This window comes from Hibiscus syriacus, unplaced genomic scaffold (assembly GCF_006381635.1).
Source record: "Hibiscus syriacus cultivar Baekdansim isolate YM2019G1 unplaced genomic scaffold, ASM638163v2 tig00112249_pilon, whole genome shotgun sequence".
Classification (NCBI taxonomy): Eukaryota; Viridiplantae; Streptophyta; class Magnoliopsida; order Malvales; family Malvaceae; genus Hibiscus; species Hibiscus syriacus.
The window spans coordinates 2788373-2852500 of NW_024063281.1; the positions used below are offsets into that span (position 1 = coordinate 2788373).

The 64128-nt window shown below is 36.0% G+C and overlaps 4 protein-coding genes and 3 pseudogenes across 4 annotated transcripts; 3 read left to right on the forward strand and 4 right to left on the reverse strand.

The window, feature by feature from the left end:
* Positions 1-21406: 21406 nt before the first annotated feature.
* On the reverse strand, positions 21407-24474 carry LOC120176426 (ribosome biogenesis protein NOP53-like). Its single transcript, XM_039182856.1, has 11 exons — positions 24258-24474; positions 24006-24178; positions 23879-23927; positions 23678-23787; positions 23474-23584; positions 23254-23324; positions 22740-22859; positions 22533-22655; positions 22189-22255; positions 22011-22090; positions 21407-21683 (listed from the first exon to the last, which is right to left on the reverse strand). Exons 1-11 carry the CDS (start codon positions 24424-24426, stop codon positions 21677-21679), a joined length of 1080 nt encoding a protein of 359 aa, XP_039038787.1. The 5' UTR covers positions 24427-24474; the 3' UTR covers positions 21407-21676.
* An 8309-nt stretch (positions 24475-32783) lies between these two features.
* On the reverse strand, positions 32784-34022 carry LOC120176488 (G-type lectin S-receptor-like serine/threonine-protein kinase At5g24080). The gene has a single exon (XM_039182920.1). It carries the CDS (start codon positions 34014-34016, stop codon positions 32862-32864), a length of 1155 nt encoding a protein of 384 aa, XP_039038851.1. The 5' UTR covers positions 34017-34022; the 3' UTR covers positions 32784-32861.
* Positions 34023-34564: 542 nt separating this feature from the next.
* On the reverse strand, positions 34565-35736 carry LOC120176647 (annotated as a pseudogene).
* Positions 35737-35965: 229 nt separating this feature from the next.
* Positions 35966-40507, forward strand: LOC120176549 (annotated as a pseudogene).
* A 6283-nt stretch (positions 40508-46790) lies between these two features.
* Positions 46791-48479, forward strand: LOC120176547 (protein trichome birefringence-like 38). The gene is made up of 5 exons (XM_039182964.1): positions 46791-47176; positions 47261-47438; positions 47547-47722; positions 47806-47964; positions 48068-48479. Exons 1-5 carry the CDS (start codon positions 46878-46880, stop codon positions 48357-48359), a joined length of 1104 nt encoding a protein of 367 aa, XP_039038895.1. The 5' UTR covers positions 46791-46877; the 3' UTR covers positions 48360-48479.
* A 4073-nt stretch (positions 48480-52552) lies between these two features.
* On the reverse strand, positions 52553-57498 carry LOC120176648 (annotated as a pseudogene).
* Positions 57499-58559: 1061 nt separating this feature from the next.
* LOC120176509 (protein IQ-DOMAIN 14-like) lies at positions 58560-60728 on the forward strand. Its single transcript, XM_039182934.1, has 6 exons — positions 58560-58701; positions 58826-58955; positions 59052-59420; positions 59507-59725; positions 59872-59988; positions 60081-60728. Exons 2-6 carry the CDS (start codon positions 58881-58883, stop codon positions 60606-60608), a joined length of 1308 nt encoding a protein of 435 aa, XP_039038865.1. The 5' UTR covers positions 58560-58701; positions 58826-58880; the 3' UTR covers positions 60609-60728.
* The last annotated feature ends 3400 nt before the right edge of the window (positions 60729-64128 follow it).

A 64128-nucleotide genomic window follows, 5' to 3' on the forward strand; every position in this document is an offset into this window, starting at 1 on the left:
TTTTCATATTTAACTTGATGATAAATTTACTCGTAATTTCACTTAGATTAACCATTTCACTTAGATTGCTTAATAAATTCATTCGGTTACTGCCAATACTGCTAAACTGTTTTTGTTAGTATTTGTTTTTGGTTTTGTTTTTGTCTTTTGGTTGAAGTAATGCAATCCATTCAAGTTTCAATTTGCAGAAGAAGAATAGTTTACTTTCGCAACACGAAAATGACTATCGCAACGCGGAAATGGCTATCGAAATGCGAAATGAAAATCGCAACGACAAAATCGCAATGCGAAATGAAAATCGCAACGACAAAATCGCAACGCAAAATGAAAATCGCAATGCGATTTGTGTTTCGCGTTGCGATTTTCATTTCGCGTTGCGATTTTGTCGTTGCGATTTTCATTTCGCATTGCGATTTTGTCGTTGCGATTTTCATTTCGCATTGCGATAGCCATTTCCGCGTTGCGATAGTCATTTCCGCGTTGCGATTTTAAGTTTCGTGTTGCGAAAGTAAAATATTCTTCTTCTGGAATGTTTATATATGTTGTCCTTTTAAATGTTTATATAAGTGCTTACTTCTGGAATGTTATCTGAGCATTTTGTGAACTATGATAGAATAATGACTTGGGTGAATACAATGCTAGTTTGAAACATATTTGTCTTTGTTTAATATCATGTCTGTTTATTTACTGATTTATGTATTAATTTTTTTAGCGGCCCGATAAGGTGGATGCTTTACGTCGGGTTTTCCTTACACGACGGAGTTCATGCATCAGACGGCGTGCACGTGCTATTACGTCTCCGTTCACCCCAATGGTGCGAAGACTCCGCAAGAAGAAGCCCGACTCACCTGTCATCCCTCAAGAGTCCCCTCCAATCGTTCATGAGGCCCCTATCCTTCCTCAAGAGTCCCCCCCACCGTTCAAAAGGCCACTGTCATCGTTGAAAATGTCCCTCCTACCATTCCAGAGCCCGATTCACATGGGGTAATATATCGAATTATTGAGAAACCCCCACCGTTACCGGACATGATGGATGAGAGTTGGCTCTCGTATGAGTTACCGGCTAGTACCCTTCCGGTATCTGAAGTGGAGAGGAGACAACTACCGGAAACAATTGTGGATAATACCCTTTGGGCTAAGACCGCAGTTGATTTTTATCTACATGAGCGGAGCCAAGGGTGTTACACTGACATAAGCAAACTCAACGATGAAATGTATTTGTTGCTTGATCGGTCTTGGTAGGGTGTGCTATTAGGGGTTGAAGACAGTGGCTATTTCGATGGGGAGGTAAGTCTTATATTTGTCTTATATATGATTTTGATTAATTTTTTTAAAAATTAATGTAATTCACTAATATATGTCTTTTTTTGTAAAACAGCATATCGATGCGTGGGTGTCACGTCTTCTAATAATAAGGAAGCTTAAGAAAAATAAAAACAATTCGCGATATACAATAATACCGGCGGCTTTTCACGCAGTTCACTTGAAGAATCAACGAGATGAATCATTTTCGTTGGGCAATGGACAAGCTAAACTTTATCCTACATGGTGGGAGGTCGATAAGGTTAGTGTTTATTTTTTAAATTTTTTAAAGGTGTTCATAAATAAGTGCGCAAATAAATGAATTATTACTTATGATTGCAGGTGTTTATCCCTGTTTTGGAACGTCGTCATTGGCTTCTCGTCCAACTTCAGCTCCCATCCCTGAAGATAATAGTATATGACAGCATGATAAATTACATATCACTGTCTGATTTGAGAGATATTATCAAGGGATGGAGCTCTCATTTGGCTAAATTCTTGGATGGGATTAATTATTGGACTCATTCTGGACACAAGAAGCCAAAGAAGTTCAATGTCACAGTTGTCAGAGACGAGACCGCGCCACAACAATCGCTGGGAGCCAGAGGGGATTGTGGTCCTCTCGTATGCATGTGCTTGGCGCGTTTGACGACGGGAAGCACAGAGTTTCTACCTCCTACCGATAGAGATAGAGCTGCAGTAGGCTTGTGGTTTCGGCATTATATGGCTAGAGCAATATATTCGAGACGTTGCCTACCTGCATCCGCGTTATGAAAGTGTCCATTGTTAATTGGTAAGTCAAATGCAAGTTTTGTTAACATATATACTCCTTTTGGTTTGAAAATGTTTGGTTAAGTACCTATAATTCAATAATTTGCTATTTGTAGGTTTTAGATGTGTAGGAAGTCTTGTTTGAGCAAATGTTTGGTTTCTGCAGGTTAATCCTTAAGTGAGCTGCGTGAAATGGATGTACGGGTGCAAAAGTTGATTCATTGATTCAATAATTGATGAAGAAATAAGAATTATTATTATTTTTTGATTGTTTAATTGATTTGTAAAAGATGATTTGTAAATGTTAATTTGTTTAATTGATGTGTACATAATTCTTATTTGTGCTTGTTTAATTGAGTGAAATGTAATAGTTGATTTGTTGATTTTCAATCTGCATTATGTTGAAGGCAAAACAGACTATCGCAACACGAAACTGACTATCGTAACGAGAGAATCGCAATGCGAAATGAAAATCACAATGCGAAATGAAAATCGCAATGCGAAATGAAAATCACAACGAGAAAATCGCAATGCGATTTTCATTTCGCATTGCGATTTTCTCATTGCGATAGCCATTTTCGCGTTGCGATAGCCATTTTCGCGTTGCGATAGTCAAATGAATGTCTAATAAGTGATAATAACTGAACAGATCATAGCAATGCTCAAACTCAAGTTACTAATACATGCCTAACTGAAAATGTTAAAAGTGCACACATAAAATACACATAATACAACGTTTGCATTTAAAAATCACCTAAGTTAATGGTCCCAAAACGTGAAGCCGGTTGTGATTGGGATTTTGAAGATGATTGCGATTTTGATTGCCTTTTTCTTGACACCATATGAGCTTTGGATTTTGATGAGGATCCATATTTTGGTAGAGGAAAAGATGATTGTGATGGCACTAGTGAACCACATGTCAACCTTGTATGACCACTTTCCTTGCACCGACTACATGTCAATCTCTTCTTCTCTTCACCCTTAGACGGTATACGATCGTGACTTTTTGGTCGGCCAGGTAGCTTTCTGTCCATGGCTGGTGGCAAAACTGTTTGTAAGTCATCTGGTATGTCCCACTCAGAAGGATGTGGAATAGGGTAGACAATCTCGGCATAAGTCTGTCGATATACTTCTGTAGTGTAGCAATCCATAGCGTATGTGCTTGAATCATATTGGTTTAGATGAATAGCAACTTTTATAACATGGCCACACGGATAACCAGATGTTTGCCATTTCATACAACTACACGTCCTTGCATTTAGATCGACAAGCCCATTTAAGTTATTATCCAGTACTTCAAACAAAGTGTTTGAACATGGTTCAACTCTCCATGACGTTAACTTCACAACACGTTTCGTTATCTTTTTTTCAGTCCATGGTGTAACACGATGTTCCAATGTTCCTGTAAATTTAAATAAATAATACTTAGTAAAATATATGATAAGTTACGAATTCAAAGAAATAATACCTGCATGGTTTCTTTTCTTGTAGTACCACTGTTGAATAGAGGCTTGAAAAAACTCCATTAACATAGTAATGGGTAATTTTCGGGAATGACGACTTAGAGCGTTGATTGATTCTGCACTATTAGACGTCTTGAAACCATATCTTGCTCCAAGTTGATGTACTCTTGACCATCTTTCAAACCCAACATCTTCTAGTGTTTGAGCACACTGAGGTAAAACACGTCTTAAACAGTTTATATGCTTATTGAAATCCACTTCCCGATAAGCTTTTACAGCCTTCCAGTATGTCCATTTGTGCTTTTTTATACCAGCATACCTTGATTTTAGATTTCTATACAAATGAACACCACAAAGTCCATGAAAAGCATCTGGAAAACACCTTCTAACAGCGTTGTCAATTGAGTTTGCCCTATCGGATATGATTGTCAGATTGCTAATAGGACCTATGTAATCCCTAAGATGCCCCATAAACCTTGTCCATGAATCAGAGGTTTCAGATTTGCCAACCCCGTAAGCTATTGGCAATATCCCATTGTTAGCATCCATGGCTACTGCCAATAAGTTTACTCCAAGTTATCGACCTTTCAAATGTGCTCCGTCAACTATAATAACTGGGCGCATGCAAGTAATAACGAACGAATCTACAAAATAATATACACAAGAAATATAATCATTTAAATGTGAAATGCATGTAACTAACAAAAATGAGTCAACAGAATTATATTGATTTACTAACCGCAGCACCAATGGCGATAAACAGCAACTCAAAGCGTCCATCTCTATCTGTTTTGATATGAGTTACCGACCCATGATTTTTCAGCTTTAAATTGTGACAATAAGCCGGCAGTTGGGCAAACGATGCTTCTGGCGACCCCCTCAACAATTCCAAGGCATAACATTTGGCTCTCCAAGCTTGAGAATATGATATACTAATCTTGAACCGAGCATTCATGTCAGCCATAATTTCATGTCCCCGATATACCCTGCCATTCAAAAACATTAACTCAGCCAAAAAACCACCCAACACCTTTTTGTTTGCCTGTCTATGGTGAGGAAAAACTTGGGTTCTTGAACATGTATGTTTATCAATAAAAGTCCTAACTTGAAACATTTCGCAATCTTTTATCCTCTTTGCAATCATACGCCATGTACAGTTTTTGTCAATCATACACCTTGTTTCGAAACGATCTTTGCTTGATTTGTTAACTTTTAGTTGATAGCCATCTTCCACACATTTCGTATACAAAGCTATCTTCAAGTCTTCCTTTGTATCAAAACAATCATCTTTCTTGATACGAATAACTTTTGTGTAACAATCAACTGCTTTCTTTACCAACTCTTCTTCCGGTATCTGAAGTAATTCTGGCATATTCCAGTTATACTCCCGTGGCATTTTCTTTTCTTCGGGGACTTTTTCTTCTTCTTTTTCTTCTTCAGGATTATATGAATTACAGAATAGATGTTCAACATGTTCATTCACAGTCGTAACTTCCTCCTCATTATCATCAACAACATCTTCCTCGGCAACGGCTGTTTCATCATCAAAATTCGGGTATTGACCAATATCAAAATCATTACACGCAGGGTCTGTTTCTTCTTCTGAAACATCATCAAAATCCGAGTATTGACCAATATCAAAGTCTGGGTATTGACCAAGATCAAATTTCGAATACTGACTAGTACTCACAATTTTTTTTGTTGGCTCATCATCGTCTAATTGGTCAATACGAAAACCGAAATTTGGTGCTGAAAGTTGATTGGGATTTGGATTAGAGAAAGGTTGTGGGTTTTGAGAAAAACTTAGTTGATTACTACCCGCTACTGACCCAACAATACTACTTCTAGGTTCAACAACATACAATGTAACATCATCACTTGAAACACTAATGTAAGCAATGAATCGTTCAACATCTTCATTGTCGGTTAACAAATAAACTTTACCATTTCTCTGATAAGATAGACTAAATCCACTTAGGGGCTCTAAATTCAATTTCTTTGAAACACGTAACATTAGAGTTTCATAAGTTAACTTTTTTAATGACAGTTTTAGTTGAAGATTCATGGGTAAAGGCATATATTGTAAAACACCATGAACATTCTCCCATGACCCTCCAAAACACAAATCTATCCAAACATGATCAACATTAGATGATTTCATGGTTGTAAATTAATTTACTAAACAAACGAGCTGCGAAACTAAGACCTGTTGCCAGATGGGGAAGGATGTAGGAACGGATATAGGAACGGATGTCGCCGGAGAGAGTGATAGATGGAGATGGAATGAGTTGCGATTTAGGGATTTAAGTTATGAGTTGTTGCTGCTGCGTAGATATATACCCAAAAAATTTGTGTTGCGAAACTAAAACCTGTTGCGAACTTTGAAAATCGCATTGCGATTCTGTATTATCTCGTTGCGAAAGTCAGAATCGCGTTGCGAAATTCAGTATCGCGTTGCGAAAGTCAGTATCGCGTTGCGATTTTGTATTATCGCGTTGCGATAGTCAGTATCGCATTGCGATTTTCCCAATTCGCGTTGCGATTTACTTATTCGCATTGCGAATTGGGAAAATCGCAACGACACTGTAGACTATTGCAACGCGATTTTCAACTATCGCAACGCGAAATGCAACGCGAATTTGCGATACTGAAAATCGCGTTGCGAATTAGAGACCGCATTGCGATTTTGTTGGTCATTTTGGCAAATCCAAAAAAAGTTGGTTAAAATCGTATATTATAAGGCATTTTTTGTCACTGATGCGATTTTCTCAAAATAGAGAAAATAACCTCAGTGACCAAAAATTTCGATAAAGTTTAAACATCTTTTGTAACCATTCTATAATTTTAGTGATCATTTTATACTAAATTGATAAAGTTTAACGATCATTTTCTATTGGATTGATCTCAAAATTGATAAAATTCAAATTAAATATTTGACCTTATTTTTGTTTGCCATGTAAACTCCATCGTCTAGTCAATATAGGATTAAAATATATTATTTTTTCTCATTCTTAACTTTTTCTCATCTATTAATTAAAAAGAATATGAAAATATAGATTTGTGGGAAATTTTTAAATAGATTTGTGCGTAAATTCATAAATAATTTTATATGTTTTTGCATGATTTTTAAAGGATGTGAAAGAATTTTTAGGTTAAATGACTTGAAATATATATATATATATATATATATATTAATAATTATTTTAGATTAATTATTTTATTAATTAATTCATATAGAATTTTGTAAAGGTCTATTGTGAGGGTAATCCTCTAAACTCAATTTATTCTATTCGTAATTATCAAGATTCAAAATTTTTGTTTAAAAAATCTAATGATTCATCTCACTAGTATAACTAATTGTTGATATAAAATTTAATATATAACTTAATTTTTCATAACAAAGTTGATGATGAAAACAAAACACAATAAAGTTTGATGTCTAAAAAATTGGTTTACCCACGGAAAAAGAGGAAAATGCAAGGTAAAGAGGCTTAAATATTTTTTAAAGCCACATCAGAGCAAGCAAAATGCCAGAAAATGATAATAGAACCTCTCTACATATCACTGATCACTGGTATAGATTATTCAGACGTATTTTCATTTCAGATCACCTTAACCACTTACTATTCAAAAGATAATGATAAATGAAAATGTGATGAATTTGAATCGTATTTTGGAATATGCATGATATCGTTTCCATGGCTTTTTTCTAGTGCAGGTCACATCTAGAAATCAGCACAACCTCCGGCCCTAGAAGAGAAGGCCAAATAGGGATTGTCATGTTCAGTGAATTAAAAAAAACCAAATCATTCAACCATTCAATTATTACTTGGAATACATTCAGTCTTAATTTTATTGATTTAACATCATTTGTGACAGCATGATAAAAAAACACAGATAATGTGATTCGTTTGAGTTGACATCAAATAGGATAAAATACGAATCATCATTCACGCCTTCTTGAATAGTATCATATGAATCACTCACCCCTCTCTTATAAATAGCATCGTTAATAAACATAAAACCACAACAAAATTTAATTTCATATTCTTCCTTCTATAATTTTTCTTTATCAAGTTAAGTAGATTTTATTATAGTTAAAGGTAAAAGTAATTTTTATTATATTATTTCCATTTTAAATTTAATTATTGGATTAAATTTTTTATACTAATGATTTTGTTTTATTTTGTGAGGGTATAAAATGGAAGACATGATAAAATCTCGAGACATTTTCTCAAGATGGTAATAATATTAAATTGTGTTATTAAATTTACTTTAATTTTTTTAAATGTTTTAGCATTAGTTTATTTTTAAGTTCATATATTATTTATTTAATTAGGCGTATTTAATCTATTGTTTTTGCATATATAAGACTCTCAATCTTTCAAACTTTCAAACTCTAAAATTGAGGAGTATTTCAGCTATTGTTTACTATGATGAAGAAATTATGGAAGATGAAACATGCGTTATCTTCGCATCAAATCATTATGTCAGAATATCCTTCAAGAGAAACATCACTCTTGAGTTGTTGATCACTAAAATTTCAATGAAGGTTCATGTTGAAAGTACTAGAAGAATGTCCTCACTTCAGTATAGATTTCTAACAGCAGTAATTTTGTTAATTTATACAACGTTTGAACTCTCCAACGATGCCAATGTTGTTATCATGGTTGATTCCCATAATCAAAATTTAGAAGTCGATACACAGATGTATGTGATATTTGTTGAAGTGTTTGTGGTTCGTGGTATGTCATTATGCTCTCACTATGGGTTGGCTTAACAAGTTGATCAAGTTGATAGCCCAACTATAGTAATGTGTAATGATTTTAACGCCATAATGAGAAATTCACATCATAGTACCATCCATCAAGTTCAATTGGGAGACATTCATCAACAACTTGTTACACGAATAATCCGAATGGCAACGTCGCTTCTAATTCAAGGGGAAGATAGTCATCTGCTATTTTGTTTGACTTGAATATGGTGATGCCATCGACGCAACAATCTGTTCAGTACCCATTTGACACAATGCCTTCAAGTTTCAGGGGGAGGTATTCAACTGCGAGTTTTTTTTACCTCAATGTCGAGATGATTGCGACACATCACTCAATCCAACACACATATGACACAATGCCTTCAAGTTCAATGGGAAGGCATTCAACTATCATCTTGTTTGACCTAAATAATGGTATCGTAGAGGAACCCTCATCTCCACCAGAAGAACCTCTTCGTGAGCCAAGTGTAGATGGTGCTGAGATTGGACTATTTGTTGAGCCAAAATCACTGCAGTTCAACATGAACTCCGATGATGGTGATGTAGATGAAGTTCCCACAACTACGATACACACCGAACCTCTAGCACACATGTATGAATGTGACTATGATGCAATGTACGGGCCAGAATTTACGAATATGTCTAATGTTTGTGATTATGGATTTAACTCAATAATTAATGATGGTGAGTTATATATCTTAATGGAGTTTCCATTGAAAGAAGAAACAATTATTTCTATTAAGAATTACAACATTCGTAATTATATTCACTCTAGAGTCGACCAATCTACCACCGAAAAGTATATATGCTACTGTGTCCAACGTGATAACGGATGTAACTGGATGGTTCATGTATCAAATAGGAAAAGGAAAGATAGCATATGAGAACTAACAATATGCAAAGGTTCTCATACATGTTGTGCTAGAAGGATCAACCAGGACCATCCAAACTTAGACTCCGACATTATCTGCCAAAACATCATGTCCATGGCCAAATCAAACTCCATATAGCTATTTTTGTGCTGATTTTAGCTATACAGTCTTAATATGGGTACACCGTCTCCTACATGGAAGGCAAAACAAAATGCCATTAAAAAATTACACGGTGAATGGAATTCAACATACAACGAACTACCAAATTGGTTTAGGGTAGTGCGCAGACTGTATCATGGGATAATAGTGGACTTCAAAACTTGTCATACATATAACAATGATTGAGTGCTTCGCTATCGATGCCAATTCTACTGGTTGTTTTAGACTTACCCACAGTGCATTAATGTTGTAAAATACTGTAAGTCCGTGGTCCAAATTGATGAGACATTCTTGTATGGAAAATACAAGCAAGTTATACTATTGACAGTTGTTCAATATGGTAATCGCAATATTCTTCCATTTGGTTTTACCCTTGTTGAAGGAGAAGATACAGATTCTTGGGTTTTTTCTCAAAAACTTATGCTTACATGTTGTTACGAGGGAAAAATCTTTGTTATTTCAGATCACGGAGCTGCGAACTATCATGGAAAGTTCAAGAAGAATTATGAACGCCAATTACTTGTGTGCATGGGTATATCATATCTCTTAATTTTATTTCCATAGAATTTTCTTTTTTATGGGAACTTAATAGTAAATAGTACATAAATCGCTCAGGTTATGAACTACTACCTCAGACGATTGAGGCAATGCTTCAAGAATTACGAGGGAAAAACGAACAATGATATAATTATATCAGCTTCATCAACAAAAAATGTGGACAAATGAATATGATGGTGGATATCGACCTTAAAGGGGGCGTTCCCATTTACCAATTATATCTTGGTTAAACGACGTATTTTCATTTTAGAGCACTTTTACCAAGCTCAGTGGAAAGCTCAAACTTGGATGTAAAACGGTCATGTTTATCACCCAAGATTAGTTATAGATCTATAAAAAAGAATTGATGATTCAAATGGAATGTATGTAACATCCCAAACTATGGGTTAGTGACTACATTGTAAAATTTCAGAATATGGTGATTAAAGTAGAATAGTTGAATAGTTTAATGATTTATATGGAGATATTTCCTGAAAATTTTTAGTAAATATTAAAGGAGTCAAAGGGAAAATGAGTAATTGAACAAGGAAAATAATTAAATAATAATTAATGGGTATTATAATACCTATGTGGAGAACGATTGAAGAGATAAGCTTCCAAACAATTCTCTTCTTCATCTTCTTATCTTCTCCACGTGAAAGCTCAAAGCAAAAGTGAGTTCTCTGATTTCTTGATTGTTTGTTGATTTTAAGCATGGGTTTTGATCCTTAGATGATAACTAAGCTTAAGGAAAGCTTAAGTTATCTTAAAAATCAAAAGATAAAGGAGTTATGATAGATTAAAGAAAATGGGTTTTAAGTGAAATTTTGAATAAGAAGGTTTAAATGAATTTGGAGGATAAATTTGACTTGTCATCTATGAGAATAAGAAGTTAGAAGTGTTAGAATTAAGTTTGGATAACATGGGAAATTTGGTATGATTATTTATGGAGAATAGAATTTTGAGGTTTAAGATGAAATAAATAGATATAAATGAGTTTAAGCATGTATATTTGAGTTAAGAATATGAAAGGGAATGAAACTTGAAGAATTGAAGTTGAAATAGTGAATTTTCGTGCAATTAACATTGATTTCTGGGTAGGTACATCGATGCATTAAGGGATGCATCGACGCATGGATATTTCAAAGCTATTTTGTGTACCGATGCACCCATAGTGCATCGATACACTCCTAAAGGAAAAGCTGAAATTTGGTTTATTAAATTAGCCTGAGTTATTAACATCAAGTTATAAGGTTTAGGCTTCTGATAATCGTCTCGAAAATTATGCTTATGTAGAAATTGAGCCTAAACAAGTTACGGAACAATCGAAGAGTTAGGATTGAGTCAAAGTAAACAAGGCTAAGGTGAGTGCAATTTTAATTGTACTTATGTTATTGAACGAACATTGGCTTGCGATGAGCCAGTGTTGGAGTTACTATGGTAAGAAGTGACTTCTAAAATGTTATTTGATTTGTAATTTTTATATGTGCATGAATACATGAATATGAAATATGTATTATATATTATATGATATGAAATAAATGTTTACACATACATATGGTATGTGACAGAAGAAAAGAAATATGTGATTACAAGATCAATGATTACACGTACATGTGATACGTGACAGAAAAGAAATGATATGAATAAGTGATGTGAACTGTTATAAATTATAATGCCCATGTTATGCAATATGAGAGCTAGGGGTATAGTTGGCATGCCAATGGTCGAGGGTTTACCTATGTTCTTCGGGACATATGGACTGTTTACCTATGTTCTTTGGGACATATGGACTGTTTACCTAGGTTCTTCGGAATCTATGGACTGGTCCTTCGGGGCATTTATACGAGCTGTGGTGACAGTATAATTGTGCACAACCTCAATGTACTCAGATACCTTAAGTTCTCAAAAGTATACATGGGCTAATACATGGTCTTTAAAGAGAGTAAATAAATCAATTGATTTGATACTATGTATGTTTTGTTGTGAAATAGTATATGTGTTTCATGGTATGTATAGAAATGTTCGGTATATACTTATACGATAAAAAGGTATTAAAAGTGTTTGCATTATCATATGTTATCATGTATACTGAATCATATGCGATACGATTGAATTCATAGATTGCATGTTTATATTTATGAGAAATGCATTATTATTATGTTTATGCCTCACTAAGTCTATGACTTAACGTGTAAGTGATTTACACGTAGGTACTGAGAAGCAGAATGATCAAATCTAAGTTCAAAGTAACAACATATCTCTGCTCAAAGTCAGATCAGAAGTAAATTACACAGTATGTATTATTATGTGATAAATAGGTTGGCATGTAAACAAAGTCGGTAAATTAAGTATTTATGTTCTGATCGAGTTTTGTAATATTTTAAATGTATTTATGTAAATGTAAATGTATAGTAATGAACGGTTAAATTTTACGAGATTTATGTATATTTTACGAAAATCACCGTAGCAATACTATAGCAGTGCATCGATGCACTGTAGCAGTGCATCGATGTACAATTGCCATTCGAAGTTTCATGCATCGGTGCACTGTAGCAATGCATCGATGTACTGTAGCACTGTAGCAGGTTACTGTTCATACCATATTTTACTGTTCATAAAACGTATATTTTCTTAAATTGGTTATAACGAACACAATTCAACAATATATGATCGTATTTTCTTAATAAAAGTTCACATGTTTTGAAATTTTGTAAGAATATGGTTTTAAAAAGTTAATGTGACATATCGAATTCGTATCCGGGTCGGGTACGGGTTGGGGTGTTACAATGTCTATAACTAGCTTCTTTTGAACCCATGAATTATTTCTTGTCACAGAAATGCCACGATTACTTCAAGAGATTGAAGCTAACTCGTTCAGAATTAATTTACAAGACAGGTGGTGTGACTGTGGGTTTTTTCAAGCTCTGAAGTATCCATGCTCTCATGTCATAGCAGTTTGTCTTATACCAATCAAGACTTTAATCGTTTTGTGGATCTCGTATACCGACTTTCAGAAGTATTTAAGGTATATAATTTTGAGTTCCCCTATAAGTAATGAGAAAGACCCAGACAAGGTTTAAAATTGGCTTTCGATTGTATTAGATTCGTCCTTATTAAGGGAAGCATGTCGTCTAAAATCCACTCGAATTCACTGTGATATGGATATTCGATAGACGTCCAAAGAAAACAAAAGATGTGTGCATTGTAGAAACTTAGGCCATAATAGGAAAAAATGTCAAACTCTTTTATCATCACGTAACAATTGATGTTGTGTTGATGAAATTGTTTTTTTTAAATATCATTTTGTGTTATTTCATTTTCGTTTACGTTTAAGTAATGGGCTACTCAAGTGAGGACTAAGTACAAAAATTGGACAACTAAATAATAAAAATAATTCAACAAATTAATTAATATACATAAAATAAATAAATAAGCAATTATTATATAAAAATATTACATTTGCTATTAAATAAAGAAAACTATATAAAACATTACAAACTAAACAAGTTTATCGATGTATGCGTCTCAAATATGTTCTACAGAACAGTGGTTGTCTATTTCGATGTGGGTTTCTTCGTATATGTTGTTCTTTCTTCTCATTCTCATCATCATCAGTAGCAACAGCAGCAGCAGTAGCAGGTGCATTTTGTTGATTAGGGACGGATAGCGATGTACCACCTCTACAAAATAAGGACCCTGGAGGTGTGTGACTAATCATCCCACCGCTCATAGAAAACTGTGAAAAATAGACATCGATGAATGCGAAAATTGAGTCAGAGGTGTATGAGTTTGTGGTTGCGCATCACTCACCAAATAAGCAGCATATAAAGCCCATATTAGATCTACAAGCATGAAATTATAATATCCCCCTAGAGGGGTCATAAAACCCTGCGGTGATGGCATCGGAACCTGCTGCAGTGGCATCTGAAATAGAGGATGTGGTGTTTGAAACAATTGTGGAGCCATATGAAATGTATGCATCCTCATCTGAAATGGCAACGGAATGTAACCCGATGTAGACGGTGAATGTTGTGACGGTTTCAGTGCTGTAACTAGAGAGGAACTGAAAGCTCATGCTCTACGTCCATGAGTTAGGGCGCGATGCAATTGTGACGGTGGATGTATTTCTCTATGCCGATGAATGCTCTGGGCTCATTCTTCCTCGAAAAGAAGAAATGACTTATCGTTCGCGTTGAACTACTAGTAGTAGTCATTCGCAACCGAATACTGATCCAAATAAATCGACTCTCTACGAGGAATGCGTCCACGTCGATCCTCCCACATCATCACCCACTCACTGTGTTTCATCATCCAGTTGACTTATTTTTCCTTTCTATCGATGTTATGCAAATTGTCTAGATTCATATGTGCTTTTGGAATAGATTGTAAGAAACCAAATTGTCGGAGCACACGATCAGTTGGATGCCACTCGACAATATCATAACATATCAGAGGGACTACCACAATCCATACATCTAGTGGGCCATTCATATTAGGTGGGATACAATGCCTCATTTCATCGGTAGCATAAGGAGTCCATTGAAACTACAACAAATATATATAATTTTTTTAAAATAATATTTTAATTATATAACGATAATTAAAGGTAAATAACAAAATTTAAATACATACCCGTGTACCCGTTTTTTTATCAATGAGTAGTCGAATTTTGTTTGATATATCACGATGATTTTTCCTTACACATAACCACCTATTTAGTGTAAAAATATATTTATTATATACTCAAAAAATTATTTATATACAAAATTACTTACCTCAATAATAATGAAAATATTAACGAATTTTTCACCACCGGACATAAAAAGAGCATGCGATATCACACCCATGACCATAGAAGTAAAAGACATATGTCAATAGCATTTTTCCTATAATTAGTTGCTCGACACATTTCTCTGTACATAGATGACAAAACTACGAAACCCCAACTGAATGACTCGACAACTTGAAAATCGACGAGGTGACGCAATCACATACAATGAACTTGGTTGCGAGATTTATCGGGCATCAAGATCCCTCTTATCAGTTGTAATATGCAAGCCCGAGAAACTCCTTTAGCCTGTTCCTCGGAACAGTCTTCACTCAAATGTTCAACATATGTCACCAACCATGATAATGGTATTCGACCACCATTGAAATCAAGCGGGATACTCTAAGATACTCATCGCACAACGAACACCAGTCACCATCTGCCACACCTGAAATCACATCCTCATATACCAGCATCCCCAAATGTAAAGAAACATCCTCCAGCGTAATCGTACACCTTCACATGGAAGATGAAACGTGTGTGTCTCCGATCTCCACCTCTCGACCAGTGCAAAAATAAGATTGCTTTCAAGGTTATAATGCCCTTCATATCTAGCTATGTAACCGAATCTAACTTCCACTAAATACGGCCAGACATGTGGTATCTCTAACTTAGCATTACGAATAAATGGGTCTAATATACAGTCATTCCCCTAATTAAATAAATAGTATACAAATTAAAATATAAACTAATACCAATAAATAAATAAATAAAATATTCAAAATAATTAACATAACACAATAATAACACTAATACAAATTAAATAAATTGTTATCATATTGACAAAATAACTCGCAATATGATTCTCATCGAAACACAACAATCTGCCTTTCATTTTATAACTGCAAAATATAAAAAAAAAATTAGATAGTAAAATACAATAAAATATTAACTATTTAATGATTATAATATAATAACAATAATTTTACTTATAAGAATAATAACATAACCTAATTGCTCTTTGTTAAAATGAGTGATAAGAAGAGACTATTTTCGTTTTGGTATGATTTGAGGGTTATATGAGGGGATATTTATAGGGGAGGGGATAAGGTAGTTAAGGCGGACGGTTGGAGGTAATTTTGGAAGGCGCGGACGATTGGAGGTAATTTTGGAAGGCACGGATGGTGATATGTGCATTCACCGCGTGTCAGAACCTCAGGAAGGCGCAGATAATGATTTGTGCTTTACCCCTACGTGGTGCCAGTTCGGACGAATTTTTGCCACACTGTCACAAAGGGTATTAGATTAGTAAAATTAGGACGATGAGTATCTTATAGATAATTATTTAATAGTTGGGTGATTTTTGGATAAAAACGCCGGTGAAGAATAGTTGGTACTGGTTTAGAGGCATGATGTCATCTATCGTCCATGGTAAAGAATAGTTGGTACTGGTTTAGAGGTAGGATGTCATTACCATCCATCATTATTACAGGGCCTCCTCCTCCGCGGTAAATTGTAGTGTCCATAAGTTGCCTCAGAAACAGGATGGACCAGGTTGAATGCTTGGAAAAAGTGCAGGCCCTAGAATTCAAAGATGGTAATTGTGTTTGGACGCTATAAAATGTTGAGTGCGGCACTACAAGTTATGCTTGGTTATAGTAGGATAATGGGATAGTTTTGTTATACGGTAGTCTTAATATATATGGTTAATAAAATGTTATACCGGAAATGTTAATATTTTTTGAATATTTTCGGTAAAGCATTACCTAAAACATTATTTTTACTGGAAATGTTAATTTTGCTACATAATTTTCGGTAGAAAAAAATATCCTTTTAGGTAGCACTCAATATTAATATTTTCGGTAGAAAAAATAATATTTTAAATAACATTTTACCGGAAATGTGAAACATTTTAGATAGCGTCCAATATTAACATTTCCGGTTGAAAAAAATAATGTTTTAGATAACACTTTACCCAAAATGTTAAAAAATTATTAATATTTCCTGTAGCGTTTTTCCTATCCGTATATTAAGAATACCTTACCTTAGAGAGCCCGGAGAAAGGAGTCTTTTTAGCTGGATTCAATGAGCTATATACTTCCTATGGAAATCAAATCAGTTAGCTCTTGTCTGTTTAGGGGAATCATCAAGGATTGCATATCAGAGGAACCCAGCGATATCTAAACGAGTTACTTACCCCCATAGAAAAGTGCCCATCTATTTGGTATAAAATCAAAGGCTAAATTCTTCTATTAGTCCCTGTACTGTGTTTAGGGGGGTCTTTGCATTAATTTGCGATTTTCTTGTAGCAGTTTCCAAGACCATCGCCCTCTAGTAAACGTTCAAGTTTGATGATGACGGGCTCACAGGCTTATATTGTCGAATTGTTTTTCACCTGTATCAAGCCACCTCGTTTCCAGTGTCGTTTTCCCATTGGACAGACGGAGCAGAACGAAGCCAAGGTGAATAGGCGAACCCCTCAACCTAAATCTTCCGTCTTCTAATCAAGGGAAACTGGTTAATAATACTCTTACTTGGTGGTTACTAGTAGGGAACTGTGCTTTGCTTGGTGATATTTCAACCACTTGCTGTACATGATTATGACTTACGCCAAATACTACTTCTATAACTCGGTCGCATTTGCTATTAACTGATGAACACTTGTGTCCCTTGTCACTATCTGACCAGCTACCCACACTTGATTACACAAGAATTCTGACTTTTTTCGCTTTGGAAACTCATGTGTTTGCATGGCTGCACAGGGGCATTAAGCGCGTGTGGTTGGCCATTCTCATCGTCTAAGAGTACAGCTTGAGCTTGCTGGCCGTGAATGTGAATCCTGCCCTAAAACTGATCTATCGCTACCAAATGAGAAAGACCACCTTCCTCCTAATCATTTGCTATTAACGCAACACTTGTGGCCATGCTTCCTATATCCCACCAACTAGCTACACTCCATTACCACAAGAATTTGATCCCCCCTCATGGTTCTGTTTAATATTACGCTGCATGCTGGATTAGTGCATTGGTTCATTTCAGAGCCACATCCACATAGGCAGCCATATTTGACCCTGCTCCTCCCATCATTGTTTTTTTAGCTTCCTATCGGATTCCCATCTTGTAGGATGTATTATGTGGTCTTCCAACAATACTTGAACATTTGCTTACTTTAAATCGTTCTTTCCTTTCGTTGCGTCATATGAAGTTACAATAATTGATTATACTTTAATCTTAGTGTTTCATTGATATGATTCTATATAGTGTGAATGTGCGTTTTGATAGTATAATGTGCCGTAGGTTTCGCTGTCGTATGGCGGGGCCGGCGGTGAATATCTACTGCAATGAATGCGGCATACACCTTGGTGACCAATTTGTTGGTTCTTTACATATACAAATTACACTCACACGAATCAAGCTATATCAGTAGTTAAATGAATGATTTTTATTCTTAGAAATCTCAGGTTTACGCCAGAGATTTCGGTATATATGCTGTTGGTTTACGTAGCTTGCATGAGATTTTAAAGCCAAAGCCAGCATTTGTTGCAGGATGAATCTTTGATGTGCTTTAAAAACATGAAACGAATTGTTTGGATTAATTATTTGAAGAATTCTACGGTGATTAATTAAGCTTAAGATTGAAGGATTATTTTGAATGAGGCTTGCTTCACATAAAGACATGTCAAATTTACCGTTGAGCACACACAATCAAGAAACGGCGCCAAAAAATCGGTTACAAGTAGGGGTGCACAAAAAATCCGAATATCCGATTTTGCGAAAAAAATATCCGAAACCGAATTTGGGAAAAACCGATTTTTTTTAACCGGATCGGATTTTTTTAAACCGGTTATTTTAACCGGTTTGGAAAAAAACCTAGACCGGTTTTTTACCGGATAAAAAACCGGTTTGAAAAAAACCGGTTAAAAACCGGTTTTTATCCGAAAAAAATCGGTATGGGTTTAAAAAACTAGCCGTTAATATAGCTGTTTGGGGGATTTTGTGACCGTTTTTTTTTTCTTTAAAAAATTATCATTTTACCACCCTACACATGTATAAATAGGTTGGGGATGTATTTGGTTGATTACAACTTTCTCAAATCTTATTACACAACACCTAAACATCTCTCAAATCTTATTTTTGTAATTTTTTTTTCATCATGAGTAACATGGCTGAATCTTCCGTCGGGGGAAACCTTGAAGTCGTAAGAGTGATTGAACACACTCGAAACAAAGATATTTGGGATCACTACGATTTATGTGAGATGTCAAATGGCTCGAGGAAGGCGCGTTGTAAACTTTGTCTAAAGTTGCTTGCATCGGAAGGAAACACAACGTTGAAGAATCATTTGACAAAATCATGCAAGACACTTCGCTCAAGATCGGATCCAAATCAATCGAATCTTACACCGCAAGGTGGTGTTTTTGTTTACGATAACGAAAAATTACGAGAAGCATTTACAAAGTTCGTGATTACAAAAGCATTGTCGTTCGACCACTTTGATGATGAAGATTTCATGACAACAATTCAACAACTAATGCAACCACGTTATACTCAAGTAAGTCGTACTACCCTTAGAAGAGATGCTATAAAAATGTGGCGTACGGCGAGGGAAAAAATGATTTTAGGATTCCAAGAACACCGTTATGGTGTGTCGCTTACATGTGATGTTTGGAGTTCCCCTCATAATACCGAAAATTCTTTTTTAGCCGTTACGTCACATTGGTTAGATCAAGATAATTGGCAAATGATGAAAAGAACAATCGCGTTTGAATTATTCGGTGAGCCGCATACCGGTGCTAATTTATTTACACTTTTAAAAAGGGTAATTTGTCTTTATAAATTAAAAAATAAAGCTTTTTCTATATCCTTTGATAATGCATCGAATAATACAAATGCGGTTCCAAGATTGAAAATATTACTTTCACCGATTTTAGACGGTGCGTTTTTTCATACCCGTTGCGTTGCACACATAATTAATTTATCCGTGCAAGCCGGTTTGGAGGTTATTGAGCCGATTAGATTAGAATTTAAAACAATGATAAAATCGGTTCTTTGTAACAACAACAAAAGACTAAATGATTATAAATGATTTTGCAAGTCCGTTAATAAAAAAGCTTTAGGTCCTAATTTGGATTGTTCAACTCGTTGGAACTCAACTTGGATGATGATGCATACTGCCTTAAGGCAAAGGGTAACATTGCAAACATTTCACGATCGACTTTTCGAGAGGGGTCATGTCCCAAACATTTATCCGGATTCGAGTTGGGAAACTATAGCCAAAATAACCGATTTGCTTGAGGTTTTTAAAAATGCAACAACTTTTTTATCCGGTGTTTATTACCCTACTAGCCCGTTGGTTCTTAATCAAATATTTTTGTTGACTACCCGACTAAATGACTTTGAATTTGAAACCGAAGTTTTTCAAGAAATTGGCTTTGCAATGAAGGAAAAACTTTTAAAATATTTTAAGGAGATTCCCCCCATTTTTACTTGTGCCGTCGCTTTAAACCCAACGTTAAATGTTGGCGGGGTTGAAACACTAATTGAACAAATTGCGTTTGCTTTTAATCTAACCGATGATGAACCCAACTTTGTCCAAAACCAAATAAATTATTTTAACAAATGTTTTCGAGACATGTTTGCAATTTATTTAACTAAATACGGATCAAGTAGTGTAATACACGATCAAATGAGAATGAATGCGGAATCATCTAGTAGACGTCCAAGTAACATAAATTTGAATCTTTTTAACACTCTTGTAAATTCCCAATTCAAACGATCACGTACTACCACCCCAAGTAGCGAGTTGAGAAATTACATGTCATGCGATTTTCTATCAAAAATGACATTTGAAGAGTTTGAAAGTTTGGATATTTTGACTTGGTGGAAAGAAAAGGAAGCACAATTTCCGATTCTAGCCGCCATAGCCCGTGATTTACTAACCGTCCAAGCTTCTACGGTAGCTTCGGAATCTGCTTTTTCTGTTAGTGGCATGGTTATATCGCAACGGAGATCAAGACTAAATCCCGAGTCGGTGGAAGTATGCATTTGTTTGAAGGATTATTTGGATGGAACGGCTCGTAAGCAACATATTACCACCCTAGAAGATGCAATTGATGCCGATTTGGAAGCAAACTTACACATTGAAGAAGTCAAACTTGGAATACCCCCTCCAAACGAAGAAGGCGAAGATGATGAAAAAGAGATGGCAATATAGTTTATTTTTAAACTTTATTTCAATTATCGTAAACTTTGTTTCAATTATCGAACTTGAAGTTTTTAAGTATTTGAATTTATCGAACTTGAAAGTATTTAAGTATTTCAATTATCGTAAACTTTGTTGCAATTGATGACGATGTAATTTTAATAATATTAAAATCGGTTTTTTTATAACCGGTTTTTTTAAAACCGAAACCGGTTTTTTTAAAACCGAAACCGGTTACACCGGTTAGGATATCCGACCCTCCAAACCGGTTAGAAACCGAACCGGTTATTTTATAAACCGGTTTTTTTTTTCTATGGGAAAAAACCGGATCGGATAAAAACCGATCCGGATCGGATTGAAATCCGAATTCTGTGCAACCCTAGTTACAAGGGAAGAAGAACTATCTGTTTTCAATTTGATTTCATCTTTGCTTATATAAGTAACAAGACATCCTCATTTGGTCTGGAATTCTCTTGGGATGCAGAGTAGATTTCCAACAAGGTATAGAATGGCAGAAAATTGCTCGTAATTTATGTAACTTTTAACTCAGAGAGCTAACAAAAAAACTAACATAAATGACAATTCTGATTTGAGAAACATCACTAAATAATCTTCCAGGATTTCTTATATCGCAAAACAGCTTTGGTGTCAAAAAGGAATAGAAAACAACTATCTGTTAATTTTAAACCATCATAAAAAACAGGGAGGCATTCAAAGAACGCAGATGGATCCGGCTTGCTTACTTTAAATGGCATCAGGTGAAAAGTCTTCTGATTTGCCTCACCACAAAATGGAATGGTCGACATCCTTGGAAACAAATCATCTCTATTTCCTGTCCACATGCACATCAATTGATACTCGTCAATTGTGCAATAGAGAGTGATATAAATGAAAGGAAAACCACATTTTGCCCCCAAAAAATGTTGATGCTATCAAGGTAAATGATCAATTTATACAAAACAACTGAACCCCATACTTTTCCAAGTAAACATGGGAATCTTTGATATCGTCCTTCCAATTATCATTTTGGATAAAATCAATATGGAATGTAACAGAAAACCAGGATGCATGAGCTGGTGTAATTGGAATTGTAATAAGATGTCATGTCACATCAGTTTCAGGTCTTGATCAAACACAAAAATTATCAAATTCAACTGACCTTCCACTCTTGGCTGATGGGGGAATTAGGCCTCTCTTCTCTAAACTTTTAAATCTATCTCTTGCAAGTGTAGCACAACCCTTTATGCAACATAAGAATAAAAAAACATGGATTCAGTCAACTTTTATTACTTAAACAGTAAAATTCGAAATTAAAAATTTTCAAAGACAGACCAGACCTTAAGCTTGCGAAGAGACCCAGTAAGCTCTTCAGATAAGAGGACTTGTGGAGGAGCAGGCTGGAATCTGAAAATTTGAACAATATAGATAAATCAGGTAACTTTCTAATGCCTTTAAATGTTGAGAAAGTACTGCATTATCTTCGGATCACACGATGCAAGAGGTGAACCAAGCATTCAGATGGAAAAAAATTCAAAGAGAGTGCGAAAGATTTGATTTCAATACTAGAGTAAGTTCTGAAATGTTGATCATTGCGATTAAAATCACAACTATACAGTTAATTATGCTCATCATATATTGGAAAATAGATGACAAATGAGAACTTATTAAAACAGTTGCGTACTTGTATTTCCCCAAGCGTGGTGGACATGCCTTAAGTCTTTCTTGTTTAGCTATGGCCTTTCGAAGATGTTTCTTTTGCTTCTCCTCTTCCTCTTTGGCTATTTCTTGTAAGATATCCGACAAGCTGCATCCAAAAGAACCAACAGATAATAAAAAATATATCCTCAACAATAGATGATAGCCACATCAGAGATGAAGCTAAATGTACTTGTCAATGTCTTTGGTAAACTCCTGTTTCTTTTTAGCTTCAGCTTCTTTTTTCTGCACCTCTTTCCTTCTAGCTCTCTTATTTAGCTCAACTCGAGTCACCCTCTTTGTTTTGAGAGTCCTGCAGCATGCAGAATCAATAAATATATAGATCAAGAGTTCATGATAAAATGAGAAAGGAAAGAAAGAGTATGAACTCCTTAAGATCTTGGGAAATCCCACAAGCAAGCCATCCACATACAAAAGATGGTGTGGCATTATAGAAATTTGAGTCTCATCTTTAACCAAAAGAATATATTATGAGCTTAACCATGATCTTCTGCCAATGCTTATCATGAAAGGTATCTTACAGCTAAACTGATATCTGAATCCATGAATTCAAGTTTAATTTTACTACTTACAAGTTACAAGCTTCTCACGTAATCCTCAAATCCCAATATTTCCCCGAAAGGCAAAAAGGCATAGTGACAAATACTTTAGCAATTATGACAACAGCAATACTAAAATAAACTAACCTTTTCTCAATGGCTGGATCCTCCTCATTCATATCATCATCGCTTCTATCATCTGCCTCGATAAAGTATTTCTAACCAAAAAAGATGGTTTAGTCAATAACGCTAAAAATGAGATTAAAGCAAAAGGTAAAAAGTATTCAGAACCACAATTTATTAGCGTCTAGACTTGCATTGCAAATCAAAGAATAGATCATATATGAATAGAACAAGAGACACTCACATCATCTTCATCAACCACTTCTCCCATAACAGTTAATGGAACTGGCTGAGGTCCCAACTCTATCTTGTAGGCCTTTTGCATTTCCTCCGCAACAGCTTGAGCCAACGAATCCTGGATTGACATTAAAGAAGAATACAATATAAGGAGTAGAACAAAGAATAAAGCAGACAGACAATATGCACAATAATGTGTTTCGAAATTCACCTGATGACTTTCGAATGTGGGATTGTATGAACATCCAGGAGCCTCGACTTCCACAGCAGGAATAATGGACTGTTTAGAAACCTGCCTAGCTTTGCGACTGCCATGCTGAGCTGAAAGAGCATGAAGATAATCAAAATTACCATGTAATAAAACACAGTGAGAAAGAAACCTCAAAACTTTAAATTTCTAAAGGACAAATACCTCCATCTCCCCATAAGGGAACCATGCCAGAGTCAGGGACAGATTCAGCCTAAGACCAAAACAATTCAAAATCAATATATATTAAAAATAATGAACAAAATTTAGCTTTACTATAACAACTTCTCACCTTGGGAGCGTCTTGAACTACAGCATCTGCAGCTTTCAAAGCCTCCTTTTTCTTCTTGGAACTCTTTTGCTTCGAAGATGGTACTGCTTCAACAAAAGGGTTCTTCTCCAACATACTATCCACTCGCAATACCTTTTCTCTTTTCTTCTCAATCTTCTTCTTGACAGAAAGATCTGATAAAACACAGAAAACCCATTTAAGGAAACTGAAATTCAATAAGAAAAAATGGGTGTAAAGAGTAAAAGACAAGACCTTTAGACTTGTCGATGACAAAGAGGGATTCAGTAAGAGCAGAAGTAAGAGAACCCCCAGAGAGGGAATCTTTCGTGGACTTCTCGAAGAAATCATGGATGTCTTCAGTGCTTATGTTAGCTCTCCATGCCTTCTTCCCTTTCCTTGAGGTTTTTGCTTTCTTTCCCATTTTTCGTTTCTGTTAGGCTGCTTTGCGGCTGTCGAGGTTTCGGCTAAGGGAAGAACAAAAAGGGTTTTGTAAAAGATGATTTTGTTTCTCTTCTACGACGACGTCGAGTGGGTTGATTTAGTATTTGTGGGCCGGGCATTGTTTTAGATATCATGAGTATTCAGCCCACTAAATAATATAGGGGTAAACTACATAAATGATCGCTTATATTTAAGAAAAATTTTCTTTTATCCAATAAATTTTAAAATTAATGATTTAGTCATTAATATTATCAATTCATAATAAATTACTCACTCACTATTAACCGTTGTTACTAGGAGTGGTAGAATGTTGACGTGACATATTAACTAGTTGACTTAGATATCTTTTTGTCATTAGAGATCGGTCGTTTGACTCTTTTATATTTTTAACATGTGTTTAATGTAATTTATGAAAAAAATAATATATATATATATATATATGTATGTATTTTTATATTAACTAAGAGAAAGGAGAAAAATCAAGAGTTTATAATAGAAAAAAATGGATGGATGTCCCTTTTTCCCATATGTATGGGGTAAGGGGGAGGTAAGATAGTAGGCTGCCCCCAACACCAGGTTGAGAGCAGCTTCCATAAGAGACCTCCGAATTATGAAATGCCCTCCGTGGGACTCGATCCCACGACCTCAAGGTTAAGAACCTTGTGCTCTACCAACTGAGCTGGATGATCCTTCATTTGTTTCATTCGTCTAAGGAGAAAAAAAGTCACTTTTTGGATATTGTGTTGCAATGCATGCAGAATGATCATTAATAGTTTAAAAGCAACATGAAGCACACTAAGATTGTAGATAAAAGTTCTAGGGGTAGCACATATAATTTTAGTGGGTGAATTTTTTAGCGGGAATTTTTTACATACATAAGGATTCGAACTTAAAATATTGCTTAAACGATATCAAGTTGCTTATCATTTTAACCAACCCTTGATATTCTTCCAATATTTTGTTGTAACATGCGAATCAATCATTTCACCGACTACAAAAGGAAGATGAATTGCATAGTTGAATTTGAAGTAAAGATCTTGTATTTCATGGATTCATCGTACCGTCTTAGGTAAAACAAAATGCAGGTCTTCTTTAAGAACAATATTCAATCATTTCCCAGCAACAATAGCTTTCAAACAATCAAATCAGCTCTTATAGTAATATTTTCTGATAAATTCCTATAAAAATGATTTAAAACTTTGATAGGTAAAATAGATTTAAAAGATTGAGGGCCTTTAAAGAAGGGGAGTTGTGTATTACTTTCTTAATTTTTTGGAGTATTTCGTAGAGCTTTGTGATGGGTTCTCTTCGTTGCTATAGAGATTCTGGTTCCACCATTTATTTCTGATAGTCCGTTCTGGAACTGTTGGAGTTGCAGTTTAGTGTCCCGTTAGGTCCTTTTGTGGCTAGAGAAAGCTGAGGCTTGTTGTTTCATGGTAGTTTGGTTCAGGCAGTGTAGTTTTTTCTTGCTTGGCTAGCTTGTTGCGAGGGTCGTATTGGTGTGCTTTATCGTTTGGTGTAATTTAGAGCTCTGGCTTTCATTTTATTCTACCTCATGGTATACTCTTTTTCCTCCAATTAGGTCTAGGGAGGTTTTTTAATGAGGTCCATGAGGTGGTGTACCTTGTACCTTCAATACAAAGTACCCATCTTTCAAAAAAACTAAGAAGAAGGGGAGTTCATAAATGGTCACTATGGAAGACTATCTTGTATAGGAATTTAAATAGCGCTCACGAGCGCGTTTTCGATTACGGATATCATCGCGGTCACTACGAGTGTCGCGGTCATAATTTTTTTTTGAAATTTGTACAACTTATCCTAAAATATGATAATTATAATTATAATTTTAAAGAGTCGTTTTTAATTATTTTTAGTGTAACCCCCTCAGATCGATGCCGGTAGCCCGATCCGATCCGGGAAGTCACATTAGGGCCACCGGAGCGACCCACTGTAAAAATAGCGGAAAATTTAAAACTTTTTATCAGAACATGTAAACTTATAAAGTCATTTGTCACAATTTAAAAATAAAACAGATTTTCAGAATCGTATATAAAACAAAATACAATTACATGCCCCCTAATCACATGTATCGTACTCTGCAAACAGCACCGGAAGAACTCCCTTACTGATGACGATAGTTGCACTTGTACAATTCTTTTAACCTGAAAAGATGAGTAATAGAGTGAGCTTTGGAAAGCTCAGTAATACAGAACTACCATATGATGCTGAAGAACGTGCAGATACATATAAACATATATTTCCTTATTGGTTTCGAATATCTACAGATTTTTATGCTGATTGGAGATCCTACTGATATTTCAAATGTTAACGGACAATAAGCTTTTAGTTCAAATAAATACTTTGAATGCTTGAGTTCAGGAGATCGGAATAGGTTGTCTAGTGTGTTCCCGCAAAACCAGTGAAAATATACATATCTTTTCTTTTAAAACAATGGCAGTTCAAAACATATTTTTATTCAAAAACCATATTAATCCCTCCAACCGAACACACCATAATGTGTAGGTTCCCCAGAAACATACACCACCAACACACCAAGTAAGGCCCTGAGCACAAAGCAGAGGAGCCTGCAGTAACGGTAACGATAACTTCCTCCAACAACACCCTCCCATAAAACATTTATCAAAAACCATAGTAATCCCTCCAACCGAGCACACCATAATGTGTAGGTTCCCCAGAACCATACACCCACCAACACACCAAGTAAGGCCCTGAGCATAAAGCCGAGGAACCTGAATATATATACTTCCTCCAACAATAGCCCCAAATAAAAATTTATCGTCAATAAACGGAGATATCAGAAAACAAAACATAATTTAGATCATATATCAGAACAGAATCCAGGTCAGAAACCAAAATAGATTTCAGATCAAATGTTAGAACATAATTGAAATTGGAAATCAGATAAAATATTCATGTGGGTAGGGAACACATCAGAGTTTACAGATATTATTCAGAAGTACATAATAATCTTATCAGGCAGAGAAACACGGATCTTCAGTATACCGATAGAATGTTGGGATTTATAATCACCATTGGAAGAGTTCAATAACTGACAGAATCATAAGTTATTCAGATTGAGACTTATCGAGATCATATCTTATTCATACATTTTTCGGAAGCTCTACATAATCAAAAGGGTATTCAGAATCCTTTACATCTGAGCTTCTTATATTTTCAGATATAACCTAACTAATTTGAGCTGATAAGGGAGAACAACGATTCAAAAATTTTACAATCTTTGTCGATTGATCGGATTAATGAGTTACTCGATATGAATAATTCCCATAACTAATGCTTATCGACTGGTCAATTCTTTGTCCTTCTAGGTATTTCTTTTTTTTATACCTAACATTCTTATCCATAGATATTCCAATGCTCTTTATTTCATTTTCACGCTTCCACAATATCATGAAATGCTGACGTGCTTGATTTATAGTTCATGACCCATAAAAAACATTTCATTATGTATGTTCGTTAACGTTTCCAGACTCATCCAAAACACTTATTTAATCATCAGTCATTGAGGTTACTTATTTCATTTAAAAGTCAAGTCTATCCCGGTTACTTAAGAGTTTTCCAGAGTAAATCGGACATTTTTTGAATTTCAGATACATATTGTACTTTCGTTCAATTCAGTCTTCGTGGTTGATTTGTCACAAATATCCAATTCTTAGTACTGAATGTGATCTAGAGTTGAGTTGAGCTGAATACTTCCAAAATTATCATCGAGCTAGATTTGAAAAGACGAACACGCATTCCAGTAATATCTATGTCGTTCAAGTATTGACATAGCTTTATGGTTGATCTACTCACTTAAATTGTGTTCCATTACTTTTAAAGGTAGTCCAATAACTATGCTTATTTGGATTCCTTAATTAATCCAAGACATTTACTTAGTATAGGCTATAAGGGTATTTTGGTAATTTTGGTGTTCAATTTTATTCTATTCATTTTCAGAGCTCGAGGATATCCAATCATTCCTGAGCTTGGTGGTATTCTCGGGTCATTTCTATTACAGGGGTATTTAGGTCATTTTACAGATTCAGTGTATTTTAATCATTTTCTTTCGTCTGATCTTACTATTAAATTCAATCTTATTATTTATTTCAGTCCTTTCGAACAATTCTGACAGCAGAATACCCCGATAAATTATTCTTCAAGTATTTACTCATTACTTAGATATTTTCGGGTCAACTGCCTTCTCAAATTTTACAAACGAAATATCATGAATTTTTCTTGACAAAGACATGATCTTAATAATTAAATTCGTACTTAATCGAGTTAAGTACAAATCCTCAAAGTACTTTCCCATTCAGAGTCAACTCAGACTATTTTACCTCTCAAGGGCATTTTTGTAATTTCTTAACCAGATAATTTCAATATTAGCTCTTGACGAAAATAATTATAATTTAGAGATCCTATGATTAATTACTTTCCCGAACATTCTCTGATCTTGAAATTATTCCTTAACAAACTTCTAGCATCTTGCACAAACCATTTTTGGCGATAAAAACCAGTTATCCAAATTTTCTAAACAAAACTATCATTTCTTATGCACATTTGTAATTATATCAGATCAATATATCCTTTCAGAGTTATTAACCAACTTCCAGGGATAATTCTTGACATCCTACAACATAAGGGTATTTTCGTAATTTTACCCTACCGAAGTATTCTCATAATTTCCCATCCAAGTACCTTTAACATTTAACCTTTGATGATATAAAATATAAGTTACAAATCCAGGGCTGATTTCTTTATCACCAATCACAAACTTGTAATTTAATTCTAACAATTCCTTAATCTCTTATAATAGTCATCTGAGCCAAATTCAGTTACCTACTTGCTACCGTATTCGTATCAAGTGTAGATCTTCATTAATTACACATATGAGACCAAACATTTCCATTCATGTATTTACCAATACCAACATGTTCTATAAAGCATAAAGAGGTAGTAAAAAATTACCTCGATTTTTGTGCAATACTGATCGACCATAAAAATCCATTCGAACGCCTTCGATCTTGAAATCATCTTCCAATTTTTCCTCAGATTCATACCAACATAAATTATATAAAAAACGAAGCTTAATTCTGAAAAACAGATCGAATCAGATGATAAATCAGTGAAAAACAGCTTACCGGGTTCGAATTTGGCGAAACGGACTTCGGATTCGGATTCAGGATGTCAAAAGCATAAAATATGACTTTTCAAAAATTTGGAATTTTTGGTCAAAATCATAGTCAACGGGTTTGACTGACAAATTCGAGGCCTTCGGGTCCGAATTTCAAAAAACGGACTGCGGAATCAGATTTGGAACGTCGAAAAATGTCAGGATATGTATAGTCGGTCAAAGTCAAAGGTCGTTTAATGCCCGGTCAAAGCCCGTCAAAGTTTTGGTCAACTTTGGTCAACATCGGTCAATGGTCAACGGTCAACGGGTCGGGTCAACAGGTCGGGTTGGAACCAATCAAACCGGTCAAAATAGCTCCAAAACCGGCCATTTTTTTTTCTTCCCCACGCGCAGTGGAGGCTCGTGGGGGCGCGTGAACAATGCTACGGTGTCAGAAAATTCCCGAAAAAATTCCTAAAAATTATTTTGAGCGATTTCGAGATACTTACAAAGCTCGGTTCACAATTTTGAACGGCGGAGAGCTCGATTTCAACAAATCGGAAACTTTGACCACTTCACCTCCTCACGCGCCGCTGTCGACGGAGACCAAGGATGACACCGGCGGACTCGGAACGATGCAAGGAACACGATGGTGCGGGAGGTGTCGTAAATGGATCATCGGATCGTCGTGAATCGACGAAAAACCAATTGAAATTGACTTTATCACCGATGATATTTTCGACTGAAATTAACGTCGAACGGCGACGATTCACGACGAAAGGTTTGAGGGTTTTGTTCCTCTATCAACAACGAACACGATGATAGTTTCTGTTCGTCGATCGGACGTCGGACGGTGAGTAAATCGGAGTTCAAAGAGGGGTTGATGAAGAGGAAAAACTGGAAAATTTTTCCAAAAAAACATACGGGAATGGGGGATTTATAATTCAACTCAGAATAAAAATGGGTAAACCATGAGTTTAGTCACTGAACTTCCTGCACTTCTTAAAACGGTCTGCCAACTTTGAAATTTTACAATTTAATCCACTGTTTCTTTCAAAATACCAATTAAATCCACCGATTTATAATTCCTTAAATTTAGCCCCTAAATTGGGGTGTTACATTTAGAATGTTTTTAAGCGAAAATGACATATATAGAGTATAGTTTAACCAAATAGAAGAGTTTAAAAACTCAATGATAAGATAAAATAATTAATTAATGATGTAATTATGAATAAATTATTATTTAAAAGAAATAAAATTGTCAACATAGGAAAAACTCTAAAAAATTAAAATGAATAAAAATAAATTACCCATTATTATTCACTTACCAAAATAAACATATTATAACTTTAAACTCATAAAATTAAAAATAATCCGTCATTTATTTAAAAAAAATCCCATAACACTATAAGTTTGTAATAATTAATTTATTGGGTCTATTTTGACCCAAACCCAAAGCGTTAAAAATAATCAAAAAAATTATTTAAAACCTAAAACATAATTATAATAAAAATTATTAAATCTCCTCCTCCTCTTCTTCTATATGGTGCGTGAGCAGAGGGGAGGCTGAGGCAGTAAGATAGAGCGAAATTAGAGAGTAATAGAGGTTTTTTTTTTGTTAAAATTCGTCCCTGTCTTCTTCTTTTTTCATGTTCTTAAATTTACTTTGCTTTCTAGCTTGATTCCTACAAAAAAAAATTCAAAAAAAACACTTACCTGCTGCATGTTACACTAAAAGAAAAACGAGAAGCAAGATAAAATAATCAAGTACTTTACTTACTTGAATATATGAACTTCTTCTCAAAGTAAAAGACTTTTTTTTGTTTGATTTTGAGTTTGTGCAATGAAATTTAAGAGAAAATTTGAAGTTTTATTTTGAGTTTACTGTTGATAACGAAAAATAACGAGAATATCAAGTTGTTATCGCCACGATCATTCGTTACCTGTTAAGTTGCGGCTGTTATAGATCGTTACTGGTGTGATTCCACGTATTACCGTTATTTTGGACAATATTGATTTCAGACGGCGGTGCTATCGCAAAATAACGATCGTTATAATGTTTCGTTTCGTTATTTGAAACCTTGATCTTGCATGGAAAAAGGGTCTCTAGGTCAATCATTTAACACATTAATCAGTATTTTTTCACCCCAACAACAAATGTTAGCGATGAGCGATCGATTTATAATAAATCAATAATATTAGTGATTAAATTGTTAGTTTTGAAATATTATTAGGAAAAAGGAAAACTTACTTAAACATCAATGACTACTTATGTAGTTTATCCATAATATATTAAAAACCCAATTTATAAAGTTTATTAAAGAAATTGAAAATATTTAAAGTTCACTGAGTGAAATAGGAATGTAAATAAAGTTCAGTTATCAAATTTGTAATTTATCCCAAAAATAAATACGGTAGGTAGACAGCAGCCGTCGCAATTACCAGCCTTGAACAAACAGGTGGCAAGTGGGTGTGACTCATGGTTTTGGAGGAAAAGGCCATGGGAAAGTCAAAAGAGCGGCGGAAAGTACAGCAACATTAAAAAAAACCGCCTAAAGTTTAACCCTGGAAAATGAAAAACAGGTGGCGTGATGGTCCAATTAATGCCAAGCCGACCCAGACAGCCACAGGTAGCGACATAAACTATGAGCCACACCCAGTAATTAACATCACCTGTTCCGTCTGTCTCCATGTTTTCAGATATAAATAAATAGTGGTTCCCCTTCCAGCCTTCAAACATATCGAGTCTCTAAAGTAGCAGCAAAGCAACACGGTTTGTTTCGGAGAAAATAAGCAGTTGGTTTTGGTTTCCATGGCTTCTCTTGTCTGAACTCGTTCGCCATCATGAACCAAACTTTGGTTTTGCAACACCGCCACCTCCCTCCTCCTCCTCTACTTCTTCGACTGCTGCCGACGATGCCACCATGTATGAATCGGAGATTGTAGTGGAAGATCCACAAGAGCTGAGGGTTTCTGTCGACCTTGTCTGGCCGTAGATCATTTTATATATGTGTAACACTCTGATCAAACATGGGTTTCATCTCTCTTGTAGAATACGATTGTTAGTTGACTGTTCAAAGGATGATATTATTGTTGACAATATTTTATTCGCGGCTGCGCGATGTCTGATAAATTTGATGACCTAATTGAATATATTTTTTTAGAGAATAAACCAAATTAGTTATTGGTACCAACTCGGGAACAAAAATTACCAACTTAGCGTTCCTTCAATATCTATGGGAAAAGAATGTGCAGCAAGTATGTGGTACATAAACAATGTACTAAGCACAAGTGAATGCGGCTTCAATCTCATCATTTTTCATGGTGGATTTGGAATCAGCTGGCTCATCAGTCCATGTTGTATTTGCAGAAACAGAATTGCTGGGAATCTGAGTCTCCACCAGTAAATGTCCAAATGGATTTGAAGGTGCAGTGATTTCTACTGCTCCTTCTAACATTTTAACCACCATGCTCATCGATGGCCTCAGCTCCGGTCTATACTGGACACACCATAAAGCTATCTTGATTGTTCTCTCCGTCATCTCTCGATTTTTTTCGTCAATATCGCATACTTCCATTAACTGTCCGAGACCTCCATTCTCGATATTGCTCCACACCCATCTTGGGAACCATTCTTGGCTCTCTGGACGTTCGGTGTCGAGGTTCCTTCTCCTACCAATGATTTCGAACAGTAGCATTCCGAAGCTATAAACGTCGCACTTATGGGTTACGGGATAAGGCATCCAAAGTTCGGGCGCAGCATACCCCGGTGTACCCCGACCGCCTGTCATGGTTATGTGAGTATTTTCCCTATTGCAGAGCTTGGCCAAACCGAAATCAGATACCTTGGGAGAGAAGTTTGCATCTAGGAGAATGTTTCCGGGCTTTATGTCATAGTGAATAATTCGGTGTTGGCATTCCTCATGCAAATAAGCAATCCCTTTCGCCGTGCCTATTGCGATTTCATGAAGCTTTTCGAATCCTAATAACATCTTTTTTTCGCCGAATAAAAACTTGTCGAGCGAGCCGTTCATCATGTACTCGTAAACCAGGGCCCTCAGGTTTCTATCGAAGCAGAAGCCATAGAGTCGAACGAGATTAAAGTGATGAACTCTACCGATTGTACCGACTTCCGCCATGAATTGCTGTTCGATTCTTTTATCGGAGGTCCCATTTAAAACCTTAACAGCAACAGTGGTTTCGTTATTGAAAACTCCCTTGTATACTGCTCCAAAGCCCCCCGAACCCAACAGATTGGTGAAATTATCAGTTGCAGTCCTTAGCTGCTGAGAAGTGAACCTGATAGGCTTCTCCTTTGCCATGTCATCGAGAAATTTATCCATAGTCGTCGTCAGAAATTCGGCAAGGTGAGAATTGTTCCTAATAACTGCAGCTCTTCTACTTAAACCAATAACGATCATTATGAGGAGAATCATGATGATTACGATCACTGCAGAAAGCAAAGGAAACCATTACTAAATCCATAATTTATCAGACATGGATGGAGAAGGAATAAAGTCGAAGCAGCAGCATACTGGAGAAAAATGGAAAACTTACCAGTAGATATAATTCCTGAACTCGACGACATTCGGTTGATGACTAGAGGGGGATGGAACAAGCCTAGCAGATGCAATTAACAATATCTTACGCATTCATTTAACATTCAAAGCAGGAAATATATAATGTATAGATGAACAGCATTATCTGGATTAAAGTATAACAAGGCCGGCCTTGAGCCCTTGACCATCTATGACAAATGCATAAAAACACAGAAGCGAACAGAAAGAAAAATACGCTGTTGTGATAGAAACATTTTTGGAAGGTAAAAGTAAAATATGTCCTTTTGATAGTCATAACAATTGACCATAATGTAACCTCAGGCTCAAACTATGTTCGTCTAATCTTAATAAAAAGCCTAATTATTTCAGATTCCTTTGAGAGCATTACATAAAGTTTGAAGGCAATCAAAAGGCCAAACTACTAAAACAGAACAACAATAGGTCTTATTTGGTCTGACCAATAAAAAACACAACAGGTTCTTAAGATTTTTTGGTAAAAGAACCATATGGAGACTTTTAAGCATAAGCTTCAATGACGGATTGCACTGCTCGGATGCGTTTTACATTGTATCTGGTGAATCTGCCTCACCAAGAACATACTCCCATTGCTTTAATGTCCTTTCTTTGCCTTTGCTAGTATGTGCCATCATCATCATGTCCAACATCAACCTCACAAACTCTAGCTTCTCATATTTATCTTCTTCGACCACAGATTGAACCATTATAACCTACCCTTTCTCTCAGGGGATAGCTTCTCTGCATTTCGTTAGGATTTTTATGCACTCCTCATCAGCCCAGTCATGCAAGAGCTTATGCAATTCAGAAATATACACATATATGCAGAGAGATTTGTGTATCGTGATGCTGAATTGAAGGAACCAAAGTTCTCATACCTACCATAAGGAAAACAGCGTCTGCATTTGGGACACACTCGAACATGTCGCTTCTGACGTGTTTGATGCCATCGACTTTCAGTGCGATGGCAACAACATGAGGAAGATCAAAGTTGACTCTGTGAATCCAAGGGAAAGCCTTAACCAACATACTCAAAGCGGTTCCATTTACTCCACCAACATAAACCAAACTTTAAAGGCCATCAAACACTTTTGGGCATCCTTCAATATGGCAGACATCAATAAGTCTGCTATGGCCGGGGTTCAGCTTCTCATAGCTACGTTCATCCTTCTCATGTGCTACTCAAATGGTGAATTCCCACTCTCAAGGACATGAGCACTTTTGTCTTGTTGAATCAATCGATGAGACAAAGGTGTCAGTGCAAAACAGATGGAATCTCGAGTTATAGGCTCCTCTTTGAATATTTGGTAGTTATTAGGAACCTCAAAATACAGTAAAGACAAGATGATTCACATCTGAGGTTAGTCATTAGCTCAGTTAGTTGCGAAGTAAATGGATTACAGAGGCTTTCATCTTCACATACTGTTTTGTTTTCTCAAATCTCTGGTTGTTGTATCTCCTCCAATAGCATCATAACTACTGCTTTCCTAGGGCAATTATGAGTTGAATTTGGTGAATCAGTACATTTACACCTTATAAGTGCAGGTGATCCTAGATGGGAGTGGCTCAGGATGGGGCGCATTTTTTGTCATTATAAGTGCAGGTGATCTTATAATTGTACAAGTATGGCAGCAAGCTAGGAAGAACAATGCCTCTGTGGAACACCACAAATTCAACTCGGGTTTCAATCAATATACTTAGATCATTTATCCACAACCATCGAGATGATGGGCAACGTGAATCCTTGTCGTAAAAATGACCAAAATTACTCGCTGTTACTAACCCAAATGATACATGAGTCATAGAACACAGGAATTGACACGAGTTTTCCTTCTGCCGCTTTTAACATCCACGTTATCCCTGCCCTTATCCAACTAACCAATGGCTGCACTTCAACGTTCATGGCTTTCTTCTCTCAAATCCACGGCTCTCTTCCTTCCCACAAACCATCACAAGAACTCTCTTTTCAAACTTTCCTTCTCCCAGAGTCAGAGCGATGAAGCTTCCAAATCCAGCTCAGCCAGCTCGGAAGAAACTGCACTGTAGAACCTATCAAGCTTGCTTTTCAAAGGGCTAAATCCTATAAGAAAACTAAAGTGAACCCTGGAGGGGATTCAGGTGGAGATGGTAAAAACACTGATGGAGTTATGGTTGCAATGGAAATGGCAAGCGAGTACAAGGAGAATGAAAGTGAGCCCACGATTGCTTCTGGTAAGACTTGAGAATTCTTGACTTTTTCTATATGGGGATAATGGCTTTATTTTCCTTCATTTGGTTCAGAATTATTCTCTGGTTCCCAAGAAAACCAAAAACCAAACTTCTGCGAAATGAGAACATAAATCATATAAATTTTCTTCCATGTTATGATTACGAATGAGGATTGCAAGAGCCTGGGGAGCTTAGAGAAAATTGTTGTATTTATCTGTTGTTTCTTCTTTCTTTCTAACTGATGGGTGAAGTCCAAAAAACTTGGAATGCTTTTTCATTTTATGTACACCAATAAACATTTTTTCCAAATCTAAATGGTCACATTTTACGTGCAATATATTACATATGACTAGGAAAATCATACAGTTGATGAAAGGTCGTCCTTTGAAATATGTTGTCATGTTGTGTGCTGATAATTTGTACTTGGTGGGAACTGATTTTTATCAATCAAGAAAACTGGGAGTGAGGAATCTCCACAGCAAAGAAATATTCTGGAAAAGAAGATTCAGAAGCAGTTATCGGTATCAAGCATTGACTTTGTAGGGCTTGATTTTGCTGATAAGAAAAAGAGCAGAGGACTACCCCCTGGGCTGGTTCCAATTTCTGACCCTTTTCCAGAAGGTGACTTGCCTGATGTAGAGATTATTGTTGGGGACACCAGCAAATTTGAGGAAGCAACAACACCTGATGTGAAGCAAAACACGGAAGAAGACTCAGTTTACAAGCCAAAGGTCTCAACATGGGGAGTCTTCCCTAGGCGCGGCAACATCTCCAAGACGGTAAGATGGCAAACAAATTACTTGTTTTGTAGAAGAATCATTGTGTGTCTTTCTCAAAATCCGACCTTTAGGCTATCAGTAGTCTCACGGAGTAAAACAGATCTGTTCATTTGATTGGATAACTTATTGTAGTGGAATGTGTCAAACACACAGATTCCTACTAGTTTCTGGAGAACAAACAAATTAGCCATTTAGCCTGATGCATCTGATGTTGCTGGTAAAACTCACCTATTGATCCCATAGAGATGATCAATTTTCTTTTAATCATTGAGAGAAGCAATTGTTGGAATTATAGTGAGAGTTGGAACTGATCATTATTGGAAAATATAAATTTTCTGCTGTGTGCTGAACAAATAAACGTTAAATGGATATCTTCCACTATGATGCTAATTGATAAGTGTCTTCCTAAATGCACAGGATGTTGCATGAGCATGTTTACGTGTATGTGTATCTATGAAGTTCCTAAGAATTGCTTTTCAGTTCTCCACGATCTTGTTATTATATCCTAGTTTCTTGGTTCCAGGGTTCAGAATGAAGCAGAAAGCCCGAAAAATTATTGTATTTTAGTACATATTAGTCACTGCTTTACATATTGGACTTGACATAACAGATATTTTACCTTCTTAAGATGATAAAAATAAATTTTACTGCTATATAATGTGAGGAAAAGTGAGCCAAGATTGTCCGGTTTAACAACTTCTTCAAGACCCGACTGTAGCTGCTCAGCAGCTGGGAAGTTGCATTTTTATTTTTCATCTAATAGGTGTACCAATATGACTAATGGAAAGTGTTTTAAATTGCAAAAGCTTCAATTCTAGATATGGATTGATTATAGGATTACATGGTGGCTTTGTCATGTTCTCTCATGCCTCTCAAAAAGCATTTCTGACATGATTTAATGGTTTTAGTTTGGTGGTGGAAGGACTATTTGACCTAGGGAACTGCTAGAAACAGAAGAAGATTGGAATGCTAAAAATGAACGCACGAGACAATTGCTTGCTGCTTACAAGAAGAAGGTTGGATTAAATGTTGACCCAAAGCTAAGATCCGAATGTGACAAGGTACTCAAACTAAGTAAACGTTCTTGCTTCCTTCAAAGTTATTGTCGAACCACAATTTTAGTCTTAACAAGTTTCATAGAATGTGATGTTTCCTTATTTTTTTAAGTTAAACTTTTCTCTTAGTCAATATTAGTCATTGATAATAGACTGAATTCATCCATAGACTGTCTCCTGAGATTTGATGTTACAAGAATAATTTTAATAAGCAACCTGTTAAAAATGAAAGGAAATTCACTTGATTCCTGAAGCAAGCCGATCTGGATGTGTGTATATATATTTTACTTGCAATTGGACTATAAGTATTAAGTACCCAAAGGACCATTCTCCTGAGCTGGTTTTTATAATTACAGGCATTGAAGGATGGTGACTCATTGATGGATTCTGGGAAGCTTAAGGAAGCTTTATCCTACTATGAAAGAGTAATGGAGAAGATGCCTTTTAAGGTTATTCGTCTGAACCAATTTTGAGTTAAAACTAAAACTTGTTTGAAAGTCGATCGCAACCTTCTCTAGACGAAATGTGAATTTCTATTCTGCCTCTTTTATTGAGGGTGAAACGTGTAACAGACAAGATAATATCAGCCTAGTTTGGTCCAAATCATCTCTAACTGTACTAATTTCATAATATATTGCATTTCATAGAAAACATTTCATTCTATTACTTAATCCCACAATTTTGGGCTTGAAAATTAAAATATAACTTCTTAGATTTACTATGGCCTCTTCAGTGAAGATGTGATGAAAAGGTTCTTATTGCTTCAAATTGAGGAAATAAACTTACTAAAGATTCTGTACTCCAATCCCCAGAACAGAGGAAATTTTACCTCAAAACAGTAAGCTTTACGATGCCTTCTGCTTCAATATTTGTATCCGGTACCATTCACCTGCTTTACTTAAGACAATGGTTATTAAATCTTTCACTCTTCTGGTCATTTTTTGCTTCCCATACTAGATGCTTTATGTATTAGTTTCAGATATCCCAGTAATGCTCGAGAGCACCGTAGCTTTTCTTTATCGTTAAAAATCAATTTTATGTCAGAAGAATTCAATTCATTACAGCTAGTAATTAACTATAACCTGGTGTTCCTTTCCTTGTAGTTATTTTCTTTTGATTGTGCAGAGTGAACTTCATGGAGTAGCTGCTTTGCAGTGGTCTATATGTCAAGATTCACTTAGTAGGTAACTATTAATCTGTTGGAACCTTATCGGTGTGCATCCTCAAGATTTTAAGTTCTTCCACTCTATTTGAATCTAGCTACTCAGCATAAGGAAATAGATTAAAAACAACTGTATCGTTGGACTTTTTCCTCATTGATAGCTCACCTCATAGTAATCATGATTGTTTAGTTACTATGACAATCATAGGAGCTATATTCTGAATGCAGTAGTAACCATGATTGTTTAGTGACTATGACAATCATAGGAGCTATATTTTGAATGCAGTGTCAGAATGGATGCAGAAGCACCTTTAGTTTATATATGAAAATCTGATAGAACCTTTCTTTTTATTTTTAATATGCTAAATAACCTGCCACCAAACCTTACGTCTGAAACTAAAGCCACACTTGCAGTATAAAGGTTTTTTGTTTCTGGTTTAACTTCCTTGAGATTAAGTTGCCTAGAAACATGTTAGAGATATAACAATGACGATAGGGTTCGATACTTGCCTGCTGCCTTCGGGTTGTGCTTTGCCAGCAAATCAGGCAAATGTATCAAATCTGAAATACTGTTGAATTCGTTTATAAACACTGTCATTCTGCTTTTGGTTATTGTTACTTTTTTTATATTTGATTTGATACAAGTTGAACTATAGACAGCTGCATTTGGTCACAGGCCAAAAGAAGCTCGAGTTATGTATGAGAAACTCCAGTCTCATCCGAATCCCAAAGTAAGCAAGAAAGCAAGCCAGTTTCTCTACAGTTTCAAGGTAACTGATAATCAACTTATTCGTTGCTCTAAATTCAAATATTGGATGTACATTCTTATAAAGCACTTCATTTCGTTCATCGCTTATAAAATCATGAAAAATAAACAGTTAACAAATAACGAAAATTTTCATGTATCGGTAGGCCATGGAAATGATGAAGGTCACGGGGTTGAACTTCTCTCTAAATAACACAGGCTACCAGAATTTCTTTGAGGCATTTATCGAAGACAAAGCCAACTACAACGTACAAGGGTCTGAAATCACAGAAGGTGCACTGAATCAAGCCCTCCCATATGTGATTTTCCTTCTTTCTCCAATTATTACCGTATTATTCATTGCTGTACAGAAAGGGTCTGCAAATTAATATACCAGCCAAAATAGCTAGAACCATACTGTACATGTTTCATTATACCTTTTGCAAAAATATATTAAATTTTTCCTTTTCTCCAAGTGGTACAGCATCTCATGAATGTTCCATGATTCATAAATTGATTTCCTTCTGATAATTCCTATATGCATATGCCACTGATGCTAAAATTAATGAATTTGGCTTTGGGGTCTTAGTCTAATTAAGGATGGTTGGCTACATTTTCCCCTTTGGACATCCTAAAATAAAGCAATGGTGTTGACAATTTAAAGGGTTAATTAAAGCTCCTTTTTGTATTGTCGGTGACCCAAGAAAGATATGTATTCGTTTTGTAAGTTGAAATGTAATAATTACAACACCATTCCTTCAGGTTATGTTGATCCCTTCAAGTTGTATGATTTTCCTCTTTTTACCAGAAATTCTCCGCTAGCCTGGATTTCTTATGTATGAAACAAAAAGTGGATTAGAATCAAGTAAAAAGATGTCACTGTTTTTGTGAAAGATACTCAACACCATTCTTTTCTTTTAGGTAAAGCAAACTTGTGCATATCCAAGTCCTAATCTCTCTTTAATCATGCTTTTTGGCCATATACGCCTTTGATACGACCAATTTCTTAAAGCTTTATTATATACGTGGAGGACAATATTTCGTTCCTCATGCTTAAATATGCGCGTGCTAAACACGGATACTTTGGGAAAAAAGAAAAAGTTCTTGTAACAGAGAATATAAAATCAAATTATAATACCAATGATCCATGCATGCTGCATGCACCAACATCATTTCAGTTTCCAGGTTGGAGTAACCTTCAAAGCCTCAGTAAAGATGTAGAGAGATTTTATTTGTTTTGTATTTCATGTTTGGTTTACAAGTAATAAGTAAAAAAACTTATTGTAACACCCCAATTTATGGGCTAAATTTAAGAAATTATAAAGTGGTGGATTTAATTTGGTAATTTGAAAGAAACAGTGGGTTAAATTGTAAAGTTCTAAAGTTTGCAGACCGTTTTATAAAGTTCAGGAACTTTAGTGGCTAAACCCATAATTTAACCAATTTTTATATATGTTGAATTATAAATATCTCCCCCGTGCGCAGGTTCTCAAATTTTCCAGTTTTCTTCTCCCGTTCTCCCTACTTCGAACTCCGATCTACTCGTCGTCCAACTTCCGATCGACGAGCCGAAACCACCATCGTGTTCGTTGTCAACCGAGGAACAAAACCCCTCAAACCTTTCGTCGTGAATCATCGCCGTTTGCCGTTAATTTCAGTCGAAAGTATCGTCGGTAATAACTCGGTTTTAGTTGGTTTTTCATCGATTTACGACGATCGGGTCATCCGTTTACGACACCTCCCGCACCATCGTGTTCGTTGCATCATTCCAAGTTTGCCGGTGTCATCATTGGTCTCCGTCGACGGCGGCGCGTGAGGAGGTGAAGTGGTCAAAGTTTCCGATTTGTTGAAATCGAGCTCTCCGCCGTTCAAAATTGTGAACCGAGCTTTGTAAGTATCTCGAAATCGCTCAAAATAATTTTTAGAAAATTTTCCGTGATTTTAGCACTATTCACGCGCCCCCACGCGCCGCCACTGCGCGTGAGGAAGAAAAAAATGACCGGTTTGACAGGTTTTGGTGCACAGTTGACCGATTTGACCGGTCACAACCGACCCGACCCGTTGACCCGAACCGACCCGTTTACCCGACCCGTTGACCGTTGACCCGTTGACCGGCGTTGACCACTGTTGACCAAAACTTTGATTGGCTTTGACCGGGCATTAAACGACCTTTGACTTCGACCGAGTATACCTATCCTGATATTTTTCGACGATCCAAATCCGATTCCGCAGTTCGTTTCTCGAAATTCGGTTCCGAAGGTCTCAAAATTGCCGGTCAAACCCGTTGACTTTGATTTTGACCAAAAATTCCAAATTTTCGAAAAGTCATATTTTATGCTTTCGACTTCCTGAATCCGAATCCGAAGTCCGTTTTCACCAAATTCGAACCCGGTAAGCCGTCTTTCACTGATTTATCACTCGATTCGATCTGTTTATCGCAATTAAGCTCCGTTTCTGATATAATTTATGTTGATATGTATCTGAGGAATTATTGGAAGTTGAATTGAAGATCAAAGGCATTCGAATGGAATTTTATGGTCGATCAGTATTGCACGAAAATCGAGGTAATAATTTACTACCTCTTTATGCTTTATAGAACATGTTGGTATTGGTAAATGCATGAATGGAAATGTTTGGTCTCATATGTGTAATTAATAAAGATCTACACTAGATACGAATACGTAGAAAGTAGATAACTGAATATGGCTCAGATAACTATTATAAGAAATTGGAGGACAGTTGGAATTAAATTACAAGTTCTGGAATTAAGTGATAAAAGAATTAACCATGGATTGTAGATTATAATTTATCTCATTAAAGGTACTTAGATGATAAATTATGAGAATATTTCGATTAGGTAAAATTACGAAATTACCCTTATGTTGGAAAATGACAAGAATTGTCTCTGGAAGTGGATTAATAAATCTAAAAAAAATTATTGATCTGCTAAAACTATTGATGTGCATAAGAAATGTTAGTTTTACTTGGAAATTATGGATAACCGGTTTTTAACCCCAAGAAGGTTTATGCTAGATACTAGAAGTCTTTTAAGGAATCATTTTAAGATCAAAAAATGTTCGAGGAAGCAATTAATCATAGGATCTCTATATTATATAATTTTCGTTAAGAGCTAATATCGAAATTATCTGATTAAGAAATTACGAAAATGCCCTTGAGAGATAAAATAGTCAGAGTTGACCCTGAAGGAGAAAGTACTTTGAGGATTTGTACTTAACTCGATTAAGTACAAATTTAATTATTAATATTATGTCTTTGTAAAGAAAAATTCATAGTATTCCGTTTGTAAAATCCGAGAAGGCACTTGACCCGAAAATATCCGAGTTATGAGTAAATACCTGAAGAACAATTTATCGGAGGGTGCTCTTTTATCAGAATTGTTCGAACGGACTGGAATAGATAATAAATTGGAATTAAATAATAAGACCGGATGGAGGAAAAAGATTGAAATACTGTGGATCTGTAAAATGACCAAAATACCCCTGTAATATAAATGACCCAAGAATATCACCAAGATCAGGAATGATTGGATATCCTCGAGCTCTGAAATGAAAGAAATAAAATTGAACATCAAAATTACCAAAATACCCTTATGGCCTAAATTAAGTAAATGTCTTGGATTAATTAAGGAATCCAAGTAAGCATAGATATTGACCTACCTTTAAAAGTAATGGAACACAATTTAAGTGAGTAGATCAACCCTAAAACTATGTCAATACCTGAATTGCATAGATATTACTGGAACATGTGTTCGTCTTCTCAAGTTTGGCTCGATGATAAATTTTGGAAGTATTCAGCTCAGCTCAGCTTTAGATGGTATTCAGTACTAAGAATTTGACGTTTGTTCGACAATCAACCACGAAGACCAAATTGAATGGAATGGAAGTACAACATGTATCTGAAATTCAGGAACGTTTGAATTACACTGGAAAATCCTGAAGTAACTTGAATGGAGATGACTGCTAAATGAAATGTGTAACCTCAATGACTGAGGATTTAGTAAGTGATTTGGATAAGTTTGGAAACTCTGATGAGTTTACGTAGTGTACAATTACAATGGGTTATGAACAAATTAATCAAGTACGTCAGCATTTTATGATATTGTGGAAGTATGGAAATGAAATAAAGACATTGGAAGATTTATTCAACGATGATTCCGAAAATGGTCTATGGACAAGAATTGTGGTATTAAAGAGTAAATACCCTGGAAGAACAATGAATTGACCAATCGACATACATTAGTTCTGGGAACTATTCATGTAAGAGTTGTCTGATAATCCGATCAATCGACATAGAATATAAATGTCTTGAATCTTCATTTCTTCCTTATCAGCTCAAGTCACATTATGAATAACTGATGATTCTGTCAGTCATTGAACTCTTCCAATAGTGATTCTGAATTCTGATATTCTATCGGTATACTGAAGATCCGTATTCCTCTACTTGTTAAGATTATCCAATATCTTTGAATACTATCTGTAAATTCTGGTGTGTTCCCTACTCACATGAATATTTTATCTGATTTTCGATTTGAATTCTGATCTGATACTTGACATGGATTCTGATCTGATATCTGACATAGATTCTGATCTGATACTTGACTTGGATTCTGATCTGATACTTGACCTGGATTTTGATATGATACTTGACCTGATTTATGTTTTGATTTTTGATATATCCGTTTACGGACGGATATATTTTACTTGGGGGGTAATGTTAGAGGAAGTATACCTGAAGGCTCCTCGGCTGTGTGCTCAAGGCCTTATTTACCGGTTCCTCAGCTGTGTGCTCAGGGCCAACTGGACTTGATGGTGGGTGTATGGTTCTGGGGAACCTACACAATTTGAACTTGTTGGATGGGGGTATATATATATATATATATATGTTTTTAAAAAAAATATGAAAAGTTACATGATTTTTGGGAACACACTAGAAAACCTATTCTGATCTCCTGAACCTAGACATCTGAAATATTTCCATCTGAAACGAATACTATTTGTTTTACATGCGATATCAATGGACCTCAGCTCAACATAAAGATCTATAAATATCTGAATCAATAAGGAAAATATGTTTATCTGTATCTGCACGTTTTTCAGCATCATTTGGTAGTTCTGTATTACTGAGCTTTTCGAAGCTCACTCTATTACTCACCTTTTCAGGTTAAAAGAATTGTACCAGTGCATCTATCGACTTCAGTAAGGGAGTTCTTCCGGCGTTGTTGCAGAGTATGGTACATGTGATTAGGGGGCATGTAATTGTATTTTGATTTATATACGAGTTTGGAAATCTGTTTTATTTTTAAATAGTGACAACTGATTTTATAAGTTACATGTTTCAATAAAAGTTTTAAATTTTCTGCTATTTTTACAGTGGATCGCTCCGGTGGCCCAAATGTGACACCCCGGATCGGATCGGGCTACCCGCATCGGTCTGGGGGTTACACTTATTTCTTACATAAAATTTTTAAAACAATTTGTCATAACACAGAGAAGAATTAGTACAAATTTAAACTTAAAAGTAGAAAGATAAGTAAAAACTCGAGTAAAAAATCATACATATTCAAAATAAGCAATATTTATTCACTGTCTTCGTGGAATAAATAACAGCCCACCCAAATATAACATTTAGTGTCATACCCCAAAAATTTATTTAAAATTAATTAATTATTTTTCGGACTAAACTGTAAATTTTAAAACTTCTAAGCTAAATTCAAAAGTCTGGGAAATTCAGGAACTTAACCCCGAATTAACCTATTTTTTGGTTTGGTCAGGTGAAAAAAAATGAATGAAAGGAAAAATGCAGAGGAATGGATGCTGGAACATGCACTCCAGCAAGCCGTAACCAAACTTGCTCCAGCTAGAAAGAGGAAGGTTGCATTACTCGTTGAAGCCTTTGAAACTGTCCTGCCGCTGCCCATAACCGAATGCGAAACTCATTTCAAGTATTCCTCAACAGGCTTTGCCCATGGAAGAATTCAAGCTTGTAACTGATAGTTTTTCTTCAGGCAACTGTTTATTCCATTCCGTGTTGTTGTTTTGTTTAAGCTTGAGTTATGGACGAGTGTTAGAATTTGTAAAAGCTGGATCATATCTGTTGTTTGATGTCTGTCATTTCTACTGTAATGTACTTGTAAGGGTGACACTAAGTTTATGCTTTAAATAATTTCTACTCTATTATCCATCTCCAGCAATACATCAAAAATATCATCATTGTTTTTTCATGTGTTGTTTCTAACCATGTTGAGGTATCAACAAAATGAACAGTTCCTTTATATTTACATATATTCATTTATCAAGTTAAATAATCAAGCTTGAACATGACTTTAGGCCTGTTTATTGGACAAACGAAACACGAAAAAAAAAACTTTTTCCATTTATTTATGCTCATAAACAAAGCTCGTTTATTTTATCATGTAAATAGTAATAATAATAATAATAATAGTGGTCATGCCAAACCAATTGCATATTCTCATGGAATTCGTGCACTCCAGATACGTTTGGTTTTGTCAACTACTATTCTCATGGATTTGTGAGGATAAAATAAAAGTTTCATTAAACCAACTTCCAGGACCCACAACACGTAAACGAAATTCCTGGAGAATACTAAATAGATGAAGCTTGGAGAGTCATTACATACGCCTTTTCCTGCAATGCTAAATATTAGATAAATAGTTATGGGAACTAAATATTTTCTGTGTATTCATTAAGCTCTTCATTTTGGTATAAGTGGCACCAATCGTTGTCTCCTTTTCCTATGGAAGCTTCAATCACAATTTTCTTCTCTCTAATGGGTTCTTCCAGGACTAGAATATTGATTACTATCACCTTTGTCACCTTTTCATTTTTATGTCTAGCAAATGCCAATGGTTCTCCCCCACAGCAGGATAGTTGCAATATGTACCAAGGTAATTGGGTGTATGACAGCTCCTATCCTCTCTACAATTCATCAGCCTGCCCGTTCATCCCCAACGAGTTTAACTGCCTCAAGTATGGCCGTCCCGATCACCTCTACCTTAAATATAGATGGCAGCCAACCAATTACCAGTTGCCAAGGTAAATTTTTAGTTTTCACATCTCAAACATTAATTTCATACTTGTAGTTTTCATTCTAACATGTGAATCGGTAAGAAATGACAGGTTTGATGCAGAACAGTTGTTGAAGACATTGAAGGGCAAGAATCTGATGTTTATTGGAGACTCCATAAGTCAGAACCAATGGCAATCACTAGTGTGCATGCTTCACTCCGCAGTGCCTACATCTCGTATAATCAAACAACACTTGTATAACCACAGTATTTCCGCTGTCACTTTCAAGGTAATCAATCTATGTGAAACATTTCCTTTGCCGTTGGTAAAGCTTTAACTGTAAGTAAATAACTGTGCTCATTTCTCCGTATTTATATGTATGGGCTGAAACTTTCAAGACTGTAACGTATCTGTGATGCTATTTCATACGCTGTACTTAGTAGACGTGGATGAGGAAAAAACTGGCAAAGTTCTGAAGCTGATATCTATTAGGCATGGTGATCTGTGGAAAAACTTCGATGTCTTAATTTTCAACACTTGGCATTGGTGGCACCGCAGAGGACAGAAGCAACAGTATGAGCTCTACAAAACAGGCATAATCTGATTAACTGATGACCTTTTTACAAGAGCTAAAATATCTGTATTGTCAACTGCAGATGGCAATATGTGGAAGTGGATGGGAAGATTAGTAAGGACATCGAACGTATGACTGCTTTTCGCATGGCTTTGACAACATGGGCCAAATGGGTCGATTCAGATGTTGATGCCAATAGGACTCAAGTTATATTTCAAGGAATCTCCCCTTCCCACTACAAGTGAGCTGCTTTTTCTTGTTCCAATCTCTTTCTATTCAAGACCACAAACCGCATCAACCTTCCAAGTAACGTAATTTCTCGTCTCTACATTCACATGAATCAGTGGTGCAGGATGGAATGAACCTGGAGTGAGAAATTGCTCAAGGCAGATGACACCATTCATGGGACCGGTTCATCAGACTGGTTTGACTCGTGCTGTAGATGTAGTTAATGATGTCATAAGTAGCATCAAGAAACCAGTTTATTTGCTCGATATTACAGCTCTCTCTCAATTAAGAAAAGATGCACATCCTGGCTCCTACAATCCCTTCAACGGCATGGACTGCACACACTGGTGTGTTGCTGGCCTCCCCGATACATGGAACCTACTTCTGTATACCGCTCTCATCAAGTAGCGGAGAAACAAATGACCAAAGCAGTAGCTTCTGAAATATAATAAATCTGTAATTCCTTCTGAAATTTCTAAGGAATATTTCGGGAGAATCAATAGCATCTTCTTTATGGATCAATGTAGAAATGTGCAGGGACAGGGAGAGTAATATGGCGACTGTAGAATAGATCATTTACAGTTGCTAGAAGCAAAGATTACTTCTATGTCATCACATAATATCAAACTTCAATAAAGATTTATGAATCCCGTCAAATATGTCGGCAATTAGATGGAATATAATCAAATCTGTAAGGGTGTGGTGGGTGCCCAAGAGCTCTGCCACAACTTAGTCATCACACGTATTTTTATCAATGTTTTATGGGTAATGATGCACGGCTTCCTCTTTTATTTGTTTGCAGTGCTTCAATGGTTATTTGTTCGTTAATTAGTTTTGATTCATAGGAAATTTTTATTGAAGCCTTTAGGAGATATAGTTTACGAATTCATGTTTTTCAGTGTGCAGTTTCTTGGGGTAAAATTGTTCAGTGATCAATTTGGTGTTTATAGGTTTTCTATTTCATACACTTTTTTGAGTTCTTGTCCATTGCAAACTGGTCCTATGAGAGAAAAAATTGAGAATGGTATAATTTACAATTATTTTTTTTCAGTTGCATGTTTGATGAGCGAGGATGTAACAGCTTTCTTTTGTTTAACGAAGAACCACCATTTGTTGTCAGAATACCGTGTTTTGGTGTTTCTAGCTTCATTAGTGTAAGTGCTCCTCAGACGCTGTTGGATTAGTGCAAACATTTGTCAGAAGTTTCCAAGAAAGGAGATTATTTGGTTCAATATAAACAAACCTGTAGAGCCATAACAGCTTCCAGTGTTGGACTGCCATCTTACAATAGTGGTCTTTTTTAGATTGCTACTTGGTAAGTTTTTCCAATCAAATCCAGGTGTTAAGAATGTTCAGAAGCATACATGATATTAACAAGATAAAAATGCAGTCGGTGTAACCAGTAAATTAATAACAAAATAACACACTTTTATTGGTAATCTCTCATGGACCAAAACAAGGATGTCTATATTGAACAAAAGGTACATGTATGATGTATGAACATCACAGACTTGAAAATCAGGGTAAGGTTCACTATTACCTGGTATGCTGTTGCACCAATTGCTTAAAAGGAACCATCTTATGAGATAATATCATAATAAATGAAGTAAAAGATGTTCCTGTCTTGTTGGACGGAGAATCTCATAAACCAAAAAACTAGTCAGCGACAATGGCTATTCACGTGCAAAGTTAACCCTCTTGTTGGATTGCCCACTCTTCCAGCAATTATTTGTCTGATTGTCATCTGGTTTAAACCTGGAGCTTTTGTAGCCAGGAATATACTGGTGAGAAATTTCCCTCTTCCTAGAACCACTGTGCCATGCTCCCCCACTGCTGCTACTTCTGAAGTCTAACTTTATTGACCGTGCATCATGATTCCCCCCCCCCCCCCCCGCTTTCCAACAATTTATCCCACAATCTCCCCACCTGTTATCATTTGGAGTTACATTGCGCTGAGCATAGCCTTGTTTCCATGAATTATCTCTATTAGGCATCCTGTGAGTGTCTCGCTGGTTCCTTCCCCAATAAGTTCGTTTGAAGTCTCCCTATCCATCATCCTTCTTCGAGCCTTGATAGCTATGGCCCCAGGAATTGTTTCCAGTATTCCAATCCCTGGACCCATTATTCCCCCATGAGTTACGGTTTCCACTTTCATTTTCCTGAGTAATGCTACTCTCCCAGGGATTATTTCCATCACTAATTAAGCGTACACAATCCTTTGAACTATCCTGAGTATCATTGTTACTTTCCCAAGGATTATCAAAACTAGAAGGGCTCTTATTACACCCTTTTGTCGGAACAGACAAAAGGTTCCTTTCTATCTTGTTTTCCTCCCCCGCCATGTTATTTTCTTCTACATCAGGGGGCGCAAAATATTCTTTTTCTAACTCCCGAATTAGTTCAGGATCAATATAAGGATTCCAATTTATTTCATCAATGTAAGCGTTTGGATCAGGAGCAGAAATGTCACAGGACAAGCCATTGATCTCTGCCCAAAACCGGTTTTTTGCATGTGAAATGCTTCTTCTCCAGCCGTGTCATCCCAATTGAGCACATTATCGTCGGGGCTCGTGAACTTCTTTGTATCAACTATCTTCCGCCAGGATTCTTTTCCAACTATAGTGCAGAATTTCTTTTCTCACAAAGGCACACCATCATTACAAAACTCTATCGAGGAAAAAACATAATCAGAAAAGAATCACACACCTCGGTAACAGAATATAAACAAAATGAGAACGGTAAATAGCATGCGGTTACTTCATATATATTCATTCAATCATTTGTAAATGTATTAGTGAAAAAGTGTTGGTTCTTAGACAATGTGAATGGTTATTATCATAAAGGAGAAAGTGAAAAGGTGCAAGTACAACCCTTAATACTTATTCTAAAACTAATTCTAGTAAAGATGGCAATTTTAAGTTAAAATCAAATCAGTAACTAGTAATGAATTGGGAATAACCCAAAATTATTGAAGCTTCGATGCAGTAATATTTCAATACACCTGCATGTGGAACAAAGGAAATTTGTTTTCTTTTCCATCTACATTTCAACAGTCATCGATTTTTGTCCCTCTTTCAAAGCATTTGCCCCTGATTCTGTGTTGTTTCAAATGGATGTCGGATTTAAATATTGTATTCTATAACTAAAATGAATAGTAAGAAAGAGAGAATTGAAGGGAGAAAAGAGACAAGAATGTTGAAGACAGCGGCAATTGTGAAAAAAAGAAGAGTAAATTACCAGAAAAACAAGTTTCAGGGAGATGATAGGAGGGAGGATATTTGGGAGCAGCATCCTGGCGGTAAAATCGTGGGGGCCCTCGATGTCTCCAATTGCCCATCTATCTCTTCTAAACTCTAAACCAAAACAAAAGGGTGTGTCGTCGACGACAAACTTTGAGGGGCGGGAAAATAATGAAAAAGGACAACTCTTGGGTGAAACTAAAACTGAAAGTGAAATTCGAGATCCATTGGCCGCAAGAATGGAACCGACGATTATTTTACAATTTTCATTTATTCCTTCACAAATTACAATCCTAGGTCAGTCAGCCAAGATCGTAGCATATTTTCATTTTGACGGGAAGGTTAATTTATACAGGTTCCGACCGGATTGCTCTTTATATATATATATATATATATATATATAAACAGATGTAAATTTTAGGCTTAATACCAAAATAAGTACCTAAACTATATCCTAAATCTCGAATAGGTTCTTAAACTATTTTGTGACCCATCCAGATGCCTAATGTTATAAACGTTATCCATTTAGGTGTCTGGGTCTTCAAAGTTATTAATTTTCCCGTTAAGTGACACATGTCACAATCTAGTATTTTAAATTTATTTTTTAAAATATTATTATATTTATAAAAAAACCCAAATCTTATCCTTAACCAATCGACGTCCCCCATTCCGGCCACAACCACCGCCGCCGACTTAGTCCCTGTCATCTTCCTAGTCATACGCTGTCATAGTTTTCTTCGATTGGCCGTCGAGATCGCGTGAGATCACGATTTTCATCATAGGATTTGTGGGGTATAAAATGTCGATTCGTCGTCGATCGATCACGATTTCATGAGGATTTTGGTCGCCGGGGGAGATGAGGTCGGGTGGAACTTCATCGATTGCAAAGGACGCCGGCCAACATGGATTTAGGAGTTGAAATGAAAGTTTTCAAAGTTTTTGAATTATTTCAAAATATTTATTTTTCTTTATATATATATTTAAATAAAAAATTTAAAATTACCATATTATGACATGTGTTAGTTAACGGGAAAATTAATGTCGTTGACGGCCATACATCTAAATAGATAATGTTTGTAGTCAAAAAATAGTTTAAACATTTATTCGAGAATTTAAATATAATTTGATCACTTATTTTAGTATTAAGCTTTTAATATAAAGTATCCACGCGCGGGTAGACAACTTCAATTTTGGAATTGAATCGAATTTGGGTGGGACAAACAACAGACATGACCCATTACATCCCTACGCACGTTTCATGAAGATTTAGAAACTTTACTATCTCCTTTCAAAAAAAGAAAAAGAAACTTTTCCATCTACATATTTCAACTGTACAATCAGATGTTTTGTGGTAGCATTGATTGGTTGACCGATTGATGTCATGAGTTAACATAATCATATAAGTCCACTCTTCAAAATTTTAGAAGCAGCTAAAAGATTGTCAAGAACTGGGTTTGGTGACTCATTTATGCCGAGGATCATCTCCACATGTTCAACTAATCCAACAATCGTTCCCTGTTGGAAACGAGATGGATTGTATTTGTATAAGTTCAACCACGCCGAATTGGACAATGCCTGTAACCGGCTCGCAGGATAGGCGGTAACACGTGAAACAGCAGAAGCACACTCATTTTTCTCCAGCTTCATGCAAAACCTTTCTTCTATGAGAGGCAGAGGAGGCGTTCTATCGGCCCTCGCCATCCGCTCCCACGTTGTTTCCAATAGCTCCCCCTGAATAATGGTAATAATATTATTAACAGCTCTTAATAAATAATCTGAAAATAGTATCCGCAATTCATATGTTCTTATAAAATACCTTTCCGGCTCTGGTTGCTTCAAGTATCATGCGCACATGACGTTTTGGACTGAAATGAATTCCGTGCCGCAACATCCTTCCATACACATGCTCAAACTCGAGCGCATGCATCTAACATGATATTGAATGTATAACTGTCCGCTACAACTCCATTCAGAGCATCACATCTGCTGCTCATTTCATTTGCAGCTTTTGACATCTTCTGGAGCAGATCTTTCGCTTCATCAAACAATCCGTGATCCAGATAAGCTTTTAGGATGATATTACACCTAACGAGATTTGGAGAGCAATATTTATGCATTTGGTCGAAGATGCATGCCCCATTTTCAACGCTTCCACCATCTAGACATGCTTGAATTAAACCGCTATAAGGTACCACCAGAGGTTTGCTAGCTACCTTGCATATTTTCTCAATCTGTAAAAGACAAACAATGTCGACTTAAGCAAATGTTTTAAATTATATTTGTAGAAAACAGATATGGAGTCTGGACTATACTACAACCAACCCCGACTTATTTTGCCAGCAAATTTTCATAAAGCTCCTAATAGCTAACTTTCTCAAGAATAAATGTGGAAGGCCTGAGCTGAAATTATCTCAAATACCAACTTGCACAAAAAGAACCAATGAACAAAACAAATCAAAAATAAAAATATACCTGCATCAGTGCTTCCTGGCACCTCCCGACACTACAGAGGCAGCGTGCAAGGTCGTAATAAAGAGCAGCAGATCCTATGATTCCCCGTTTTTCCATACTTTGAACAACTGATGCAACCTCATCTATCCTACCTTCCTTCCAAAGGGTATTTACAAGAACTGAAAATTACCCAAAGTCGGCTTCCACAGCAGATTTGATATGAACCTTGGGAATTAGGCACATCTCAAGACACCTATAATTCATGGACCAAGTTGTATTTGCCACATTCAAACATCACCTGCGCAAATCAACACACTTTTTTAAGTACTTTTTATCCATATAGAAAATTCATTTAACAGCACCATATTACAAACTTCAGAGAATATATTTCCCATCAGGAATGATAGGCCAAAGTTGAAATGATACAAGAATAGAGAGTATAGCCATGAAAGCTCATGCCAAAAACCCTTTCCAACAATAGAACACTGCTATAGTGCTATTTCTTATGCAACTTGAGGAAACTTAAGAAACATTGAAGACCCTTCACTTGCAACTTAAGAAAAGTACAAACCCATCCAAAATATTACTAGGATTGGCATTAATTGATGATTACAAAAGTACAAAAACCTAAACCTGGAACTAAAATAAGTTTTGTAAACTTATTCACCTCCATTACAAGTCCATATGTAGTATTGGAAGGCTGTAGATGCTGTAGCTTTAACTGCTGCAAAACTCAAAATGCCTCCTCCCACTCTTTCCGCCTGGCACAAGCATTCAGAAAATGCAAATGCAAGAAAAATGAACATTCATTGTAAGCACCAACAATTCAGCATAATACCAAACAAAATATAATTAATAAACTTTTAAAGATGATAGTGTTTAGGTATACTAATATGTATTACTCACCGCATTGTAAACAACAATATCCGGCTCTAGTCTTGGGTCCCACTTCCCAAGTGGCCCTGTCTTGAATTTCTTCTTGGGAGGAGATCGCATGATCTCAATAACATCAAAAAGTTCCCTCATGTGCCCAAGAGTAACAGCAATAGAGCGATAAGCAACCATGTCAGGATATGAAGCCATTTGTTCCTGTGGTAAATTGGGAGAGAAGAAAAGGAAATCAAATAAACCTTTCCCCTTCTGTCAAACAAAAGTTGATTTCATGAGCCACATAAATGAGAACTGAAATATATTACCCGCATTGAATGAAATAAGTTAAGAGCTTCCACAGGTCGTCTTGCTTTCCCAAGTACATCCAGTGCAGTTGTCTAAATATGTCTGCACCATAAAGATACATCAAGTACATCCATTGAAAAGGGGGGGGGGGGGTACTGCAAACAATGGATTTCAAAAAACTCAAGAGAGAGAAAACATTACTGGATGGTAACATGTAAAAGTTAAAGGAGAAAGAATGAACAGGTAGCACTCTCTTTCATGTTAATAAGAAGTTCCAAGTATTCTCAGGATATGGCATTCTCATGCATCATAATTTGCTTCTCTGTTATTCTTTAACTCTTAGTGATGCCAATGGAAACTGGAGTAAAAAAAAAGAACGACGAATATTTCAAATTATTCTATTATTCCAAGACATAAATGCTAAGATGAAGTTCATGATTATATATTATGGGGATTTTAGAACCTAACCAACTTTATGCAACTAAAAGAAAAGCGTTAAAAAGAGTAAAAATGCATAGTCCGGTGAAAGCAAAGGTTGAAATTTCCTGGAGTAGATATAAGCATATATACATCCTCTAAATCGAACAACCTCAATCATATAAAAGTTTTGGTGCAAATGTGGGGGGGAAATCCTGAATAATCTGGTATGTAGGAAGAAAATTGAAGCCAATGAAGATGTGAATTTTCAAATTACTAAGACCAACAAACTATATTGATTCACTTCTTACAGCACAACTCTACGGACATCAGCTTGCGTGCAACAGAAAGTAAGGGAAACTGGCGAGCAAAATTCCCCGAGCCTGTGAGATTTGAAGCGCTCGCGCATTTCAAGCCATTCAATGACTTGAAGTACCCACCTCCAATTCCCTAGTTTACCTAATGTCTGAATCTCCCATATTCTACAATAGTCTGTAAATTTTATTTTTGCACTACGCATCATCTTAGAAAACACCCACTCAGGTATATCAATGTCTGCACCATTCAACCTGTTAAAAACGAACTACTTAAAGAAGAATGGAACCATTTTAAAGTCTATCTAAAAAAAACACAATACTTGAACCAGTAATTAACAAAAAAAAAAAATGATATAATCCGTGAAAAATCACATTCACCTAGAAATATCCTAGGAACGATAAAAGAAGTCAAGAGTCAGCAATAGGCCCTGAAGTTCAAATGAAATTCCTTTGGCATGTTTTAACTTTAGATATCAACATGGAAGTTTCTTTCTTTTCTACCAGAACAAAAACTTGATAAATCCATTGAAGCAAATCCTAATAGACGTTTCCTCGCCTAAACGCTTCTACTTCCCTTTAAACCACCTTAACCAATCCAAATAAACATATATTACGATAAACAATAAATGATGGGTGACAATAGTTCATAAAAAATTAGCAATGTTAGAAATTAGATAGATAAAAAATGGTGTAGCTTTCACCTTGATGTGATGGTAAAAGGTTCATCATAATTTCATATCAATAACATCCAAATTTCAAAAGTCGGAAAATAAACTAGCGGCAATAAGAGAGTTATAGAGTACATACGACTTCGCTAATTTTTTAACTCTCTCCTCCATTTTGATCTTTGAAACTCGTGGTTTATTAACAATGTCATTGGATTCTTCAAAGTTCTTGAAAGCAACTCTGTCAGTCTTCAAATCATCATCCTCGAATTCTTCGAGAAATTCCTTCCTGATTCTAGTTTTCACGATTCCTTCGTTTTTTGGCGTTTGCTTCATTGTATTTCAAGACTTTGGACACCTTTACTTCCTTAGGAAAGCCTCCAAACTTCATTAAACTGGCATTTCTTTCATAGCTTTCTAATTTTGCATCATATTTGCGTCTATTTCTTAGAAACAATGTTGTTATTGGAACATAAAACACAAATAATATTCTGAAGAGAATGAAAAAGACCAGCAGAAGAAATAGAATAAGTACTTACAATTTGGCTGATTCTTTTGTTCTTTCTTCTATCTGCATTCGTGAAGCCCGTTGCTTGTCTACAAGATTACCGGGTTTTTCAAAATTCTTGTGCTCATCTCTCAGCGCCTTCACATCATCAGCTTCACTATTTAGAGGTAATGCCTTTCTGCTTCTAGTTCTAGTAGCTCCTTCACTCTTCACGTTTACTTTGTCGTGTTCAACAATTTTGGACATATTTTCTTTCTCCCCAATATCTTTGGTTGACTCGTCTTTATTTGATTTAAAAGATTTCTTCTTCTCCTTTAAAGACTCCAAAGTCTTCAAATACTCATCAAAAGATGGCTTAAATTCGAACTCCTTTTCCAGAATCCCTCCACCGGAATTAACCACTCTTAGAGAAAACCTCCGTTTCTTCCTGCTTGGGTCCTTTGACCATAAATCAACCGCACAAGTTGGTCTCCGGCAATTGACGAACCCACTAACAGGAAATGGTTTCGGGCCATAAACTGAAGTGCAAATGCTACTGCTTTCAAAGCTAAACAAACCCTTTGACCTTGAGCACTCACCATGGCAACGGAATGTAAAGCTCCCACTTTTAGCTAAACACTGCTATCTGGGAGTTGGGGAAGGCGATAAAAATAAATAAAATTCCGCGAAGACGAAGCAAAAGCTTGAAGCTGAAGAAGATTAGAGATATTTGGGGCGGAGAAGTGTTTCTTGGACCAAACTGCTAGTTTGGGCCAAAGGTGCAAACAAATCCATCAATGGCTATTAAGGGCTTATTGTGAATTCGGCCTGGTTTCTTTTTCCATCTTTGATTTTGCATGTAAAAGGAAAAATATGAAATGTCACTGAATGCTTTTGTTTGCTTATTTCCCAAGTTATGAGTTAGATGGATGGAGATGATTGAATAACCCTTTTTTTGGGGGTAGGGGACTGTCATCATGTGCATTCAATCAACCTTTTGCATTTTACCCTGAAATAAAAGTAGCGAAAGAAAAGGTAACAGTGTCGGTGGCAAATGGCAATGTAGTTTTCAACTTTATTTGTTGATTTATTGTCCTTTTACATAAAGGAAATGAGTGTTGAAATGCATCATTTGGGTGAAGCATGAATCGAGTAAAGCCTCAACTTACATGTGCTGCATGCTTTGAAAAACAGAGAGAAATCATTCTTCTTTCACATTCTTAGTTGATGATAGGTGACACTAACTGCCTCAATAATGTATGTATGTATGTACGTCATTCTACTTAATTTCAAGGCAGGCTACTTGGATATGGTTTGAACTCTACCATGAAACTACAATTTAGTCTTTAATCTTATACTACAATAATGTCAAACTAGCAAGCAATAGCAATAATGTCAAAATAACTGATATCCAAACTTAAATGCCTCGAAAATTTATAGCACGCTTGGTCCCCCCCCCCCCCCACCCAACACAGCCTCTGGCCTCAGACTTCCTTGAAATTAGAAATCCTAGTTACCCTCTTCCTCCAACTGAAGATTACATAATTGCATGGTAACGTTCCTCAAAGATTAACTCAAGGAGAGTAAAGTGATTTCTGTTCCCATCGGACATTAGAGAAATTAGAGGGTTGGAAAAGGAAGAAAAGGCCCCATGCCGCTTTCTCATAATTCATTGAAGTGCTTTCATCCATGAAATACAGTGAAGCTCAGCCCCTCCTTTTAATATTTTTATCATGCTCTGGTTTTTTAAAGCCCCACAACTTTGAACATATGAAACTCATCAAGAAAAAGATGGAAAATTAGCACCACCTGCTGAATTTAATCAACTTTTTTCAGATTTTCAAGGAAAACTATGTGATGAAATTTTATTGATATTGGGTTTATAAATAAAGAATGGTTATCTAGATCCACGGCAGTCGTGTCTCAGTCTCGGATATCTAGGTTCCCGAGGACCAAGCTTTTTGAAGCGGAGTTTCCTGATTGAGTCTCCCAAAATGCGTTAGTATTCAGTGCACCTTCTGTACACTACAGAATCCATATGGAATTTAGCACTATAGTATAGTATTCTTAAGCTTTGAGAAAAGTAATCATCATTATTTATATATGCTACTTCCTGCTCTAGGATGCAGAAATGTAAAGGTTCAAGAGTCGCTGAACCTCAAGTGATAGTCCTTTAAATGGCGAAGAAGAAGAGCTGGTTCAATCTAGTGAAGAGTTTTTTTCTCTTTGAGACAGTTGCAAATGCTCATAAGGTAACTTTGCGTTATACCTTTGTCCCAAAGTTTTTTTTTCCCTCTGGTTCTCGTATGAATGATTGGTTGTCATGAATGTCATCTATCTCTTGAAAGGAGAAAAGAAGGAAATGGATGTTTGGAAGGTTTAGGATCAAAAGGCTGCCATCCCTTAAAGCTCCATCTCCACCAAGTGACGTCACAAAATGTGAAATGGAGGAAGATCAGAAAAAACATGCTTTAGCTGTCGCAATTGCCACGGTTGCTGCTGCCGAAGCAGCTATTGCAGCTGCTCAGGCTGCAGCCGAGGTTGTTCGTCTCAATGGTTGTTACGACCTTAAAACTAACCATGAATATGCTAGTGAAGGAGAAATAGAAGAGAAACCCTTGGATGTTCCATCTGATTCTTCCTCATCTAGTGAGCCTGAAAGGAAGTTGCACGAACTCGCTGCCACAAAGATCCAGGCTGCCTTTCGGGGATACCTTGTAAGTTGCCTTGTTTCATCGTTAGCTGCTTGTTTGTAGGTGATCTGCCATGTTTTTTGAAATGAATTTGGTGGAGAAACTTGTAGGCAAAGAAAGCTTTGAGGGCACTGAAAGGGATAGTGAGGCTTCAAGCAATCATCCGAGGCTGGGTTGTGAGAAGACAAGCATTGACTGCTCTAAAATGCTTGCAATCAATTGCAAACATACAGTCCCAGGTATGTGCAAGGCGATTCCAAGTGGTTGCAGGCACTTGGCAAGATGATGAGAACAGACAGTTGTTGACATTGAAAGACAAGATTATTAAGGTAGATGCCTCTATTGTCACTCCAGACAACACTAAGTTGTCAAACTCAACAGTCATGTGATGGTCTTATAATGGTCCTTCAGTTTTCTTTGTTGGTGCAACCAGAGGTACATCTAATTACCGGTTAAAATGTTCGAAAACTTGCAGGTGGACACCAACAGTCAAAGAAGATGTGATGATAGCATTTTGACAAAGGAAGAAACAGATGATATCAGTTTAACTAAGAAAGAATATGCAATTAAGAGACAAGTGATGAACTATCGGGTGATCGTCCTTGGCTCGAACTGTCTGTCTTCATATTTTACTTATCTAGTGACTAGTGCTTTGTTCTAAGGAGTTGGAAAACTTCAATGCAGAATTCAACAGAAACAAAACAGAAGAATGTTAATGGAAGATTGATGTACTGGATAGACCAATGGGCGGATACTAAAAGTAATGAACTCGGAGTCGAAGATTTGGACTCGGTTTGGACTTCAAACCGCAAGCCTACTGGGGAAAGCAGATGTAAACAACTAGGGCTCAAGACTTTTCAGAGACGGTATCACTGTGATGCCGAAGGATCGTATTCTCCTGTACCGATTCGGCGTCGATCATTTCACGGAAAGCAGAGTTCTCTCGGAGAAGACAGCTCTTTTTTTACCTCTACTGTAGTCCCTACTTACATGGCTGCTACACAATCTGCTAAGGCAAAAGTAAGATCAGTGAGTTCACCGAAGCTAAGACCAGAAACTTGTGATACTCAATCCGAAAGCTACTCGACATATGAGAACAAACTGTCTATTATATCTTCAGTTACAAGCAGGCCTAGCACTTATCAGCAAAGATATCCAACTCTGAAGGGTTTAAGTTCAAAGCAAACCTCAAAAGATGTTAGCTTTAATTGAGTGTCCAATGCCTAATTGGTAACGAGCGTTTGTTATTGTGCTGGTTGAAATGTAGATGTTACTTTGTACTTAAACAATTGAATGAATCAAGCTTCATGTATGAGACAAGACGAATTCGGTCCATTAAAAAATAACATCAGTTTCGATGGGATTTTTTTTAACCCTGCGCCAAACTTAATTAGCCCAATAGGCATGGTTTTTATTTTGCAAACTACCGCAAAAAGTTCCAATACAAGATAAACTCATCGAGTTTGCCTAATTTTTTTTTAATAGTCCTAGGTAAGTGAGCCTCATGTGAGTTAATATTATATTATATTTTCATGATGTGACGAGTCTGATGAAAAGTAAATTTTTAAATTCAGTAACTAATTTAAAAAATAAAAAATTTAGAACTCATCACGTTGTCGTGATGAATTCCCTTTAGAATTTAAAATAAACTAGTCATTTACAACCATTAGGCAACGGCCAACAACAATGGGCATATTATAACTCGTCACGTTGAGGTGACGAGTTCCACGAGATTTTTGAAAAATATAGTCGTTTATAGTCATTGGGTTTGGGGGTTTAGGATTGATTTAATACCAAAATAAGTGTCAAACTATACTGTTTTTCCCAAATAGGTGCTTGAACTATTTTTTTTAGTCATTCAGGTGTCTAACGTTGTAAATGTTACCCATTTAGGTGCTCGGGCTGTCAAAAATGTTAATTTCCTCGTTAAGTGACATGTGTCACAATATATTATTTTTGATTTTTTTTAAAAAAAAATAAAAATATTATGATATTTACAAGAAAACTAACTTTTCTTATATTATAAAACGATCCAAAAATCCCAAATCCTAACCTTAATCCACCGCGTTGCCCTTTCTGGCCACGATCACCACCACCGACATAGTCCCTACCATCATCCTACTCATACGTCGTCGTAGTTTCCATTGATTGGGCGTCAAAATTGTGTGGGATCCGATTTTCATCCTAGGGTTCACAGAGTATAAAACGTTGATTTGTCATCGACGATCACGATTTCATGAGAGTTTTGGTCGATGGGGGGAGGGGAGGTCAGGTGGAGCTTCGTCGACGGCAAAAGATGGAGGTCGACAAGAGTTTAGGGGTTGAAATGAAGGTTTCAAAGTTTTGGGTTTATTTCAAAATTTGTGTTTTCTTTTTAAAATATATATATAATTTTAAATTTTAAATAATTTTTTTAAAATTATCAGATTATGCCACGTGTCACTTAACGAATGAATTAACAACTTTGATGAATCGGGCACCTAAATGGGCAACGTTTGTAACGTTAGGCACTGGGATGAATAAAAAAATAGTTTAGGCACCTATTTGAGAAAAGAGATATACTTTGGAAATTTATTTTAATATTAAACCTTTAGGATTTTTATTGTGTATTGTAAAAAAAATTGAGAAAATTTTGTATATTTTTTGAAGAATTTCTAAAAATGTCTACCTAAGATGAAATGTTACGCCTTGATGTTGTCCATATTTCTTCACTCAAACCCACTCCGAAAGAAGAACGGGGCATTCGAGGAAAGACATTTAGAGTTTCCATTAGTGAAATTTTATATATCTACAATAATTCAAGCTATATCCATTCACATTTCTTCATGATTTTAAGGTGAACCTGACATTGATTTCTACGTTGATTGAATGTTGGAGGCCCAAAACGCATATTTTCCATTTTTTGAGTTGTGAAGTGACGATTACATTGGAAGATGTCGCTTACCAACTCGATGTTCTGATTGATGGTGCGACACTAATAAGGAACAACGAGTTCCAAAGATTTTTTTATAATTTTTAAATTAATTACTGAATTTTAAAAAATATTTTTAACGTGTCAGGACCTGAAAATATTTTTCGGGTAAATTCGTCACGACGAGTTTGTCATGCACTATAGCTTTTGCCGTAATTTGCAAAATAAAAAACATGATGGCCTATTGGGCTAGTTAAATTTTGCAATTGACCGATGTCCTGTCTTTCTCTTTATATTTGGTCCATGAAAAATAACTCATCAAATAACGGACATTTTGGCCCAATAGAACAACCCAAAATAATTGTAAAATATGACACGAAGACTTTTATTTTGGAATCTACGATATATTCTATAGTGCATGGAACTCGTCACGTTCAGGTGACGAGTTTTAATAAATTTTTACTTTGATTGATAAAATTTAATAAAAATATATTTTATTATAACTTGTTACGTCAAGGTGATGAGTTTAAATAAAAATATTTTTTATTAAAACTCATCATATTGAGATGACAAGATCCAACTCTAGTAGGCTAAACAAAAACCTAGATGCCCTAATAGGCTAAATAAAAAAACCGGATGTCCTAATAAGTAAAAAAAAACCGTCAAATAACCATATCCGAGGGCAACATTTGTCTTTATCCATTAGCTAAGCTGGACCATATTTGATGAGTTAATTGGATTTTTATAATTTCCTCGCATCAAGTGATCCATTTATTCTTTGTTCTAAATTCGAGGTTGGGCCTAATTCCTTAGGGAGTAAATATACCATTACCAATAATATAAAAGGGCCCATGGTATAGGGTTACACTTACAAGTTTACAACCAACAGCAACGAGACCGATAAAAGTAAAAGAAGACGGTGATGAAAATGGGCCTCTGGTGAGGCTATCAGGCAAAGAAAACAAGTTCGCTTTCAAGAAGAAACAACAATGGAAGTGACAAATTAAAGGATCAGTCAAAGATTTGGATGTGACTAATTTGATTCATCCGTCTAACAAAGTGTAACATAATAGGACACGCATGGATTGAAGAACAATCTTCAAACAGCACAGTTGCTTTCATGAAAACGAAGATGCCCACCACCAAGCCATGGCCACACCCTGCATTATCTGCAGCATTCAATTTCGTTTGGATGTAGGTGGAGCTCATGGATTTCCTTTTCCAACCAATATTCTTTCATCCCTTCATACTTCTAGTCCTACAAGTTGTTTGAGATCACAATTTCCAATTTCAAACTTGTGGGGATCTTTTTCAAGTAAAATTGGCTAGTCCTTTTGCGTCCTAGAAAATGACATGCAAAAGGGTTTCAAACTTGTTTTGTTTTTTAAAAATAAATTACTGAAAAATCTTATTATCTTCTACAATTTTACTATTTAAATTCAAAACTAAATTATTCACTTCATCTAAAGAAAGGAACAACTAGCTATAGACGTTGAAATGCTACATATATGCAAAAACAAAATAACAGAAATGCTACCTATAGACGTTGAAATGCTCGAACAGGGGACAATAAGTCATACCCCCACTCCCTACCTAAAACATTAAAATGCTTGAAAAGAGGACAAGCTTATTCTACCCTGCCACTAGGCCCTATACATGGTTGGCCTTGGCGTACCTACCCGGTTGTGGCCCCATAAAAGGGACGGTCACGACAATCTCCCCCACCTAATTTGTCGACGTCCTTGTCGACTGCTTGGCCTGAAACTCTTCAATCTTTTGCTTGAATGCCCTGAGATCATACTCTCTTTCCCAAGTGTTCTC

Excerpts from the sequence above, each read along its gene's own strand:
- LOC120176426 (XM_039182856.1), bottom strand. The coding sequence starts at position 24,426 with ATGGGAAAGAAAGCAAAAACCTCAAGGAAAGGGAAGAAGGCATGGAGA. Across the intron at positions 22,256-22,532 it reads CCACGCTTGGGGAAATACAA|ATTCCAGCCTGCTCCTCCAC; the intron begins GTACGCAACTGT and ends TCAAATTTTCAG. Across the intron at positions 22,091-22,188 it reads GGTCTCTTCGCAAGCTTAAG|GGTTGTGCTACACTTGCAAG; the intron begins GTCTGGTCTGTC and ends TGTTGCATAAAG.
- LOC120176509 (XM_039182934.1), top strand. The coding sequence starts at position 58,881 with ATGGCGAAGAAGAAGAGCTGGTTCAATCTAGTGAAGAGTTTTTTTCTC. Across the intron at positions 59,726-59,871 it reads TGAAAGACAAGATTATTAAG|GTGGACACCAACAGTCAAAG; the intron begins GTAGATGCCTCT and ends GAAAACTTGCAG. Across the intron at positions 59,989-60,080 it reads GACAAGTGATGAACTATCGG|AATTCAACAGAAACAAAACA; the intron begins GTGATCGTCCTT and ends ACTTCAATGCAG.
- LOC120176488 (XM_039182920.1), bottom strand. The coding sequence starts at position 34,016 with ATGATTCTCCTCATAATGATCGTTATTGGTTTAAGTAGAAGAGCTGCA.
- LOC120176547 (XM_039182964.1), top strand. The coding sequence starts at position 46,878 with ATGGAAGCTTCAATCACAATTTTCTTCTCTCTAATGGGTTCTTCCAGG. Across the intron at positions 47,177-47,260 it reads ACCAATTACCAGTTGCCAAG|GTTTGATGCAGAACAGTTGT; the intron begins GTAAATTTTTAG and ends AAGAAATGACAG. Across the intron at positions 47,965-48,067 it reads ATCTCCCCTTCCCACTACAA|TGGTGCAGGATGGAATGAAC; the intron begins GTGAGCTGCTTT and ends CACATGAATCAG.